This window comes from Marmota monax, unplaced genomic scaffold, assembly GCF_021218885.2.
Source record: "Marmota monax isolate L192 unplaced genomic scaffold, Marmota_monax_Labrador192_F-V1.1 WCK01_AAM20220418_F8-fsc00393, whole genome shotgun sequence".
Lineage (NCBI taxonomy): Eukaryota > Metazoa > Chordata > Mammalia > Rodentia > Sciuridae > Marmota > Marmota monax.
Window position 1 is genome coordinate 582478 of NW_026692824.1, and position 71590 is coordinate 654067.

Genomic DNA, 71590 nt, shown 5'->3' on the forward strand with positions numbered 1-71590 from the left:
ACCTTTTAGTTTCCTGGAAATTTTCTATTGTTTTTCTGCTTTTGATTTTTATTAATTTATTCTTTTATCTTTATTTTCTGCCCTTACCTTTTGGGGGTTTAATTTGCTTTTCTTGTTTCATTTTCCTCAAATGAAAGCTTAGTTAATTGATTAAAGGCCTTTCTTTGGTGAGTGTGGTTTGTAAATACTATAAGTTTCCCTCTAATAGTAATTTAGCTGCATCTCACAAATTTTTATATGTTGTGTTTTTATTTTCCTTCAGTTCAGAACACTTTCTAACGTCCTTCATGATTCTCTTCAACTCATGACTTACTTAGAAGTGTCTTGTTTACAAATGTTTGGGGACTTTCTAAATATTTTTCTGTTATTTATTTCTAGTTTAATTCCATTAAGGTTTAAGAACATACTTGCTATAATTTTAATTCTTGTAAGATTGTTTAAGGTTTACTTTATGGTCCAGAATATGGTCCTTTTCTGTGACTATTCCAGGTGATTTTGAAAAGAAAAAGTATTTTGCTTTTATTGGGCACAATATTTTGTAAATGTCTAGGTTATGTTAGTTGATAGTTTGTTTAGGTCTTCATAAATTTATCTATATTGATTTTTTACTGATTTTTCTCAATTTTTGAGGGAAAAGAGTTGAAATCTCCAAGATAATTTTGGGTTTGTCTATTTTGGATTAAGTCAATTCTGATTTTTTTTTTCCTGTGTGTGTGTGTGTGTGTGTGTTTGCAGTGTTGGTGATTGAACTTCTGGTCTGGCCTTGTGCATATGAGGCAAGTATTCCGTCACTGGGCTATATCCCCTGTTCAGTTCTATCAGTTTTTGCTTCATGAGTTTTGGTGCTCTGTTGTTAATTGCATACACATTTGAGATAACAATGTTTTTGTGGGAAATTGATCATTTTATCATAAGGTAATAGACTTTTTTACCCTTGGTAAGATTTCTCAGTCCTAAGTTTACTTTATAAATATAGCTACTTCAGCTTTAAGCTTTTTTTTTTTTTTAGATGTACAATTTATAAGGATAAATCTAAATTCTAACATCATTTTCTAGTATTTTAATTTTTAGTTTATAATATCAATATGTTTAATACGGATTTTCTGGAGATAGAAAATAGTTTGGTCTTTTTTAAAAAAACTAATCTAACAACCTTCATCTTTTAATAGGTATGTTCTAATAGTTGACATTCATAATGATAACAATAATCATTATTGTTATTATTATTAGTGCTAGGTATTGAATCCATGTCTTGCACATACTAAGCTCCACCGTGCGACCAGCACGCAAGCTTCATACAAGAGGTTCGTAGCATAGAAGTTAACTAGTGAGATCAAAATAAACACACAAAACTCAATTTAACTTTTTCTTTGACCAGGTCTGAGACGGCTCTCCCCTCTGGCTCCTGCCTTGAGCCACCCGGTGGGGCACCGAGGTTTACACAGACTAGCAGGAGAGACAGAGAGAGCATGCCAGGGAGTGGCCTTTTATTGGGGAACAAGAAATTCAGGGGAAAATTCCATCCAATGAAGGTCGAGGGGGACAGCATTCCAAGGTCAGGGTCAGTGATTGGTCTCAGGGTCAATGGTCAGTCACACCCCCACACGGATGGGCTCTTGCACCTAGAGAGGGTGGGGAATAGTTCCGACACAGTTTAGCCAGAACACCTCACACCCAATCAGGGAGGTGCCCAATCACGTGCGAGAACGGCTTCCCACACTAAGCATGTTATCACTGAGCTACACCTCCAGTTCAAATGTAACTATTGATCTTGTTGAATTTAGACCCACCATTTTATTATTTCTTCTTCATCCTGTTTTTTTTTTTTTTTTTTTACTTTCTGTTCCCCTTTTTCTGCTTTCTTTTGGTTTATTTTTTAGTATTTCAAGTTAATTTCCTTGTTGGCATTTATAATAGATGGTTTTTAATAGATGGTCTCTGTGTTACTTTTCATAGTATACTTTCAGACTTTATGACTTTAAGTAAAATGTAGAAGCCCTACAACTACATAGGTCCCTTTTCCTATAGTTGTCTTCTGTATTACATCTCATATATGTGAACATCATCTCAATGATTTTATGTTGTATTTTTTTTTTGCTTCCAATAGTCCTTAATATTTTAAAGAACTTCCTAGGTATAAAATAGGTAATTTATGCAAATTTTTACCACTTTTGTTGTTCTTCCTTCATTCCTCAAGTTCCAGATTTCCCTTTGGTATCATTTGTGGACAGCCTGAAGAACTTCAATTAGCAGTTCTTTTATAGCAGGTTTGCTGGTGACATATTTTCTTTACCTGAAACTGCTTTTATTCCTGAAGAATATTTTTGCTGGTACACAAATCTGAATTTACATTTTTTTTCTCTCCCAGCAGTTTATAATTTTCCCATGTTTTAATGCCGCAGTCTGGCTGGGCACAAATGCCGCAGTCTGGCTGGGCACACAATCACAAGCCACCACACAGCTTGTAGATTCAAACAGCAACTCTTTATTCCCAAACTCACACCAGCCGTCTACAATCACGTTCTGGGGAAATCCACGTTCTCTTCCCAAATCCACGTTCTCTGCCCAAATCCACCTCCACTGGGCTTCTATCTCCAAAATATACTGTCTGAATCCCGTGAGAACTCAAGGGGAACTCAGGCAGCAGGATATGCCCTATTCCCAGCAGGAATAATCTTAAACCTTAAACCTGGAACCTAAACTGGGAACGCCCTAAACACGATTATTTTAAAACCGGGAACACCCTAATCTGCCTTGGTCCTTGAGCAAGGTCACGTACATTCAATGTCACTGCAACATGGGGTACGCTGGCAAGGAAATTGTCATACCTACTTACTTGGCTAATGGCTCCCAGCATTTTCTGGCCTCTGTGGAGTCTAATGAGAAATATGATTGAATAGAAAATAACATTTGAATAGTTTCCCCCTTGATGTAATGTCATTTTTTTCTGTCTGCTTTCAAGATTTTTTTCTTTGTTTCTGGTTTGTAGCAGCTTGGTTTTGATGTATCTCAGGTGCTTTCCTAGAAATTGTCAATTGACCAAATTGTCAATTGGCATTTGCTAAACTTCTTGACATAAATTTAGGTCATGTCATATTTGGGAAATTTCAGCCATTCTTCTTTAAATATTTTTTTCTTTACCAATTTCTTTTTCCTCTTCTGGAGTTCTAATGACATGATTTTAGAACCTTGATAGAATTTCAAAGGTCAATAATTTTCTAGGTTTTATTAATTTTATTTTATTTTTAGAAATGGGGTTTTCTGGCTTATTAGAATTCTATATAATAGTGGGATTCATTGTTACATATTTGTACAGGCACACAATAAAAACAATATAATTCTGCCAATTTTGTTTTTCATTATCTCCCCTTCCTATACTGCTTGTTTCCCTTCTATTTTCATGAGATTCACTCCCTCTTCTTACTCTTTTTTTTTTTTTTTAGCTTTTACATGTAAGAGAAAACATAGGAGCCTTGACTTTCTTAGTATCTGATCTTCCTTTGAAATATTACACCAGAACAAGCTGCCTGTGTAACATCTAAGTTTGCAGGCCAGAACTTGTCCTAACTAGTGTTCTGGAAGGAGCTTTGGATTTTGAGAAAAAAGGTGGGGAACAATCTGAACATAAAAAAATAAAAAGCATTTTCTCACATTTCCATTTTGATGTTTATTAAACCCACAGCTTCCATTTTATCTTCGTCTTCTTAGAAAGTGATTCCCCACCTCAAGAGGGAACTCTGCAGGTCCTGAACATAGTGATCATGGCTGCCGCCTCCCCTCTGAGAAACCTGGAGGATGAGGTGCTGTGCTCCATCTGCCTTGACTACTTGAGAGAGCCAGTGACCATTGACTGTGGTCATGTCTTTTGCTATCACTGCATCATTAAGGTCTGTGAATCTTCTAGGCAGCCATTATATTGTTCTCTCTGCAAGACAGCTTTTAAGAAAGAGAATATCCGCCATGTATGGCAGATGGCCAGTTTGGTGGAGAACATCTGGAGGATGAAAGTAGATGAGGAGAGACAACCCAGAGAGGAAAGATCACCTGAGCAAAGGGCAGAGAAGCTGTGTGGGCGACATCTGGAGAAGCTGCATTACTACTGCAAAGATGACCAGCAGATTCTGTGTGTGATGTGTCGGGAGTCTCGGGAGCACAGGCACCATGCTGCTGTTCTTCTGGAGAAGGCTGCACAGCCTTATCGGGTAAGAATCTGGTTGAAACACAGGTCTGTTCTTGTAGCCAAGAAAGTTCTACCATTCCTTCAGGATAGGGTCAAATTTTTAAACCACTTTATTGAGGTATGATTGACATGTGGAAAGCTGTACATATTCAGTGTGCATAAATCAATAAGTTTGGGGATAAGTGTACATCTGAGAAATCACCAACATCAAGGCTACAAACGTATTTGATCACTTCCTAAAGGTTATTTATGTCCCCTTTATTATCATTGGTTTATTTATTTATTTATTTATTTATGTGTGTGTGTGTGTGTGTGTGTGTGTGTGTGTGTGTGTTTGGATAAGATCACTTATCATGTGTTTTGCCCATTTTGTTATTTTAAGTAGACAACACAATTTTGTTAGCTTTAGACATTATGGTATTTAACAAATCTTCAGAAGTTATATATCTTGTTGTAATTCTTTGATCCCTTTGACTTCCCATTTTTCCTCCACCTACCTCTGGCAACTATCATTCTGTTCTCTGCTTATGAGTTTGACCATTTTAGATTCCATGTACAAGTGGAATATTGTCATATTTGCTTTCCGGATCTGACTTATTTCCCTGGGTGTAATGTCCTTCAAGCCCATCCATGTTATCATAAATGGCAGGATTTTCTCTTTATTAAGGCTAATTAATATTTCATTGTATGCATATGGTACATTTTCTTTATCCATTCATCCATAAGTAGACACTTAGGTTGATTCCATGTCTTGGCTCTTGTGAATAATGCCACAGAGAACATGGGAATGAAGATATCTCTTGGAGATTATGATTATACTTCCTTTGGATAAATATGAAGAAGTGGGTGGCCAGATAATATAGTAATTTTTATTTTTAGTTTTTGAGAAACCTTTATACTTTTTTTAAAGAAATGGCTATACCAATTTATATTCTGACCAACAATTGTATCAATATTCTCTTTTCTCTACATTTTTGCCAATACTTGTTATTTTTTTTAAATAACATCCCTTATAACAGGTATGATGGTCCAAATATTTTAGTATGGAGAGTTCTTGGGCTAGATTACACACCTGTAATCCCAGTAGCTTGGGAAGTTGAGGCAGGAGGCTCCAGAGTTCAAAGTGCCTCAGCAGTTTAGCAAAGCCCTAAGCAACTTGGCGAGATCCTGTCTCAAAATAAAATTAAAAAACAAGGGTTGGAGATCTGACTCAGTGGTTAAGGACCCCTGTGTTCAATCCTCAGTACTAAAAGAGAGAGAGAGAGAGAGAGAGAGAGAGATATCGAGATCTCAGGGATTGAACCAAAGGGTGCTTAACTACTAAGTTATATCCCAAATGCTTTTTATTTTGAGACAGGGTCTTGTTAAGTTACTTAGGGCCTCACTAAGTTGCTGAGGCTGGCTTTGAACTTGTGATCCTCCTGCCTCAGCCTCCTGAGCCACTATGATTACAGGTGTGTACCACCACACCTGGTGGTGACTCAATTCTTGAATTTGGATAATAAAACTGATTGTTTCTGTCTTGGTCTGCTTTGTGCTGCTGTAACAAAATACTATGAACTAGGCAATTTATAATGAGCAGAAGTTTATTGGCTATTGGTTTTGGAAGCTGGGGGCCAAGATCAAGGTACCAGCTTCTAGTGTGGGTCTTCTTGCTGCATTAAACAAAATAAAGGCATCAGCATCACAAGGGGGAAAAAGGGTGGGAAAGACCAAACTCACCCTTTTATGAGGAACTTATTCCAGTGACAGCAAACCTGCTCCCGTAAAAAATGGCATTAATCCATTCACAAGAGCAGAGCCCTCAAGACTAATTTCCTCTTAAAAGTACCATCTCTTCACACTCCTTCAGGATTAAGTTTCCAACACATGAGCTTTGGGGGACATATTCACACTTGCCAGTTTCCACAGCTTTTATGCTAATAAGTCTATCCCAATACCTGCATGTGTTGGTTTTTGAGGCATTTGTATCAGGTCTCAATCAGCAATATAGATTATCAGCCCTCTTAAGTATATAGATTCACATTGTGTGTTCTTCAGCATGTAATCATCTTAAAAATATTTTTGAAGATAGTGTTTCTAGTGTAAATCTTCAGTATAAGTTTTCATTCAGAATTTAATTTCAGGGAAAATATCATTTTCGCTGACAGACTAGAGTATTTTCTCTTGTCTATTAAAGAAAAATGATGCAACTCATTGTTTTCCTTTTCTCCTTGGCTCACAGGAAACTTAAAACTAATTAAATCATTCTTTACATAATTTGGTGTTAGGATATGATATAGTTTGTCCCCCAAGGTTCTTGTGTTCCGAGCTTGGTCCTCAAGTGTAGCAATATTGGGAGGTGGTGGACTTTTAAGATATAGATCCTAATTTTGCTAAACTTGTTAAACTAGCCTCTTACTGAATTCTGGCTTTCTGTGTGGTGATTTGATCGCTCACATGTGCTGCTGCCATTGTGATGCCATCACCATGAGGTCTTTATCAGAGCTGGGATGATGCCAATGCTCTGCCCGTGAACCTTCAGAATTGTGAGATAATGAAACTCTTTTCTTTATAAAGTAACACAGCCTTTGATAGTTTGTTATAGTGATAGAAAATGGGCTAAAACAGCATGTATACTTTCCTTCACTTTTTATATTGATTTTCTTCTATTTTCATATTATTAATGGATTTTAATTTAAATTTTCTGCGTTTTTTGGTGGAAAAGAACCCTGTAAATATGAATAAAAACTATACCATAAGTCTTAATAGTTGTAATAATAGATTATTCTTTTATTTTACTTTTAAGAAATTGCTTTTGATTGTAGTATATAAGGTCAAATGCTATCTGATTTTACTATGGAATCACTTTTCATCTCCCTTTTACTTTTTAGGTCATTTTCTTCTTTCTTTTCTTTTTTTTTTTTGGTGGTACTGGGGATTGAACCCACGGCCTTGCAATATGTTATTTTCATCTTAATCTTGAGATTATTCATATTTATTTCCATAGGGTAAAATCCTAAATCATCTGAAGATTCTGAAGGGAGACAGGGATAGAATTCAGAATTTTCAATCTACAGGAGAAGATGAGATTCAGGCCCTGCTCGTAAGAGAAATCTCCAGGGAATGTTCTGTGTACACAGAAGGAGAATGTTCTGTGGGAGAGGGGTGTGTGTGATTTTGGAGGGGATTAAGAAGCGGGGAGGTGTTTGAAGGGATTCCTGTTCTGAACTCATCCCTAAAGATCTTACACATGTTCTAGTGTTTTCTGACCTCCCAGAAGAAATCATTCTCTTTCTACATTTACTATAGACAAAATTCCAGGGCCACAGGCAAGATATTGTAACAGTGTTTGAACAGGGCCATCAGTTCTTGAGAGAAAGGGAACAGTTCCTGTTGGACTTGCTAATGGAGATGGAGCAAGAGCTCACAGAAGGGAGGAGCAGCCATATAACTAAAGGCTCAGAGGAGGTGGTCCGGCTTGGGACTCTGATTTCTGAATTAGAGAAGAAGGTTCGGCAGCCAGCACTGGAACTTTTGCAGGTGAGGGACCACCTAAATTGTATCTAAATCATTTTGCCCCAAACTGGTGTTGCCTCTCCATTAGTAAGAGACTTGGAGGAGGAGTGAGGAGAGACAAGGGTTTATTCTGATTTATTGAGTTCTTTAACAAGTTAATCAGCCAGCCAGTGGATTATAAGCTCTAAATTGCAGGAGACTGTACTGTCCCCTCTCCCTTGGCAAGGGGTGTGGGTGCAGTGTTTGGCCATAGAGAAATGAATGTGATAATAAACTTGTGTGGGAGGTGGGTGAAGGTGCTGAGGAAGATAGGAATAGGGAGATAGATAAGAAGACAGGAAGGGGACAGAGTGAGGGGGCTACTTTTCTAGAGGAGTAAGTTTAAGTGAGAAAGAAATTGAAGGGAAGAAGAGGTGGGTAAGATGGGGCCAACTGAACAGAGGTCTACCAAGACAGGCTGAGATTTCAGATTTAACCTGAAGATAACAGAGTCTTAATAGACTATTATCTATTAATCAGGGAAGTTTTCCTGGTAGGAAGAAAGTAGATCTGAAAAGGGAGGAAAGGAGGGAGAAGTATGTATCTCTGTAAACTGCTTCTGCAGTGGAGAGTAGAGCAGTTTCAAGCCCATCACAGTAACTCCCTGTATGGTCCTGTTGTGAACCTGCTCCCCAGGGGTCCCACAGGGACTGCTGATGGCTCCTGAGGACATTCTTTCCATGATAGTGTTTGTATTCTCTTCTTTTCTAGGACCCCAGTGACATAATAAGCAGGTAAGTGCGTCTTATTTAAAAAGCACTTTGTTTTCTCTTCTCTACTTTTAATTTATTAAAATTTCACAAGGTCTAGAAGAGGACTTCTTAGAAGTTCTTCAGGTAGCATAGTTGAAATGCATTGCATGGAATTGGAGAGGCAGTTATAGAAAAATTATTGTCATAGAACATGTTAAGATGGGAGTGGGCTGAGGTAGAAATGAAATGGGAGGCGGTTATAGAAGAGAATTACAGAATATTTAGAATCTATGTCCATTTTTAAAACTCAGTTTCTGTTTTTCCTTTCAATTCCTCCCTAGTTCTCAGCTGCAACTTCTGGCTGTAGTTTCCTCCATACTCTGTAGAACACATTTCACCATCAGATCATCCTCCTTGCTTGGTCGTGATGGCTTCCTTTGCTCTGAGTGTAGGAAGAGGACACTTCTATGTGTCACAGGATGATGACTCTCTGGCATTGAGTCTGAGGAAATGTCTGTTAAAAACTTAACATCTGGGCTGGGGATGTAGCTCGGTGGTATAGTGTTTGCCTAGTAAGTTTGAGGCTCCGAGTTCAATCCCCTGCCAAGAACAACAACAAAACTTACACAGAAGATTTAGGCAGAGATTCAGAGTCAGGCATTTTGCTAATGCGCAGCTCATCTCCAGAGACATAATGGACTATTCACAAATACTGATCATATACTGTGGACCAGACATTGGGTAGAAAGGAGGTAATGAGGTAGGTTACCAGATCCTGTCAGGGGAAACTAAACATATTAAAGACAAGTAATTATGTAAGCAACTAGGGTGACAAAAATGGGTGATACTTCTTGCCTTGAAATATGTTATTTGCTATTAATAGACTTTCCCACTTTTTGGATTTTTTAATGTGCAATGTAAATTTTGGTTTTGCTTCTTTTCTTTCTTCTTTTTTAAATTTGCAGTACTGAGAACCAATACCAGAGGGCGCTTGTACCTACCACTGAATTACTTTTTATTTTTTTTTAATTTTAAGAAAGTATGACTAAGTTGCCCATGCTGGCCTCAAAATTTTGACCTCCTGCCTTAGCCTCTTGAGTAATTAGGATTGGATGTGCATCATCATACCCCACTTCATTTTATATTTTGCTATTTTTTTTCTGTATGGTCTTTAAGAAGAGTTATATCTTAACTGTGGATTATAATCCTTAGGTAATGTAAACTACCTTTTGTTGTCTTGTTTAATATTTTTTTCTGCCTTGAATTCAACCCTATATAATAGTAAGATCAAAACCTCAGATTTCTTTCAATTTATAGTTAACTTAAGTATCTCTTTCCAGCTTTATCTTAATTTTAATGATTTAGGGGTTTTGTTTTTTTGTATTTGTTTTGGTGGTCCTGAGGATCTAACCCAGGGCCTTGTGCATGAGATGCAGACACTCAACCACTGAGCTACATGTCCAGCCAATTTATCTTAGTTTTCAATTAAAAGCTTTAAAATTTTCTGAAATTAAAATCGGTACTTTAATTTTCTTTATCTGGTATATATCCTCAAGCAATTTCTTTAGAAGTTGTAACATTAATAGCATGTTTCAAAGAGCTCCAATGTAGAAAATGGCTCTCTTTTCTTAACATCACACATAAATGATATATTGATGGGTAGAGAACATTTTGGTTGTGGCCCTTCTTCAGAACTCTGTAAATTTTACCATTTGACTCTCATGTTGGAATTGACTCCTTGGAGCATTCACTAATTGTGCTGTCACTAGTGTGCCTTGTGTGCGGTGACAGTGGCCATACATGTCTTTCTTCCAGTGGTTTCCACCATGATTCTACTTTCTCTAGGTATCCCCGGAAGAAGTTCTGGATTGAAAAGCCCATCAGTCCTGCAATCAAAAAGCGAGCAGAAGAATTTTCTGATAAAATTCTTTCATTAGAGAAAGGCCTGAGAGGATTCCATGGTAATGGAACGGGTGAAGAAAGGGGCTCTGAGCCTAGAAAACTTTTTCTTAGTGTTTTCTTGGGTTTTGATTCTGGCCTTAGCTATTTATTTATTTATTTATTTATTTATTTATTTATTTATTTGATACTGAGGATTGAACCCAGGGGTGCTTAATCACTGAGCCACATCCTAAGGGTTTCGTTGAGTTGGTAAGTGCCTTGCTAAACTGCTGAGGCTGTCTTTGAACTCACAATCCTCATGCCTTAGCCTCCCAAGTCACTGGGATTACAGGCATGTGCCACTGCACCCCACTTGGCCTTAGCTTTTTAGCATTCCTTATTCTTGTATAGGTCACTTATACCAGGCAGGGATATTGGAGAGGGAATTTAAGTCTAAACCAGGATGTCTTTCCCATGACAGTTGAAAAATGATACCTAGACTAAGGTAGAATGATAGTTAATAGGTCTTGGAGGTGATTCAAAAAATACTATCTAAAACGTGAAAAACATTGGAAGGCCAAGGAAAATGGCATGATTGTTTCTCCAAAAAGAAAAAGAATTCTGTATGCTCCATTCATTGCATGTTTTGATAAATATCCAGAAGAACTGAAAGCAGGATCACAAATAGATATTTGCATATCTATGTGCATATTCATAATAGCAAAGAAATGGAGTAAACCCAAGGGTCCATTGGTGGATAAGAAAACCGTGTGTGTGTGTGTGTGTGTGTGTGTGTATATATATATACACACACACACACACCTTGGAATATTATTAAGCCAAACAGAAAGAAATTCAGACACATGGATGAAACTTGAGGCCATTTTGTTAAGTGGAACAATCTGTCACATAAAGGACAAATACTATATAATTCCACTTATATGAGATATCTAACATAGTCAAATTCATAGAAACAGAAAGTGAAATGGTCATTGCCAGAGGTGCAGAGGAAAGGAAAATGAAAAGTTGTTATTTAATAGCTATAGAGTGTCAGTTTTGCAAGATGGGAAAAGTTCTAGAAAGTGGTTGCATGATAATGTAAACATACTTAACACTACTGAAACATAAAATTTACAAATGGTAAGGATGATACATTTTATGTCATGTGTCTTTTACCTTAATTAGAAATTTAAAAAATTTAAAAACAGATTGGCCTTCATATATATCCACAAGGCACCATTAAAAAAGAAAGAAAGAAAGAAAAAGAACTAAGTAAGTAGAAGAAAGATCAGTAGAAGACTAGAGGGAAGGGCACAAGGAGAGGCGGGAAGGGAAAGGGGAAGTCCTAGGGACTGAACTAGAGCAAGTTATATTCCATGCTTGTGTAATTATGCCAAAATGAACCCTAATATTACATATAATTAAAATAAACTAATAAAAAATTTAAAAGAAACATTGGGAGAATGAATCTCAGAATTATATTTGAGAGTAGAGAAAAAATGATTAAGGTATCACAGTTGAGGACCTCATTAAACAATAGAGAATATGGTCCAAGTGCTCTTTAATAAAGCACCAGGTACTTTAGGCAGATGTTGGGATGGGTACTTGAATGAGCCACTTTTGAAGGTACAACTCTGGGTAAGGTTTCTCTATTTCACTTGAGTTTTCATGGTTCCTTTTCACCTTTTAAAGTGGTATTAGCCAACAATAACAGAATTTGACTTAGAAAGAGGTGGTGTCAGAATCTCTTACTATCTTTTTGTTCCTTCCAGGAAAATTGTTGAGGGATCTGGAATATAAAACAAGTAAGTAGTTGGAAGGGATTATTTTCTGATTTTTTTGCTTCAAAGTGAACTTTCCAAACTCAAATTGCAGTTTCCCTGTGAAGCTCTTTTCCTTGTGGCCCATCTCTTTAAATAGGTCTTCATGGTGGCTAATCTACCTAAATTCTTTACCTGACTTGCCAAATTTCAAACTCACAAACATTTAAAGAAAGATTTCCCCAGCTATAATGATCACAGTCTCTCTTTTTCTGAGGTTTTATCACACTGCCTGTGCCCTTGAATTTTCTCCCCACATTCCCTGCACTTTCTAGATAGAGGAGCTAGTGGAAGTATGAGCACAAGGTCTGAGGCCCTGGTCCCCAACGGAGGCCATGTCAGAAGGGCTCCTGAACCCATGGGAAAGATCTCCTTCAATACCTTTTAGGATGCCACAGCTGTTTCCCCTTGTTCCCACAGTGAGAATCGTCCTGAATTCTCAGACAGCCAATGGCTACCTCTCAGTGTCTCCAAATGGGAAAAGTATGATATTCACTGGCTTGTGGATGAACAAATACCAACATGGTCAGCGATTCGATCCTGAGCCTGGTGTGCTGGGCAGTAAGGGCTTCACCTGGGGCAAAGTGTACTGGGAAGTGAAAGTGGATAGGATCTGGTGGGGAGCAGAGGAGGAAGAAGAAGCAATGAAATACAGAGGTGGAGCCAGAGATGTGTTTGGCAGTAGCTATCTTGGTGGGTTCATAGGAATCACTGATGGATATAGTTCTCCTGGATACAGAAATGAGAGCGAAGAGTTGGAGGAAGAATGGTCTCAGGAAAATGGAATATGGCCGAAATTCTGCTTGTTGGGGGTGGCAAGAGAGTCAGTGGTGAGAAGAGGGTTCCTGGCCTTCACCCCTGAGGAGGGATTCTGGACTCTACAGCTATCTTCAGCAGGGGTCTCTATATGTACAAACTCTGAACCTTTCCAGATACTGTCCTACTGTCCAAGGCAGATTGGCATTGCCTTGGATTATGATGGAGGGAAGGTCACCTTTACAAATGCTAGAACCCAAGAGTTTATCTATGAATTCTCATCTTCCTTTACTGGGAGAATTTTTCCTTTTTTGTGGCTTAACTGCATGAGATCTAGACTTACACTGAGACCCTGAGAGGAAATAATCTGGGCACAGTCCTTTGGTTTTTTCATTTATCTCTTTTTCCTCTACATCATTCCCAATTTTCTACTTTGGCTAGACTGACCTGCTGGATTTCTGAATCCCTTAGGTGACTGAAACAGTATGGTAGCCTCAGGAGTATTCTGCCCTCTCTGCTTTGTTTCTAAAATGGAACTGATAATACTTGATCTGCAGTGCAAAGATTATAATTGTTTTAAAGTATTTATTAAAGTGTATGCTATTATTAATAATTTCTTCCATTGTCTTTGATTTGGTCCTTGTCTTTGTCTGCCACTGAGACAAATGTATGGGACAAATTCCTGGGTCATGGAATTGCAACCTCTACTATTAATGCTAATTAATTACAACATCCATATGGATTTCTCAAGAGCCTTTCCTGTCTCATTATTGTTTCTGCTAGTTTCCTAAGCAGCTGGGAAAACAGTAAATATTTTGATGCAAATCATACTTGATCAGGCATTTCATGATTAAACATTGTGAGGTGTATTATGTATTAGTGGAAATTTGTTAATTTATTTACAGTGTCTTTTTCAAATTTTATAATAAGAAGGGGGAGAGAATTATGTGAAGTTCAATATACCTGAGTTTTTGGAAATAACTGCCTTGGAGTATGTCTTATGTCAGTTGGGTTTTGAGATGGTAGAAATAAGTATTTAGCTTAAAGATAAATTAATAGTCGTAGCTTAAAGCAGAAAACAAATCTGGATAATTTTAGCAGAAGAGAAACCAATTAAACATATTGGGAAAGTAGAATGCAAAGAGGGAGGGATACCTTTGTCCACCCATTTATAAATTCTGCAGTTGCTACTGTTCTTCCACAAGAGCTTGAGTACTAGTCAGTGAAGGGAGTTGCAGTGACAGGAAGGAGGAGGTGTGGGAGTCATCAGAAATTGAGAGGATCTTGGGATGATCACAATGTCAATACAACACAACACGTATGAGTATAATCTACTTTTCATCTTTCAAGAAATGGAGAGTGTCTTAGTCTGTTTCCTGTTGCTGTAACAAAATACTGAGATATATATTCTGGGCATTTCCATATATTTCCATATATATATATTCCATATATATATATGGAAATGCCCAGAATATATAAAGAATGCTTATAACTAAATAATGAAACAGACAATGCTTTATAAAAGCATTATTACCACCTAATATTTGTGGAATGTTAAAGATGCAGGTTTTAATTATTACAACAGTTCACTAAAGAAGATATGCCAGTCACTGATAAGATATGCCAGTCACTGAAAGGTGCTCACCAAGCAGTAATCATCAAAGAAATGCAAATTAAAACCACAATGACTTACCACCACGCAGCAACTAGAATGGAGAACATTAAAAACACCTGGGATAATACCGCATCTTAACAGGACGTGGAGTCATTGGAAATGTCATGTGCTGCTGCTGGAAATGAAAAAATGTCACAAGTCAGTAAACAGTAAAACATTATCTCAATTCCTGACATAAATATTTACCTTACAACCTAATAATCCACATTTGGGCATTTGTCCAAAGGGTGAGAAAGCATGTCTATATAGACAGACTTATACTTAAATGTTCATAGTGATTTTATTTATAATTTACCCAAGCTGGAAATAATCCATTTTTATCAACTTCTCAATAGGTAAACCAATGTGTAAATTAGAATTTCATCAATACTCAGCAACAAAAATGAACAAAATATTAATACGTATAACACATTGGATGAACTTTAAAATCATTATGCTATACAAGACTGCATACTATGGGATTGCACTTATATGATATTCTAGAATATTCAAAATTACAGAAAGGAATAGGGCTAGGAATAAAGGAGAAAATCGAATATAAACAGGTAAGAGCACATCTGGCTTGTGGTGATAGCTGTGATACTAAATGATTACCAATGTTTAACTTTATGCCTAAAATTAGCAAATTTATGTGAATAAATAAAAGGGGGAAGAAGGCAAAATGAATGCATATTTAGAAAAAACTCAATTCAGTGAGAAGTCCTGCATTACAGGTAATTTGAAGCAAAGTGCTTCAGGACATAGTTTCCTATATTTTGCTGGTTGTAGATCAATGTTACCACCTAAGATTTGTGGAATGTTAAAGATGCAGGTTTTAATTATTACAACCAAAATAAGAAATGAATGCAAGGAAATATGTGAAAAAATCCAGGAGAGGAATAACTAAAAATAAAAATTATTTGAAACAAAGGAAAGTAGGAAGGGAGGAGCAAGAATGAAGAAAAGATGAGATACTTTAAAAATAAATAGTAAAATAGTAAGCTAAAATAAAAGTATATAAGTAATCAGATTAAATTCAAATGGACTTAAATTTCAACAAAAAGACTGAAGTTACCACTTTGATAAAAATCAAGATAGATCACATGATATAGATAATAGAAATGCAAAATGAAACTTCAACTTGAAAGTTGGAAGATGAATAAAAAGGTCATTCAAGTAGAAAGCATAGAAAACTAAATGTATTACTGTGAAGGAAAATTGACTTCAAAACAAGAAGTATTGTTAGGGACAAAAAAGAACATTCTACAATGATAATAAGTATCACAAAAGACATAGGTAATAAATATAGAAATAACTAATTATATAACTCCAAAGTAGATAAAGTATAAATTAGTAGATTAGAAAAGGAAACTGACACTAAAAATCACAATATTTGATTTTCAATACTTGTCTCCCATTAATAGAATATGTGCAAACAAAGAAGTAGAACACTTACCCTCATTGTGAACCAATTTGATCCAACTAATATTTGTTGAATACCATATCCAATAGGAACTAAATAAACATTTTTCCCAAGTGTAGATGGAACATTCACCAAGACCAGCCATCTCCTAGCCCTAAGACAAGCCTCAATTAGTTGAAAAGGATTGAACTCATTGAATGTATTGACATTGGATTAGAAATTAATAACATTAGAATATCTGTAAAATTCCAAACATCAGGAAATTAATCAAGGTACTTAAAAATCCATGGGTTGAAGAAGAAGGGAAATTAAATTTTTTTAACAATAAAATATAATCAAGGCATGAAGAATGCTGCAAATACAATATTTATAATGTTTAATGAATAATAAAACTTTTATAAACTATAATATAAGCCCAAGGCCAACATCATTTAAATGGAGAAAAATTGAAAGCATTCTATCTAAAAACTGGAACAAGCCAGGATGTTTTCTTTCACCACTTCTATATAGTCCTTGAAACACTAGCCAGAGCAATTAGACAGATGAAAGAAATTAAAGGAATATGCATAGGAAAAGAACTCAAATTATTACTGCTTGGTGATGACATGAATCTATACCTAGAGGATCCAAAAAGTTCTACCAGATAACGTCTAGAACTAGCAAATGAATTCAGCAAAGTATCAGTATATAAAATCAACACCCATAAATCAAAGGCATTTTTGTACATCAGTGACAAATCCTCTGAAAGAGAAACTAGGAAAATTACCCAATTTAAATAGCCTAAAAAAAATCAAATACTTAGTAATCAACTTAATGAAAGAGGTGAAAGACCTCTACAATGAAAATTACAGAACACTAAAGAAAGAAATTAAAGAAGACCTTAGAAGATGTGAAGATCTTCCTTGTTCATGGATAGGCAGAATTAATATTGTCAAAAATATGGATAGGAAAATAAACCATACTACCAAAAGCACTATACAGATTTAATGCAATTCCAATCAAAATCCCAATGGCATTTCTCATAGAAATAGAAAAAGCAATCATGAAATTCATCTGGAAAAATTAAGAGACCCAGAATAGCCAAAGCAATCTTTAGCAAGAAGAATGAAGCGGATGACATCACTATACCAGATCTTAAACTTTACTACAGAAAAATAGCAACAAAACCAACATGGTATTGGCACCAAAATAGACTGGTAGTCCAATGGTACAGAATAGAGGACACAGAGACAAACCCATATAAATACAATTATTTCATACTAGACAAAGGCTCCAAAAACTTATATTGGAGAAAAGATAGCCTCTTCAACAAATGGTGCTGAGAAAACTGGAAATCCAGATGCAATAAAATGAAATTAAGCCCCTATCTCTCACCATGCACAAAACTCAAAGTGGATCAAGGACCCAGGAATTAGACTAGAGACCATGCGTCCATAGAAGAAAAAGTAGGCCCAAATCTTCATCATGTCTGATTAGGCCCTGACTTCCTTAACAAGACTCATATAGTGCAAGAAATAAAATCAAGAATCAATAAAAGAGATGGATTCAAACTAAAAACTTCTTCTCAGCAAAAGAAACATCAGTGAGGAAAATAGAGAGCCTACATCTTGGAGCAAATTTTTACCATATGCACATCAGATAGAGCACTAATCTCTAGGACATATAAAGAACTGCAAAATCTTAACACACACACACACACACACACACACACACACTCATAACCCAATCAATAAATGGGCCAAGAAAATGAACTGACCCTTCTCAGAAGATGATATACAATCAATCAACAAACACATGAGAAAACGTTCAACATCTCTAGCAATTAGAGAAATGTAAATCAAAACTACTCTAAGATTTCATCTCACTCCAGTCAGAATGGAAGCTATTAAGAATACAAACAATTGGGGCTGGGGATGTGGCTCAAGTGGTAGCGCGCTCGCCTGGCATGCGTGCGGCCCGGGTTCGATCCTCAGCACCACATACAAACAAAGATGTTGTGTCCACCGAAAAATAAATAAATAAATATTTTTTTAAAAAAAGAATACAAACAACAATTAGTGTTGGCGAAGATGTGGGGAAAAAGATACACTCATACATTGCTGGTGGGACTGCAAATTGGTGCAACCAATCTGTAAAGTAGTATGGTGATTTCTTGGAAAACTTGGAATGGAACCACCATTTGACTCAGCTATCCCACTCCTTGGTTTATACCCAAAGAACTTAAAAACAGCATAATGCAGTGACACAATAGCTAATTGTGGAACCAACCTAGATGCCTTCAATAGATGAATGGATTAAAAAATGTGGCATATATACAGAATGGAATATTACTCAGCATTAAAACAGAATAAAATCATGGCATTTGCAGGTAAATGCAATCCCCAAAACCAAAGGCTGAATGTTTTCTCTGATACGTGGATCCTGGTCCATAATGGGGGGTAGGGGAGGAAGCATGGGACAATGGATGAACTTTAGCTAGGGCAAAGGGGAGGGAGGGAAAAGGAAGGGCCATGGGGGTAGGAAAGATGGTGGAATGAAATGGAATTCATTATCTTAAGTACATGTATGAAGACACGAATGGTGTGAATCTACTTTGTGTACAAACAGAAACCTGAATAATTGTGCTCTATATGTGTACTATGAATTGAAATGCATTATGCTGTCGTGTATAACATATTAGAATAAATAAATAGATAATTAATGTGTTAACTTCAAAACATTATAGTAGGGCTGGATGTGGCTCAGTGGTAGAGTGCTTGCCTAGCATTGTGTGAGAACCTGGGTTCACTCCCCAGCACTGTGCAGGCGCATGTGCACATACATATTATGCTAAGTGAAAAAAAGCCAAATAGATCACATACTACATTCATTCCACTGAAATGTTCAGTAAAACAAATCAACAGAATTCAAAATCAGGTAAGTGTTAGCCTAGTCCTGGGAGTGGGGGCAGTGCAAATGAGTGGAATTTCTTAAGGTAATGGAATTATTCTATATTTGTATTGTAATGCTGGTTGCATAAATCTATACATTTATTTAAAATTTAAATTGTTAACATATAAAAGTAGGGAACTTTGGACTAATATTACCCATGAACACTTGATAAAACATCAGCAAATCAAATCCAATTTATTATGATGAATATTTAAAAAATAAATCCTAATTTAATATATTAATGAAATAAGGGAGAATAATCACAGGATCATCTCCTTGAACAAAAGGCATTATACAAATTCAAAACCTGTTCTTGACTAAATCATTTAGCAAACCAGGGGGGTAAAAGGAAACTTCATCAATCTGATAAATGGCATCTCTGAAAAATCTACAACTAACAATGTCCTTTATGATTGAAGTGCTTTTACTTAAGATATCCTATTAGTCAGATTTGGATTGCTGTGACAAAATGCCTGAAATAATGCAACTTAAATGAGGATAGGTTTATTTTGTATTACTGTTTCAAAGGTGCCAGTCCATAGTTAGTTGGCCCTATTGCTTTGGGCCTGTGGGGATCCAGAACATCAATCTATATCTACCATAATGCAGGGTAGACATTCTTTACTGGAGCATGGGGCAGAGAAATTCCCTTCACCTCATGAAGCAGGAAACAAAGAGAAAGAAGAGGGGACCAAGGTCTCAGCATCTTCTCCAAGGGCATACCCCTAATAAAGTAACTTTCTTATACTGGGTCCCACCTACTAAAGGTTCCACCATCTCCCATTAGACTGGTGGCCAAGACTTTGGCATATTGGGCCTTTGGGACATTCAGGATCCAAACCCTAACTCATAGGCAAGTATGTTTACTCTCACCTCTTCTATTGCACACTGTAACTCAACATCTTAGCCAGAATCTTGAGGCAAGAAATAAAAATAGAAGGGTGTCAGGCAGGGTCTTAGATTTAGGAACAGATTCAAGATCCTGGCAGGTGGAAGAAGATGCAAGATGCAGTTTGGATGGTAGACATGCTTACTCAGAGGTGGCAACAGTCTCTGGCTAGCTTGCAGTTCTAGCTTCAGCCCCTAGCCAGTTCCGTTTATCCTCTTTTGTCTTCTGCATAGGCCTTTAGTTATATGCAGGCCAGACAAAGAAGGCACACTGACAATAGGTTATATCAGTAGGCACATGCTCACAGCAAATGTTTTTGACCTTGAGCACATAGGCTGAATAAAAGTGTTTATGACCTTGACTACACACAGAAAATATAGCCCACCAGAAGCCTCACTACAGTCATTTGGGGCCTGCCCTACAATGGAATATAAATTGTAAAAATTATATTTCAATTCATAGATTATGATGTACATTAATTTGAAGATAACATGAGGGTATACATAGAAAATCCTAAGATAAAGAAAATTCCTAGAACTAATAGATGAATTTAGAACATTTCAAAGTAGTAAGTCAATTGTATTTCCATGTACTAGCAACATAATACTTGGAAAACAACAATAATCAAATTCCATTTATAATAGCATTGAAATGAAATATTTAGGTACCCATTCTTAAATGTAAGTAACCGTTTAATCAGCTTTTTTGCTGACTAAAGGACTTGACAAGAACAAAAGTTTATTTGGAAACTCACAGTTTCAGAGGTCTCAGACCATAGAGGGCTGATTGCTTTTCTTGGTGCTCCAGTGAGGTGACACATCACAGCAGAAGGGTGTGGCAGAGGAAGTCAGCTCAGGACATCACATCAGGAAGGAGAGAAAGATAGTTCTGCCCAACAAGGACAGAATATATACCCAAAAGGCATGCCCTCAAGGACCCACCTCCTTCACACACTCTACCAGCCAAAATTAGCACTCTTCTAATCCCTGTCAGGGGGGTTAATTCATTCATTAGGTTAAGACTTTTGTAACCCAATCATTTCACATTTAAAACTTCTTGTATTGTTTCACACATGAGCTTTTGGGGAACATCTAATATTTAAACCTTAACAGAAACACTTTACACTAAAATCTATAAGCCGTTATCAAGAGAAAGAAAAGAAAAACTAAATAGAAATACTATAGTCAAGGATTACAATAGTTCGTTTGTATTGACAAGGTATCAGTTCTCTCAAAATTGATCTGTCAAATGAAATCAAACAGGCATTTTTTTTTGGACACTGACAAATGGAATTCTATAATTAGCATGGAAATGAAAAAAAAAGTTGAATGTTTAATTTTTTTTTTAACTTACAAGGTGCACACTATTTGATTTCATTACTGCTTTCAAGTAGTGAAAACAGAGTTCCTGGCACAGGGTAGTCTACATGGCTAGGACAGAATAAAGATGCACATCTGTACTGATGGAAAGGGCTCAAGGAATCCAATGGGAGAGGATTGTCTTTTCAACAAACAGAGGTGAACAATGAGACACAGGGAGAAGAACATATACCATGCTCCAAAACAATCTGAAATGAATCACAGACCTGAACATAGAAGATAAAATGGTTAAGCTTCTCAAACAGAGTTAGTCAATAAAAGTATAATTTGAACAATAAATGTGAGCCATAGATGCAGTCTCAAGTTTCCTAGTACATTTTTAAAAATAAAAAATGGATAAAATTAGTATTTTATTAAATTAGTACATTCAAAATATAATTTCTGCATGAAACCAATAAAAAAGAGTGTTGTCAAGATATTGTGCATTGCTCTCATACTTACCTTTTCTCACTACTGTTTGGAGAATCTGAGGGCTAAGAAGACCTCTATTTTAGGCCCTGCGAGGTGGTGACTGTCCTCCAGCTCCAAGGACTCTAGCATTTGCTGAACACGTCAGATTCACTGACACCTCAAACTCTGCAGGCAAGAGAAAAGCACAGCGTTGGAGTTGGAATGGGACCCCACCTCAGCTTACTCCCTCCACTCCCAACCTTCTTCCAAATAGCAATACTTCAGTCTCCCCAAACATCAGGACTTCAGAGAGCCTTCATGAGGCACGTAAGAGAAGCCCCCATGCAATCCCACTTGCATTTGGCTCAGAATTACTGACAGGAAGTCCTTCCTGAAGTCTGTCCATTCCCATTCCTGCTGCAGTCTGTTGTTCTCTAGTGTAGCCCAGAATGTTCAGGCAGTAATCAAATGTTCTTTCTCAGTAAATCCCATTTTAAGAATAATAATTAAAATAATTAAAAATTACAACCTTCTTTATTCTTACTTGGTTCCTAAATCACTCTACTTTCTGATACTCCTATCCTTTACTATAGACACCTCATTATTTATTAAGTCCCCCATCTGAAGGTAAGCACCCTGAGGACAATGGATTTTGCCTGGCTTTGGTTTCATATACTGTAAGTGCCAGGCACATAACAGATAAACACTTGTTAAGGATTAAGTAAATCCAAGGACCAGATTTCCTTGAAGCCTAGTCTAGGAGAGGAAAGGCAAGTAGTTTTCTTGGATGTGATTGGGAGGTCCTCTTTGTGTATGTGTGTATGGTGGGGGCTACTTATGGCTTTATTCCCACCTGGAACCCCTCACACAACAAGCTCTATAGCATCCTCACACTCTGGACAAAGTACCAAGCTCAAGACCAAGAGAGGAGTTCTGACCACTAACTGTGTTCACAGCCTCCTGGAGTCAGGAGGGGGATCCTGGCCAGGTGTGGGATGCTCCCTGTAGCCTAAGCTCCTGAATTCACCACTGTGTCCTGCCCCTGCTGTAGACTGTGGATCCCTCAGGAGCCTCCTCACTAGACCACAACCCCCAAACTCTGGGTCCACATAACAGGGATCAAAATAAATTCAAAACCACAGGACCAAAAATTTTGTGAAATGGAGATGACAAGGGGGTAAGGCCTGAGGAATGTAGGTCTCAAGGAGAAGAGGCAGGATGTTGTGTCCTGGATTCTGGGGGTTGTACAGAGGAGGCCCTCCAGGCTTCAAGAGGGTGTGTGATCTGATGTCTTGAAGAAGGTCCACCCTTGGCATCCAGAAGAATGGTGGTTGGACACCTTCATTTGGAGGTCTGAAAAGGTGGAGAAGGATCACCTCAGCATCCAGGGGAGATGCTGGGTGAACGCCTGGGCTCCCACTCATCACAGGTCTGGTTGTAGCCCCTATGGTCTTTAGCTACTGCCATGTCTATTCTTTTCTTTTTCTCTTTTTTTGGTGCAGGGGAATGAACTCAGGGATGCTGAACCACTAAGCCACAGCCCCAGACCTTTTTTGTGTTTTATTTAGAGACAGGATCTTGCTGAGTCACTTAGGGCCTTGCTAAGTTGCTGAGGCTGGCTTTGAACTTGAGATCTTCCTGCCTCAGCTTCCCAAGCAGCTGGGATTACAGGCATGTGTCATCATGCCTGGCCACATCTATTCTTGACCCTCTAAGAACACTGTCTCCCTGGCTGTCAGCTGTGTCAACTTCCAGCCCACAGCCCCATGTTCCTACAGAAGCTTCTGCTGACTTAAGACATCCAGATAGCCAAGGCTTGTTGCAGGATACCTGGGGATGGGCTTGACAAAGACCATGACATTATACCACAATAAGTGGGACCCTGGGAACCCTGGAATCAGGACCAGGGCTGGACCCTTCACCTTGAAGCATAGGCCTTATTCTTCCGTCGGGAGCTGCCACATAGGAATCATGTACCCCTTAGCTTTGAGCATTGAGAATGTGGAGTTGTGGTAAGCCAGCCATGGGCTGCATGTGTGAACTATGAGCATTGAGCATACAGGATGGACTGAACTAATGTTGCCCCTCTGTTTGGGTGGGCAATGTATGCATCTTTTCACATGCTCTGCCTATGATCCCCACATACCCATGAGATAGGCGTGGCCTTCCAAGATGTCAGTCAACCTGATGACAGCAAGACATTATGAAGCTAGACTCAACCCTCTGAAACCCGACCCCTTGCCTCATTTGAATATTTCTCCCTAATAAAAGGGCTCTTTCTTGCCTGCCTTGTCCCCCTGTGGGAGCTGTGGCTGAGGAGCGATCACTGAACCTGAAGAAAAGGTACTTTCTGTGTTTGTGTCTTTATTTAGTCCCCCAAATTCACTTGGAGTGACCCTGATCGGTTTAGTTGTGTGATGCAATACTCTTCCATACTTTCTTCTGTTCTGCCTGCCACCCCAGCATTAGTGAGTGTCCCTTTAGTCAATTCTCCTCTTTCATCTGATACTTTTCACATTTCTTCTCTGTATATTTGAAATATACTATACATGTAACACAGAAAACTGTGCAAAGCATACGATGGCCTACTGATGAATGACAGCTAATACCTGTGTCACTACCATCCTAGTGAAAATGGAGGCCTTCTCCAGCACCCCAGCCAGAAGACCCTGAACTTCTCCCCAAACAGACCCATCCTCCTCACAGGTATTCACTAGGCTGATCCTTCCCATGGCTTTTTTTTTGTTGTTGTTTGATTCCTTCTCCTCCCTTTTCAGCCTCCATTTCCTTAATGTCCCACTTTCCTCCTGATTTTCACATCTTCAGGAGGCTCCTTCATCACCCTTTAGTGGCTCCTCTACTCCTGCCCCATCAGTGTCACAGGTAAATGGAGAGCTGAAGCACCAAGCCTACGTTCTTGTGTCCCCATGAAAGAAAATTTAGAGTCACACATGAAAAGCCAAGCAAGAGAATTTTATAATAAGTGAAGGTAAGGATCAAGCAAAGAATGCTCAAAAGAGGAAGAGAGTATGTCATTCCCCCAGCGGAGAATGACAAAGGAAACTTGATACTACTTCCAAATTTATTGTTTGATATTTGCCAGTAGAAACGGGGTTCACCTTTTGCAATCTTCACTAATTTGATACTTAACCACTCCTTCATGTTGCTCAGGGTAGTTTTTGACTCTAGTTGGTCCTTTCTGTTATTGCCACAGTAACCATTCCATTCAGGGGAGCTTTATCCACACGTCAATCCTGTGTTAAGATAGGAGCTGGGTTCCATGACCAGGCAAACTTTACCTTAGTGTACCATTGCTATTAAAGTTCCTTCTGATACACATTGAGAAACCTATGGCTGTACATCCTAGCTTTACAATGATCTCACTAGACCCTATGAAGAGTTAGCCCCCTAGATCGTTCCTTCTGGACTTGTTTCTTCATTGGCTTCCTTTTTCCCTCTGTTTATTCTCAGGATTAGTACACCTGTTTCCACCCCCTCACCATGAGTTACTCCTTTATTTATAAGGTTTTTTGTTGTTGTTGTTTGTTTTTGTTGCCAGGAATTAAACCAAGGGGCACTTAACCATTGGGTCACATCCCCAGCCCATTTTTCATGATTTATTTTGAGACAAGGTCTAAGTTGATGAAGCTGGCTTTGAACTTGCTATCCTCCTGTCCCTGTCTCCCCAAGTTGCTGGGATTACAGGCGTGTAGCACCATGCTGTCTGTTCATTAATATTAAATGCAATTTAAAGAAAACCACATGACCCTGTTACCTTATTCATTGATATTCCACTGCTCATTACTAATTACCACCTACCACTAGGATTAGAAAATCTGGCCCAGTAAAGGGGACCTTTGATCCTGGGAGCAGCAGCAAGAACAAATCTCAGGGATTCAGGGGTACAAGGCTCCATCCAGGAAACTGAGGGCAGACATTATGTTTGCAGGGTTCGTCCAAGACCTGGGAACTTGCCTTTGTGGTATGGAGATCTAGATGCTCCCTGGGACAAGAGTCCACTTTTGATCGACTGGGAGGAAACATATTTCATCTTGTTTTTTGAGTAACAGTTGGACATCCTGAATCTGACAAAAGGATGAAGGCTCCAATTTGTGCACACAGCCCCGCACAGTTGCCGTAAGTCTAGGGAGACCCAGGACTCCCAGGTGAGCCCAGGACATGGGAGCTCAGGTCTCTGTGTTCAGAAACATGGCTACACGGGGGCGCCACTGCACTACCCTGGGAAGCTGCCAGGCAGCTCTGGAGAGGACCAGGCAATGGAAGGACTAGGGTAGAGATGGTTGACTTAGAGAGGGTGCATTGATGTGGGGATGAAGATACTTCTGAGTTGTCTTTAAGGGCACAAGAGTTATAGGACGCTCCTACAAGAAATCCTGCCGATTTCTTAGATCTTTCTCCATTTTCTGGATAATAACCTGGAGAACTGAAAGAAGATTTATACACACACACACACACACACACACATATATACATATATATGTATATATATATTATATATATATACACACACACATACACACACATACATACACATGCATACACACACATGTACATATATATATTTTTTTCATAAAAGCTAATGAAAATATGTTTCATACTTTATGTAAACACAAACACATATTTTTTCTTCCTACAAACTGTTTCTTTCCCAACTGTTCCTTTTTTTTTTTTTTTTTGGTATGGGGATTGAATTCAGGGACACTTGAACACTGAGCCACATCCCCAGCCCTATTTTGTATTTTATTTAGAGACTGGGTCTCACTGAGTTGCTTAGTGCCTTGCCATTGCTGAGGCTGGCTTTGAACTGGTAATCCTCCTGCCTTGGCCTCCCAAAGCACTGGGATTACAAGCTTGTGCCACCACCATGCCCAGCCCAACTATTCCTTTTTTAATTTTTTTTTCGTGGTACATGGACACAATACCTTTAGTTTATTTATTTTTATGTGGTGCTGAGGACTAAACCCAGTACCTCACGCATGCTAGGCAAGTGCCCTATCACTGAGATACAACCCTGGCCTCCAACTATTCCTTTTTAAACATAGACTTTAGCAAGGCCTGGTGTTGCACATGTGTAATAAAAGCTATTCCAGAGATTGAAGTGGAAGGATTCCAAGTTAAAGGTCAGCCTGGGAAGTTAGCAAGACGCTGTATCAAAATAAAAGGAAAAGGTTTGGGAATGTATATTAGGGGTAGCATGCCCCTGGGTGCAATATCCTGTATCATCAAAATAAATAAAAACATATATTATTCTTTAAAATAATATCTTCAGATTTAGAAAAGGTAACACAGAGTGCCTGTAGATGGCACACTGTTTTACCTATTGTTAAAATCTTACATTATAATTATGCATACATCACACTATTAAAGCAATATTGATAAATTAGTACTCAGCAGCATGTTCTTTTTGGATTTAATTAGCTTTTTTTTGATGACCCTTTTCTGTTCCAGGTTGTCATCCAGGAGCTCCGCTTCATCTCCGTGGGCTACGTGGACCACTTGTAGTTTGTGCGCTTGGACAGAGACAGCGACAGCGACGCAGAAAATCCCAGGGAGGAGCCTCGGGCGCCCTGGATAGAGCACGAGGGGCGGGAGTTTTGGGAACTGGAGACATGGATTGCCAAGGGCAACGCACAGTAGTACGGAGTGTACTTGAACACCCTGCGGGGCTACTACAACCAGAGCGCCGGCGGTGAGTGCCCCGGCCCCTGTCAGAGGTCGCGACCCTTCACGTCCCTCATGAACGGTCCCGAGTCGTCAGGGATCCCAGGCGGAGCTTCACCCCAAGGCTGAGGGACCCGCGGGGACCCTCGACCCAGAAAGCGCCCACGGGGACTGTGATTTCAGTTTAGGAGAAAAACCCGCGGGGTGGGCGGGGCGGGGACGCGGGTGACTGCTGGGGCGGGGACAGGCTCTCACACCTACCAGAAGATGTATGGCTGCGACGTGGGGACAGACGGGCGCCTCCTCCGTGGGTACATTCAGGACTCCTACGATGGCGCGGATGACATCGCCCTGAAGGAAGACCTGCGCTGCTGGACCGCAGCGGACAAGGCGGCTCAGATCACCAAGAGGAAGTAGGAGGCGGCCGGTGTCTCAGAGCAACACAGGGCTAGTCTGGAGGGCACCTGTGTGGAGTGGCTCACCAGACACCCGGAGATCAGGAAGGAGTCGCTACTGCGCACAGGTATGAGGGGCTGCAGGACACCCGCCTGATCTCCTGTAGGTCTCTCCAGCTTCCCACAAGGAGGGGAGAAGAATGACGCCCACACTAAACACCTCTTGCTCCTTGTCCAGCGGGGAGTGAGTGGGCCTGGACCCCCAGGTGCTGCACTAGAGACACCGCTTTCAGGACAAGTGAGGGATCCCGTCTCTCTCTCCCTGGCTGGTGGGAAGGACAATAAATACCGGACCACAGTTATCTGTTCAGGGACAGACTGTCAGGTCCACTCCAGCCTAGTGTTTTTGGAGGTCTGAGTCCAGGTTTTCCACATGTCTCAGCCTCTGCCAAGACCAGAATCTGAAGTCCCTCTCAGGGTCCTGAAGCCTCTTCCACTGGGTTGTCTCAATTTGATTCTAGAAATCTCCAAGGAATGTGTTATGTTAGAAGCCTCAGTCCAGGCTTGTGTCTAGGTTTTGCTTCCTATCCACCCCAATCATGTTGTCCACTCTCAGGATGGTCGTGTGAGTGTTGCTTCAGACCTCTTGAAGATGCATGTGACTCACCATCCTAGCCCTGACGGGGACATCACTCTGAGGTGCTGGGTGCTGGGCTTTTACCCTAAAGAGATCACCCTGAACTGGAAATGAGATGGGGAGGACCAGACCCAGGACATGGAACTTGTGGAGACCAGGCCTGCAGGGGATGGAAACTTCCAGAAATGAGCAGCAGTGGAGGTGCCTGCTGGAGAGGAGCAGAGGTACACATGTCATGAACACCATGAGGGGCTGTCTGAGCCCCTCACCCTGAGATGGGATAAGGAGGGGGTGAGGGCCCAGAACCTGTTGTCAGGAAAGCAGGAGGCTTTCTGGAGACCCTCATCAGGGTAGGGACTGAGAGCTGGGGATCAGGGCCCCTCACCTGACTTCCCTTCTCCTCCCAGAGTCACCCTCTCAGGCCACCATCCCCATTGTGGGAATTGTTGCTGATGTGGTCCTCCTTGGAGCTGTTGCCACTGGAGCTGTGTTCGCTTTTGTCTTGTGGAAGAAGAAAAACACAGGTAGGGAAAGTGCAGGGAGCTGCTCTGGAAATACATGCCCTTAAGTCCTGAGCAAGAGAATCTGAAGAATCATTGCACAACGCAATAACTTGGACTTTACTTCCACTGGGATAATGAGAAATTGCTCCAGGAGTAGGCGTTACAGGGTGGGGTTGAGTTACACTCACCTGTTCCTTTGTAATCCTACCCCTTGCCCTTTTTCAGATAGAATGTTCTAAGACACAGCATCCCCCAATAAAAGCCAACTCCAGAACATGCAATCCCTCTCTAGTCAGCCTCTTGAGACTTTCTCTTGCCCCTCTTATGGGAGCCTGAGGTTAGGAGCTGGGGAAGCAGTCCTGAAACTTATAAAAAGGTATTCCATGTCTGCGTAGTATTTTGTGTCACCCCAAATTCACATGAGTGACTTTGGTTCAGTTGCCCACGCTGGATAGGGGCAGCAGAAAAGTGCAGGGTCTGAATTTCTGTTTCAAGTATCTGGTAGAAGTGTGTCCTGCCTTGTTAATGGGAAATAATATCTACAATTTCCTTACCCAACCTAGGATACTTTTTACTCTTTGTAAAGCACATATAAAATAAGGGAAAAATATATCCTCTTGATTTTTGTAGTATGGGGACCTGATTTCCAGCATTTGGAGGCCACAGGGGAATTTTCCTGCTCAGGGCAACCCTCCAGGGGAGCAATTGGCTCCATCCCTACCTATCTACTTTCTTCTTGTCTCCTGATCCTTCCCTGCATCTGCAGTCACAGTTCTAGAGACTTCCCCAGACCTATCTCCAGACTGTTCTCTCACAGGATGCTTTCATCCTATAGATGTTAATAAAAGGGGCCCTATGCTCCAGCTGCCTGTAAGTATGAAGAACACTGATCCCTGAGGCCCATGGAATAGGGTAGTGGGAAGTAATGGGGGAGCTGATCCATCCCATAATTCCTCCACTACCCACATCTCCTGTGGCTCTGACCAGGTTCTGTTTTTGTTCTGAAACAGGTAAACAACAACAACAACAACAAAAAAAAAAAAAAAAAAAAAAAAAAAAACAGTGCCCAGGGCTCTGATGTGTCTCTCACTGCTTAAAAAGGTGAGACTCTGGAGGCCTGAAGATAGATAGGGGTTGGGGAATGAGGGGACTCCTGAGTTATAGGGATTCTCACAGGGACTTTTGACATTTTGAGTGTTTAATGGATTGTTCAGAGTGTCTCCGTTACAATGAATGATCTGAATCTGTTCATAATACTTTCTTTTACAGTGTAAGATAGTTGCCTTCTGAGGGACTGAGCAATACAAGATTTCTTCGGTTCTCTTTCTGCTCCTTAGTGTGATTTCAAACTTCTCTTTGTGCAGCTAACATCTAACTATGTCTATGTGTCTGTGTTCCTATCATCATAATTGGGGAAATGGAGAGAGGAGCGCATCCCTGATCATCAAGACCACTCCCTGCACTGTCATTTTGCCACATAAGCAATGAAAACAAGAAAATGCAGCACATACATAGCAGAAAAAATAATCTAGACAATTAACATTAAGGCAATTATTGTAAATTAATTACTCATGCTCAGAAGGTTACACAAGAGACATAAAAGGTATGCAGAAAAATCAGTCATGATAGCTTGAGCTTGTAATTCCAGTTACTCAGGAGACTGAGGCAGGAGGATTGCAAGTGTAAGTTACAGCCTGAGAAAAAAACCATGTCTAAAAATAAAATAAGGTCTAGGGTTACAGTGCTTGCCTAGCATGTACAAGCCCTAAGTTTGATCCTTAGTATCCAAAAATAGATAAATAAAAAGGAGAGGTTACATAAAAGATTACAATCAAATTTCTGAGGATGAAAGTGTCTGAGATGTGAAGTGGGATCAATGGAGAATAAAAATCACTGGAGAATAAAAATCCGTGAGTTTGAAAACAAAAAAACAAAATCTGTTAAAAATTACACAAAGCAAAACCTATAATGATTATTGGGTTTATAACATATTCAGGTATGTATTTAAAGATAACAGCACAAAAAAGAACAGGAAATACAACTATCAATAATTTCCATATTTTGCTGAAATTAAGTTAATATAAATCTGAAGTAGTTTTTGAGACAGTAAGTCCTAGAGCAATCATTGATAAACCTACAGTGAAAAAATTTTAAGGGAATTAACTAAGGGAATTTCCGTTACTGTAGAAAATCAGGGCTGCCACTCCCACCATAGGCCACAGCTCCATCAGAGTAGACAAGCCTGCCTCCAACTAGGACTCAAAGTGGGAGACCCACTGTGGTTTCCACAGGCCAGGCTGTTGCTGCCTGGAGTCTGAAGTCAGGGCAGCCCAGCTGAGCCTTGGTGGTATCTGGTTTCACAGGATGACAGCTGGAGAGACATTTGCTTCAATGTCTGACCCATATCTAATTTAAATTAAATATTTAGAGGAGACTATGGACATAAAACATTAGAAATGATTCTGGATTAAGATTTGGGAGGGTATTGGATAGATGAATATTCTTATATGCAAAAAGGGTTTAGGGCAGGACAGAGTGCTTGTATAACCCCACTTCCCCCATGAAAATGTATTTGTTGAAATTATATTTCCAAAGTAACTGTTTGGGGACAGGGTATTTAAGAGATAATTGAGGTTAAGTATGGTCATAAGAATGGAGAGGAGGGAGGGAAGGAAGGAAGGAAGAAGGGAAATGGTGCAGCCCCCAAACAATAAAACTGGTGCCCCATAAGACAAATAAAAGATCTTCCTTCTTCTTCCCCTTCTCCTTCTGTTTCTCCTCCTTCTCTCTCTCTCCATTGACCCCCCCCCCAAAAAAAAAAAGGCCAGATTGTTACCAACTAGCACAATAACCCACTCTGAGAAGAAGAGATTAGGACTCAATTGTTATTGGGCAGCTGTAATACTGCCTGGGAAGAAGGAAGCCAGGCCATAATTTTCTTTGCTCCAGAAAAATTTGAAATCAAATTGGTAGGAAAAATGGGTTTTATTCAAAGCCAGCTTTGAAGGAAGAGGGATGAAATATAATTGTTTCAGGAGTTCCATGTCAGAAAAACTCTGGGACAAGCAAACTTTTTAAAAGCAGGAGTGGTACATTAGGAAGAAAGAAGTCTCACAGGTTTTACCTCCTTAGGAGTCATTGTGGCCCCAAGAAATTTTACAGGTTTTGTCTATTTCTGAGTTCCTGGGCCTTCTCATATCAAAAGGAGCCAGGACTTCCTGGGACCAGTATCTGTGCCTCATCATTGTATACGAGCTTTGTCAGGATGCAGATAGCTCCTTTTTTAAGTCCACAGGGTGAGCTTTCGTGAACTGTATGTGGAGAGCTGCACTGACACCAGTTCATTTAAAGAACTCATCTGTGCCTGATTTAGATGATGAGGCTCTGGAGTTGACACTGATTAGGTGATGAAATGAGATTTTTGGAAGTCTTGAACAGAAAGCAGTTTATTGTGCATGTGGAAGGAATATGAATAATTTGTGGTCAGAAGGATGACTATGGTGGTTTTCAGCTGATCACAAGTTCCTTGATACTCAAAAAGGGGAACTAGTTTCCTCTCCAGGAACATGGCTGGACTTATTAAATTCACTGCTAAGTGAAGAGACAAAGCAGAACCGATGGTGTGCAGCCACAGACAAAAAGACACTGGGATTTCTTGCTAGCTGTCCTCCCTCTTGCATCATTCATTCCTGGCTAAGTCATCTTCAACTGGACAGTCAACTAAAGGGAGCCCTCCATGGCCAGGAACTGAGGGCTGTGGCCAAGAGTTACAGGAATGAACTGTGAATGAGGTCCTTCCATGTCAATCAGTTCTGGTCTTGAACATTGCCCATAGAAAAGAGGCAAGATAATAAACCCTGGTACTATTAAGCTACTGTGATTTGGGGTGCTTGTTCCAAATCACTAAGTAATAAAAGTACAGGGAATGACTATGAGATCAAGGACATTTTTCTCTTCAGAAACAAATAAAGGCATCCAGAAGAAATTGGAGTGATTTATACAAATAATTGGTAGAAAAAGACTGCCAAATAACTTTAATCCACTGAAACTGCCCTTCGAAAGTCTCCTCTTGAATGATTTCACTTGTTTTCAGAATTCCATTTTAATTTTATTTCTAGCTTTATTTTTTGCACTACTTTCATAGGGGTTTTCTTAGGATTACAGTGCTCATCTTAACTTTTCAGTGTCCTCCACTTAACATTGTCTTAGTTCACATAGAAATCTTTAGACTTCTAAACTGTCCCATTGTTATGTTTAGATATTATATTAAATATATGTATATATATTCAGCATTCAAAGTCCCCAATAAAAAGCTCTATTTGTATTTATTAAGTAAGCATAAATGGTCAAAGAGAGCCAGGCATGGTGCTACATGACTGTAAATCCATCCTCTTGGGAGGCTGAGGCAGGAGGATTGTAAGTTCAAAGCCAGCCTCAGCAACTTACCAAGGCCCTAAACACCTTAGTGAGACAAAGGGGCTGGGGATATGGTTCAGTGGTTAAGTGCCCTTGGGTTCAATCCCTGGAGAGAGAGAGAGAGAGAGAGAGAGAGAGAGAGAGAGAGAGAGAGAGAGAGGGAGAGAGGGAAAGGTCTTTTACATTGAGTCAGTTGCCATTTCTGATGCTCTTATGTAGGATTCTGAGTTTTCTGAGTTTTCCACTGGTACTATTTGCTTTCAAACTGAAGGATTTCTTTACCATTTATATAGTTCAGATCTATAGGTGATGAAATTCTTTACCATTCATTGGAGAATTTGTTTATTTTTTCTTCCTTCTTGAAGGATACTTTTGCAAGATAAATACTTCTGGACTATGTTTTGCTCAGAACCTTAAAGGTGTTCCCTCATTTTTTTGTTCTGATTTTTGATAAGTCATCAGGCAGAACTATAGCTTCAGGAGAACAAGAAACAGGAAAAGTAACTGGGTAGACCCCAAACCTTTGATGGTAGCCGCTACAATAAACCTTACAAGTCAACCCCACTCCCATTAAAATGTTAATAAGTTGAGAGGCAGAGGTGTGCTGTTGGCAAGATATGCACTTGCAGCCTAAATACTGAAGTGAAAGTCAATTCATGGGAAAAGATACACCATGCCAACAGTAAGCTTAAGCAGGCTGGAGTGGCCATGATGCTATCAGAAAAACACATTTCAAAATAAAATGTATTCTTAGAGATAAAGAGGTACACTTCATGAGGATAAAAGGGTCAACAGGAATACACAGTCTCAGAAATGTACATGGTCCCAACAACACTGCTTTAAAATACAAGGTAAAATTGACAGAATTGCACAGAGAAATAAACAACTCCAGAAATGCAACCAGAGACTTTCATACATTTCTGTCTCAGCAATTTAGACAACAACTAGCAGAAAAGAAAGCAAAGAGATAGATAGGAAAATACTAAAAGCAACCCAGATTTCACTAACAGTAAGAAAATGCACACAAATGTCAAAAAGAGCCTATGTATTATTTCAAGTGCAAATGGTAAGTCTGCCATGCTAGACTTTTTTTTTTTTTTTTGGAACCATAAACAAATTCTCAACAGATCTGAAAATACTGTAATGATACAGAGTATAATTTGTGACTATAATAGCATTTAATTAGAAGCAAGTTTCCATATGATAACCAGTAAATCATAAATATTTGGAAATTAAACAATAAAATTCTAAATAATCATTGGATTAAAGAAAAAAATCGGAAAACATTTTAAACTAAATGATAAGAAAATGCAGCAGATTAAAACGTAGCATATCTCAAGTTACTAACTTCAACCTTAAAACACTGCATACTCAATGCAAGTAGAAGGAAGGAAGTGAAGACAAAAATGAAATAGAAAGACATCTGTATTTTATTTCTCTTACTTTTAAAAATTTGTTCTCGGGGCTTGGCTCCAGGCGGGTGCGCTTGGTGCCGTGTTTCCTGTCTCCAGTGCAAGGCTGCAGCGCTGGCCTGAGGCCTGACCCAGCAGGACCATGGCTTCAGCTTTGGACAAGCTGCAGAATAATCTAGAAGAGGTAAGGATGTTGCTGGAAAAGACCTCTAGAAAAAGAGTACGTGATGCTCTTACAGCAAAACAAAAACAAAACAAGATTGAAACAGAAATAAAGAACAAGATGCAACAGAAATCATGGAAGAAACCAGAACTTCTTGGCAATGAAAAGCCAGCTGCTGTGTGTGCTCCCATCACAACAGGATATACCATGAAAATCAGTAATTATAGATGGGATCAGTTCCATAAGTTTTTGAAAATCTACATCACTTTAATGGGAGTTCATCAAGTTACCACCGAGAATGTGCAGGTTCATTTCACAGAGAGGTCATTTGATCTTTTGGTAAAGAATCTAAATGGGAAGAGTTACTCCATGATTATGAATCTCTTGAAACCCATGTCTGTGGAAGGCAGTTCAAAAAAAGTTAAGACCGATACAGTTCTCGTCTTATGTAGGAAGAAAGCAGAAAACACACGGTGGGAGTATTTGACTAAGGTTGAAAAAGAATGCAAAGAGAAAGAAAAGCCTTCAGAAGCCATCGAAACAGATCCTAGTGAGGGATTAATGAATGTTCTAAAGAAAATTTATGAAGATGGAGATGATGATATGAAGTGAGCCATTAATAAAGCCTGGGTGGAATCAAGAGAGAAGCAAGCCAAAGAAGATACAGAATTTTGAGACATTTAAGTCTTTTTGGGTACTGAAATGAACCTGCACATTCTCGGTGGGAACTTGATGAACTCCCATTAAATATGTGGAAATATGGATGTTTCCAATAAGGGAATGTTGGAGAGCTGCACATATAAATTTGACATAACTATTTACACAGTAAAGGCAGTAAATTCTCCTTTACTGGAGGATTTATTTAAATAAAATGTGCTTATTAAATATTCCAAAACAATTTGTTCTCTTTAGATATACATGACAAAGTATTTTTTTGACATATTTATACATACATGGAGTATATCTTATTTTAATTAGGATCTCAGTCTTGTGGTTGTACATGATGTGGAGGTTCACTGTGCTGTCTTCATATGTGAGCATAGGAAACTTATGACTCATTCATTCCACTCTGTTTCCTATTCCCATTCCCTCTCATTTCATTCCCCTTTGTTTAATCCACTGAACTTCTATTCTTCCCTGGCGCCCCACCCTGTTGTGTATTAGTATCCAAATATCCGAGGGAATATTCTACCTTTGTTTTTTTTGAGATTGGCTTATTTCATTCAGCATGATAGTCTTCAGATCCATTTATTAGCAAATTTCATCAAGTCATTCATTTTTATGGCCGAATAATATTCCATTGTGTAAAAATACAAAATTTTTTTTTTTTTATTGATTCAACTGTTGAAGGGCACCTAGTTGGGTTCCATAACTTAGCTGTTGTGGATTGAGCTGCTATAAGCATTGATGTGGCTGTGTCATTGTAGTATGCTGAATTTAAGTCCTTTGGTATATACCAAGGAGTGGGATATCTGGGTCAAATGGTGGTTCCATTCTAAGTTTTCTGTGGAATCTCCAAAATGCTTTTCCGTAGTGGTTGCTTCAGTTTACAGTCCCACCAGCCATGTATGAGTGCACCTTTCCCCCCGACATCCTCACCAACATTTATTGTTGCTTGTATTCTTGAAGATTTCCTTTCTTTTTTTAATTCTATTTTTTTAAAAATTCTAACTTGTTATATATGACAACAGAATGCATTACAATTCATATTATACATACAGAGCACATTTTTTCTTATTTCTGGTTGTATAAATAAGTATATTCACACCATTCGTGTCTTTGTACATATACTTAGGGAAATGATGTCCATCTCATACCACCCTTGCCCCTTCCCTTTCTCTCCCTCCCCTTTGCCCTATTAGAGTTTGTCTAATCTTCATGTGCTCCCCCTCCCAATCCCACTATGAATCAGCCTCCTTATATCAGAGAAAACATTCAGCATTTGTTTATTTGGGATTGGCTAACTTTGCTTAGCATTATATTCTCCAACTCCATCCAGTTACCTGCAAAGATTGTCTTTCTGAATGGAGTGAGATGAAATCTCAGTGTAGTTTTAATTTGAATTTCTCTAATTGCTATAAATGTTGAAATTTGTTTATATATATATTTCTTGACCATGGTCGTTTCTTCTTCTTATGAAGTATCTGTTCAGTTCCTTTGCCCATTTGTTGGTTGGGTTATTTGTTTTTTCATGTGACTTTGTTTTTGAGTTCTTGATATATTCTGGAGATTAATTGTCGGGAGTGACAGATTAATCACTGCTTCGAACTCCACAGCCATGGACAGCTAGACTACCCTTTGGGTTTCTCTCAGTACAACAGTGCTGAAAGACATGCCCATTTGCAGGTGGCTGCTGTTAATGATGCAGATTCCATGTTCCATAGCTTTGAATTCAGGTGTCTGCTGCCTTGGGATGAAAGAAACAGCCCTTAGGTGCCAGCTGTCCTGAGCAAGAAGATATTGCACAAATAGATAAGCCCCAATTCGTCTGTTTCTACAGACTTTGTTTACCTTGAAGAACCCTTCATGACAATAAATCCCTTTGATGTACTTCCCTTTAAATAAAGCATTCATGGGCTTTTTCTGTTGTTAGGGAATAGACCCAGAATCTATTCCACCCACCAGGGCTCTGCTGTAAAACTATTTTTTTTCATGTCTTTTGTCTTTTATTTCTTATTAATTATTTCAGACTTAATTTTTTAGCCAGTTCATGCCTCCATTTGGTTTATTGATCCCTTGCTGGGAAGGATACAGCAACAATTAATGCTCTGAGGTGCAGGTGGCAAAGATTTTCTCCCATTCTGTAGACTCTTCTTTTCACACTCTTGATTGTTTCCTTTGCTGTGGATACACTTTTTAGTTTGAGACCATCCTATTTATTGACTGTTGATTTTACTTCTTGCAGTTTAGGAGTCATGTTGAGGAAGTTGGGGTCTAAGCTGACATGATGAAGAGTTGGGCCTACATTTTTGTCTTGGTGCAATGTACCTAGGTCCTTGATCCACTTTGAGTTGAGTTTTGTGCAAGGTGAGCTATAGGGGTTAAATTTCATTCTGTTACATATAGATTTCCAGTTTTCCCAGCACCATTTGTTGAATAGATTATCTTTTCTCTGATGTATCTTTTGTGTAGTATGTGCTCTGTATGTATTTATGTGGGTTTGTCTCTGTGTCTTCTATTCTGTTCCATTGGTCTTCATGTCAGTTTTGGTGCCAATACCATGCCATTTTTTTTTTTTAACTATAACCCTGTAGTAGAATTTAAGGTCTGATATTGTAATGCTTCCTGCTTTTTCCTTGCTAAGGATTTCTTTGGCTATTCTGGACCTCTTATTTTTCCAAGCACATTTCATGATTGCTTTTTCTATGTCTATGAAGAATGTCATTGGAATTTTGATGGGAATTGCATTGAGTCTTTATAGCACCTTTGACAGTATTATGGTCATTTTGACAATGTTAATTCTGCCTATTCAAGAATGTGGGACATCTTTCCATCTTCTAAGTTCTTCAATTTCTTTATTTAGTGTTCTGTAGTTTTCATTGTAGAGATCATTTGCCTCTTTTGTTAGATTGATTCCCAGGGTTTTATTGTTGTTGTTTGGTTTGATTTTTTTGAGGCTATGGTGAATGGGATAGTTTTTGTAATTTCTCTTCAGCTAATTCATTATTGGTATATAGGAACACAATTGATTTATCAGGGTTAATTTTATATCCTGCTACTTTGCTGAATTGATTTATTAGTTTTAGAAATTTTCTGGTGGAGGTTTTTTTTTTTTTTTTTTTTTTTTTGAGTCTTCTAAATATAGGATCATGTCATCGGCAAATAGGGATTGTTTGAGGTCTTCTTTTTTCTATTCATATTCCTTAATTTATATTGCCTAATTGCTCTGGCTACAGCTTCAAGGGCTATATTGAATAGAAGTGGTGAAAGAGGGTTTAGAGAGAATGCTTTCAGTTTTTCTCCATTTGGAATGATGTTGGCCTTGGGTTCAATGTATACAGCTTTTATATATTGAGGTATGTTCCTACTATCCCTAGTTTTTCTAGTGTTTGAACTTGATGGATGCTATATTTTATCAAATGCCTTTTTGCATCTATTGAAATAATCATGTGATTCTTGTCTTTAAGTCTTTTTATGTGGTAAATTATATTTATTGATTTCTGTATGTTAAACCAAACTTGCATCCCTGGAATGAATCCCACTCGATCATGGTGCATTATCTTCTTAATGTGTTTTATATGTGTTTTGTCAGTATTTTATGAAGAATATTTGCATCTATGTTCATCAGGGACATGGATTATATTTTATATGAAATATATTATCTTATGAGCTTCTACTTTGATTGATTTAGAGGAAAAAGATGCAAACTGTCAATATTGGGAATGAAAGAAAGGATACCAGTATGAATATTCTACATTTTAGAATTATGATCTGGGAATATTAGTAATGAATTCATGATAACACACTTGATGATCTAGATGAAATTAATAATTTGAGAGTCATAAATTAGGAAAAATATTATAAGTCTTATATACCAATGTAGATATTTTTATTTTGTGATTAGAATCCTTCCCATAGAGAACACTTCAGAACCATAAGCTCTCACAGGTGAATGATGTTGAACATATAATTAAAAATAACATCAATTGTAAATATACTCTCAGATATAAAAGCATGGAATAGCTTCCAACTTCTTTTAAAGACCATTATTATACTGCTTCCAAAACTAGGCAAAGATCACAAGAAAGAGAACAATAGCCAAAATCCTTCATGAGCTTGGACTAAAAAATCTGAAAAACATATTAGGAAATCAAGTACAAAAATAGGCAAAAAGCAGCATACATCTGTCCACAGATGGTTTTATCCCATCATGGGAAATCAGGGTTGGTCTTTTGTTTTAGAATAAAACAAAAATCCATATTGCCATATTAGGAGAATCATGGTGAAATGTCAAAGATTCATTATAATGGATGCAGGAAAAGTTATTTGTTTAAATTCAACATCATTTCATGGTAAAATCTTTAGAACTACAGGAATTGAAAAGAACTTTCTCAACAAGGTTAGGGAGAAGAATGAAATCCTACCAATAGCATCCATGTCAGTCAGGAAAGGCTCAACACTTTCTTTTTTGGATCAGCAACAAAGTAAACATGTTGGATCTTAGCATTTTTATGTAACTTATTCTGGATGACAGCCAGCACAACAACACAAAGGCACAAAGGAGCCCCTGGTCTGCCACAATGTTCAAATACGCCAGGCAAATGCTGGAGGTTTCTTGATTAGGATTCAGTCTTTGTTCTTCCCAAGAACCATTTCTGGGAAGTTTCTATCTCACTTCTACAGAGTGAGACAGATCTATTTTGCACTCTTGGTAGTTCATTGTTTTTTTCTCTCAATGAAATGCAGCCTATGTTTGAAGTTGCATAATTTCTTCAGTGCTTCTTGCTTGTAGAACTGGAGGGCTCTATAAGTCTCTTTTTATTTTGTGCTGTCTCTGTACCTTACATTTCTGTTTCTACTAATCAAGTTCTCCTAAAACAGTTTCTTCAAAGTCCTTTAATGTCCACTCATTTCCCAGTTCAAATGATACTCCATCCTTTTACACTTTTTTAAGATGGCTCCCCAGTTTGGTTGCTAGTGTCTATTGTAGTTACTTATTGCTGTGGAACAAATTGTAACAGAATTTATTTTTAAATCTTCTCCTTTGCAATAATATGGATAAATCAGGGGGACATTATGATAAATGAAATAATGTTATGCTTGAATTCGGGACCCCCCAAAAACCACCAGAGACCAAGATCGATGTAAGCAGTAAAGAGGTGTTTATTGCGAGCTAGCTCAGTCCTCCGTGCACACACAGCAAATGGTGACGCTGAAAGGCCCCGAGCCCAGGGTTTGCAGCATTTTATACACTCTTTGGGGAAGGCAGGGACTTCACATACATCATAGCATCTCTTAGCAAATCATCACACACCGAGGGAAAATAATAAAACAACTCTAAAATATGATTAGCACATTCACTGGCGGGAACAAGTTGAGCCGGGGTGATTGGTTACTCCAAGAGGGGGATTCATTTGAACTGATTGGTTTAAGCTATGAGGGGAGTACGTGCTGAACTACGTGGTTTCCCAACACGTTATCAACCACCATAAACTACTGAAAGGGTCATCTGGCATCCCAGGTATTTCCCTGTCTCATACTGATTGGTGGCTGCTAGGGGGTTGCTATGGGTCCTCACCTAGCCTGAGTCAGGGACACCTGGTGCAGTAGACCTCTCCTGTTATTTGTATATAAACAACTCAGCATGGTGGATATGTGCCTAGGATGATTTGTGGGTCTTTCCAAGGACAAAGGTCATGCCCCTTCCTTGGACAGGCTTTGCTCTGAGGTAGAGGCTGGTTTTTCAGTAAGACAGGTATAGAAATACTGCCTGATCTCACTATATGTGGAATCTGATGTTGGGGAAATGTATTAGTCAAAGAGTACTACATTTAAGATATGCCACATGACTAAGGACTGGAGATGTAGTGTATTAATATACAACTTGGTTACTATAGCTAGTAATACTGCAGGTGTACTTGAAATATGCTAAGAGGGCAGATCTTAAGTTTTCTAAATGAAACCAGATTTAAAGATAGGTAGTTAGTGTAGTTAGGTAAATCGGGTCTAATATGGAGTATCTTTGTAGGCTTTGTTAGGGCTGAGGATCTGTGTTCAAGTTCATGCACTTGGCAATTAGTCAGAGGCCTGGTGATCCAATGTGTGGGTCTATCCACAGTTATCCACAGATATCCACAGTATCTGATTCCCATTACTGAGGGTAATGATGTCCATTTCATTCCAATATCTTTCCTACCCCCATGTTCCCTCCCTTCCCCTCTTACTCCTTTGCTCTATCTAGAATTCATCTAATCTTCCCATGCTCCCCCTCCCAACCCCACTATGAATCAGCCTCCTTATATCAGAGAAAACATTCAGCATTTGTTTATTTTGGGGGGATTGGCTGACTTCACTTAGCATTATATTCTTCAACTCCATCTATTTACCTGCAAATGCCATGATTTTATTATCTTTTAATGCTGAATAATATTCCATTGTGTATATATATATATCACATATATGTGTATATATATCACATTTTCTTTATCCATTCATCTACTGAAGGGCATGTAGGTTGGTTCCCCAGTTTAGCTATTGTGAATTGTGTTTATACATTGATGTGGCTGTGTCCCTGCAGTATGTTGTTTTAAAGTTCTTTGGGTATAGACCGAGGAGTGGGATAGCTGGGTCAAATGGTGGTTCCATTCCCAGTTTTCCAAGGAATCTCCACACTGCTTTCCATATTGAGTGTACCAATTTACAGTCCTACAGGCAATGTTTGAGTGTACATTTTTCCTCACACCCTCTCCAACACTTATTGTTGTTTGTGTTCTTAATAGTTGTCATTCTGACTGGAGTGAGATGAAATCTTAGTTTTGATTTGCATTTCTCTAATTGTTAGAGATGTTGAAGATTTTTTATATATATTTGTTGATTGATTGTATATTATCTTCTGAGAGTTGCCTGTACAGTTCCTTGGCCCATTTATTGATTGGGCTTTTTTGTTGTTGTTGTTTGTTTGGTTTTTGTTTTTTGAGTTCCTTATATACCCTAGAGATTAGTGCTCTATCTGTTGTGCTGTTATGCTCAAATTTGGGACCCCCAAAGACCACCAGAGACCAAGATGGATGTAAGCAGCAAAGAGGTGTTTATTGCGAGCTAGCTCAGTCCTCCGCGCACACACAGCAAATGGTGACACTGAAAGGCCCCGAGCCCAGGTTTGCAGCAGTTTTATACACTCTTTGGAGAAGGAAGGACTTCACATACATCATAGCATCTCTTAGCAAATCATCACACACCGCAGGAAAATCATAAAAAAACCTCTAAAACATGATTAGCACATTCACTGGCGGGAACAAGTTGGGTAAGGGTGATTGGATAGTAAAAGAGGGGGATTCGTTTGAACTGATTGATTTAAGCCATGAGGGGAGTACGTGCTGAATTACATGGTTTCCCAAGATATTATCAACCACCATAAACTACTGGAAGGGTCATCTGGCATCCCAGGTATTTTCAGAGTCTCATGCTGATTGTTGGCTGCTAGGGGGTTACTATGGGTCTCCACCTAGCCTGACTGAGTCAGGGACACTTGGCATAGCAGATCTCTCCTGTTATTTGTATATAAACAACTCAGCAGGGTGGGTATGTGCCTAGGAGTGCTCTGTGGGTCTTTCCAAGGACAAGGGTTACGCCCTCTTCCTTGGACAGGCTTTGCTCTGAGGTAGAGGCTGATTTTTCAGTGCAAGTGGTAAAAATTTGCTCCCAAGATGTAGGCTCTATATTTACCTCACCAATTGTTTATTTTGCCCAGAAGAAGTTTTTTTTTAGTTTGAATCCATCCCATTTATTAATTCTTGATTTTAATTCTTGTGCTATAGAGTCTTATTAAGGAAGTTGGAGTCTAATCCAACAAGATGGAGATTTGGGTCTACTCTTTCTTCAAATAGGTGCAGTGTCTCTGGTTTAATTCCTAGATCCTTGATCCACTTTGAGTTGAGTTTTGTACATAGCGAGAGAGAGGGGTTTAATTTCATTTTGTTGCATATGAAATTCCAGTTTTCCCAGCACCATTTGTTGAAGAGGCTATCTTTTTTCTAATGTATGTTTTTGGTGCCTTTGTCTAATATAAGATAACTGTAATTATGTGGGTTAGTCTCTGCATCCTCTATTCTGTATCATTGGTCTACCAGTCTATTTTGGTGCCAATGCCATGCTGTTTTTGATACTATTGCTCTGTAGTATAGTTTAAGGTTTGGTAGTGATGTCACCTGCTTTACTCCTCTTGCTAAGGATTGCTTTAGCTATTCTGGGTCTCTTATTTTTCCAGATGAATTTAATGACTGCTTTTTCTATTTTTATGAGGAATATCATTGGGATTTTGATTGGAATTGCATTAAATCTGTGTAATGCTTTTAGTAGTATGGCCATTTTGACAATATTAATTCTGCCTATCCAAGAACAAGGGAGATATTCACATCTTCTAAGGTCTTCTTTAATTTCTTTCTTTAGTGTTCATTGTTTTCATTGTAGAGGTCTTTCACCTCTCTTGTTAGGCTGATTCCCAAGTATTTTATTTTTTTGAGGCTATTGTAAATGGGGTAATTTTCCTTATTTCCCTTTCTGAGGATTTGTCACTGATATACAGAAATGCCTTTGGTTTATGGGTGTTGATTTTGTATCCTGCTACTTTGCTGAATTCATTTACTAGTTCTAGAAGTTTTCTGGTGGAATTTTTTGGATCTTCTAGGTATAGAATCATATCATCAGCAAATAGTGCTAATTTGAGTTCTTCTTTTCCTATCCATATCCCTTTAATTTCTTTCATCTGTCTAATTCCTTGATTCACTTTGAATTGAGTTTTGTGCATGGTGAGAGATAGAGGTTTATTTTCATTTTGCTGCATATGGATTTAAAATTTCCCCAGCACCATTTATTGAAAAGGCTATCTTTTCTCCATTGTATGTTTTTGGCACCTTTGTCTAGTATGAGATAACTGTATTTATGTGGGTTCGTCTCTGTGTCTTCCATTCTGTGTCATTGGTCTATGTGTCACTTTGGTGCCAATATCATGCTGTTTTGTTATTATAGCTTTGTAGTATAGTTTAAGGTCTAGTATTGTGATGCTTCCTTTTCTTTCATATAAATGCCTAAGGATGGGATTATTAGGTCATATGGTATGTGTATTTTTAATAGTATCAGGGATTGTGATACTGTTTTACAAATGGGCTGTAATTTTTTCACATTCCTTGCAGCATGTATGAGATTTCCAAATGCTGACATCCTCTTCATATGTGTTATTTTCATAAGTGTTTTTCATGCTGTTCATTCTAGTTGATGTGAGGTAATAATACCTTGTGATACCTGGTGAAGGTGAGCATCTTTTCAAGTACTTATTAGTGACTTGCATAGCTTTTCCTGTGAACTTTTATTCACCTCCATGGAGTGAAGTGTTGTCTGTCTCATTAATAAGTTGTAAATGTTCTTCATTTATTCTGGATTTTGGCCATCCATTCAACATGCATCTTGGAACAGTTCTTTTCCTTCTGTGGCACTCTTGTGTCAATTTAGTATAATATCAAAGATGAACAGCCAGTTATTGAAAATGTTATTAAAAATATTCCTCCTGCACATTTGTGTAAGGCTACACTTTTTTTTCCAACAGACTAAATGAGGAAAATACACTATCTAGCATTCTCTAATGACAAATAGAAAGGACTTTCAAAGTTGTAAAATGTAAAACAATCCAGTCTTCCAATTAAATCTTCTGATTTTGGAAAACACTTATTTCTTTTTAAAATTATTGTGTCTCTTAACATTCAATAACTTATTAATACTTAGAAGAAATAACATATTTAAAATGGAATTAATTTCTAATATGGCAAATATTGATAGACATCATCCACAAAAGCATGATTACCTCTGGAAGGCACACTTTCTTAGAGCATATAAAGATCTCTGAAAACAAAACGTTTGAGAACTGATGATTTACACCCTGGGTCAGGAATCAAGGTATGGTGTAACAAAGAATATTTAGTAAAGAGGAGTGTTCTGAGAAAGTCCCAGCCCTGGGCGGGGTTCTCAGTGTCTGGGTGTGGGTTCAGAGCACTGGGGATTCCCCATCTCCCTGGACTTTCATTTCTTCTTCTTCCAACTTGGGTAATGTCGTTCTGCCCCGACACATCTGATGCGACCTCAGTTATTACTCCCATTGCGTGTCTTTTTCCTAGAAAAGCCAACAACGTTACGGAGATTCGGTTTTAAAGTTCACCCCCCCCCCCCCCCCGCCCCAGTCCCCGGCCCCAGAGCTGCAGAGTGGGGTAATGACTCTCCAAAAGTTGCTCCTGCTGCCTTCAGGGGCTCTGGCCCTGGCCCGGACCTGGGCTGGTGAGTGTGAGGTCGGGAGGGAAACGACCTACATCCCTTGAGCACGGAGGATCCGGGGAAGCCATGTCCCCTGTTGCCCCTGGCCCAGACCTTCCCCACCCTGGCGCGGCTCATCCTGACCCTCCACTCCCGCCCCTAAGTCCTGCCCTCCCGCGTCCCACCGCCCCATTAGCGCCTCTAGACTCCACTTCTTTCCTCCTGGCGTTGTCAACCTGGGACCTGGGAGAGGAGCCTGAGGAGGATAGCAGGGTCGCGAGGGTCTTAGTCCCTTCCCTCCCCTAGGCTCTCACTCCATGAGGTATTTCGACACCTCGGTGTCCCGGCCTGGCCCCGGGGAGCCCCATTTAATCTCTTTGGGCTACGTGGACGACACTCGTGCTCTTTGACAGCGACTCCAAGACCCAGAGGATGAAGCCCCGAGCGCCTTGGATAGAGCAGGAAGGGCCTGAGTATTGGGAACGGAGACACAGAAAGCCAGGAAGACCTACAGACTTACGGAGGGAGTGGACTTGAACACCCTGAGCGGCTACTACAACCAGAGCGAGGGTGGTGAATGACCTGGCCCCTGTCGGAGGTCGCCACGGCTCCTATTCCTCAAGGATGGTCCTGAGTCGACAGGGATTCCCCAAGCCGAGCTTCACCCCAAGGCTGAGGGACCCTCGGAGACCCTCGGAGACCCTCGACCCAGAAAACGCCCGCGGGGACTGTGATCAGGTTTCATTTTCATTTTAGAGGAAAAACCCGTAGGGTGTGTGGGGCGGAGACGCGGGTGACCAGGGCAGGGACAGGCTCTCACAGTACCAGATGTATGCTGCTCATACCCGCGCGTCTTCCGCGGGTATGAGCAGCACGCTTAAGGTGGCGTGGATGACTTCGCCCTGAACAAGGACCTGCGCTCCTGGACAGCAGCTGACAGGGCGGCTCAGATCACCTAGCTCAAGGGGGGAGATGCAGGGGTCGCAGAGCACCAGAGGGCCTATGCGGAGGGCACCTGTGTGGAGTGCCTTGCCAGATACCCAGAGAACGGGAAGGAGATGCTGCAGGGCATAGGTATGAGCGGCTTCAGGACACCTGCCTTATGTCCTATAGATCTCTCCACTAGTTCCAACAAGGAGGGGAGGAGAATGGCACCCATGCTGGAACAAGGCCCTGTTCCAAACCAGAAGGAAGTGAGTTGGCCTGAATTCCCAGATGTTGTAATATAGAGTAACTGAAGGTTGCTTTCTCTCAGGACGAGTAAAGGATCCTGCCTCTCTCTCCCTGGCTGGTGGGAAAGACAATAAACAACTGAGCACAGTTCCCTGGCAGAAGTCTTGGTATCAAGAAAGGTTGTCAGGTCCATTGCATCCAGTGACTTTAGAGGTATGACTCCAGCTTTTCCACATAGGACTGATTATTTCCCTACAGTTTCCCTGCTGCCTTGCTAGTCCTCCCATTTCAATTCTGTTCTCAACTCAATCATACGATTGATGCTTTGGAAAGATGAACCATGTCTTTGCTCAAAACTGCCTAACTCATGCAGGATTCTTCCATCAAACTCCAGATAGTTCTGAGACTGGTGGTGCCTCTGAACTCTTCTCAGTGACTCTGCTCAGTATATCCCAGATCTTTTCTCTCCCAGAACACACACACAGGATCCTGCCCTGGTGCATTTGCTTTGGAGCTTCCTCCTGCCTAGTAAGATCTTCCTCCAAACATCTTGACAAATTCCTTCATGTCCTTCAAGTCCATCCTCAAATGTCACCTTGCTAATAAGTCCCATGCTGAGCCCCCTAGTAAAACAGCCATCTTCTCTGTCCCCACAAACCCACTCTGACACCTGCCTAGCAATACTTACCACCTAACATGAACACTGTCCTTATATACTGTGCTTAGAGTATATCTTCTTCCTTTTTCCTATAGAACACAGGCTCCATAAGGGAGGAACTTTTAGGGTTTGTTTTCAGTTCCCCAATGTATACTAGGTATAAACTGTGTGCCATCTACTCAATTTTCAATAAATGAGAGCTAATGAATGATCAGTGTCAGCCCTCCCTCTTCTAGAGACACTGTCTTTATTAATGGAGCCTCAGATCAAATGCTGCTGTGTCATCTGCAGGCAAGGGCTTTTCACACTGAGGCCAAAGCCATTTGTGCTTTTCTCACAAGTGCTGCCCTCCCTCCCTCCCTCCACATCAGCCCTCCTGCTCTCCACAGCAGCTAAGGACATTTTGATCTTCAGAAAAGATGATCGTTGACTAATGGGTCATATTTCCCAACTAACTAGAAGCCTGTATTAGACTCTGTGTTATCAATCCAGAAATCTGAAATGAAGCAAATGCTAGTATTAGTACAGCTAAAGGCAGTGAAACTGCTAATAGGGAAGATTAGAATCCTAAGAGGACTTTATCTAAGATGAAAGAAATCATGAGATTCTTCCTCTCAGCTATTCCCATATATGGTTCCCTTAAAAATATTGGAGGAATGATGGAAAATACAATCCAGGAAACTGGCCTGGGTTTTGTGGGACAATGACAGGAAAAACAAAACAAAACAAAAAAACTACAAAAAACCAAAACTCCTGCTGCTGTCAAGATGAGAGACAACCCAGAGGAGATGAGACCAGAATTCCATTTAATCACAAAATCAAGGATAATTCTCCGTAGAAACTGAGAAGCAAAATTAGATAGGAGCAGAAGATCAGACTCAGGTCTTAGTCTATGTTAACCTTGTGGCATGATGACCTCCCTACCCATGGTCCTGGAGACAGGACCAGCCCTGGGAATGCTTGAGTCCCTGTCATCACAGGTCCTGATGGGATGAGGTTCAATCAAAGGGACAGGACTAAGGTACAGGGAAGATGATCCAGCTGAGGAGTAACCACATCAAGGCCCAGGGTGGACTGAGCCCAGTCTGGGTGCTACCATGTCCATCCTCAGCTGCTTTCATCATTCTCCTGTCCCCACTCACAGCAGACTCAGCACAGCAAACACATGGATTCTGTAAGGTTTCAGGTTTTATTTTCTCTATTGATTTTAGGAAACTCCCTTCCATTTAATTAACCCATTGACCATATTTCATGGCACAAATTTGAAATAGAAATCAATATTCAGATTCATTTTTTTCAATAGGGAAAGAAGCAGCTACAGCTCAGGGCAACAAAAGGCTAAATCAGGAATGGAGACATCTTAGCCCCAATTTGCACCATAGGAAAGTTGATTGAGGAAGAGAACAGAATAGTGTGGGAGGGGTCTTGGTGGGATATTCTCCTCTCTCCATTTTCTCACATTATTATCACAGGAATACAGACGCATAGACAGTTACATTCCAGCTGCACAAAGAAAAGTTGGGACCCCTTGAAATTGCAGTAGGAAGCAGGAAGAGAACTGAAGAAATCCTGTATTGTTCAGTCCCACAGAGGCAGCTGTCTCTCACTGTAAAAGAAAGTATTATGAACAAATTCAGATCACTCAATTGTAATAAAGACACTCTGAACAACCCATTAAACACTGAAAATGTCAAAAATCCTTGTGAGAGGCCCTGTAACTCAGGAGTCTCCCCATTCCCCAACCCCTCTCTCTCTTTAGGCCCTCCAGGATCTCACCTGTCTAAGCAGTGAGAGACACATCAGAGTCCTGGGCACTGTCATTACCTGAGCAGAACAAAAAGAGAACCTGGTCAGAGTCCACAGGAGATGTGGATAATGAAGGAATTATGGGATGGATCAGCTCCCCCATCACTTCCCACTACACTAACCCAAGGGCCTTGGGGATCACTATTCTTTGTACTTACAGGCAGCTGAAGCATAGGTCCTTTTTTTTACTCCTTTGGGAAGAAAACATCCTGTGACAGAACAGGTTAAAGACAGGTCTTAGAGGTGCCCCATAGTCCTGGACACTGGGACAGTCTCCAGAACTGTGACTGCAGATGTAGGGAAGAATCAGGAGACAAGAAGAAAGTAGATAGATAGGAATGGCACCAATTTCTCTCCTGGAGGGTTGCTCTGAGCAGGAAATTCCCACCCGGCCTCTAAATGTTGGGAATCAGGTCCTTTTCACCACAAAAAATCAAGAAGATAAATTTGCTCGGTGTGGTGGCCCATGCCTATAATCCCAGCACCTCAGGAGACTAAGGCAGGAGGATCATGAGTTTACAGCCAGCCTTAGCATAAGTGAAGTGCTAAGCAACTCTGTGAGATATTGTCTCTAAATAAAATACAAAATAAGGCTGGGGATGTTGCTCAGTGGTTGAGTGCCCCTGCATTCATCCCTGGTATCCACCCCATCCCCCAAAAGCATAACTTGTCTTTTATTTTTTATATGTTTTACAAAGATTAAACAGTATTCCAGGCCGGGTAAGGACACATGTAGCAGCTATTACTTCCAATGAACAAGGCAGGGCACATTTCTACCAGGTACTTGAAACCATCAGTGGAACAAAAATTCAGACCCTGCACTTTTCCTACCTGTGTTTTTCTTCTTCCACAAGACAAAAGGGACCACAGCTCCAGTGATAACAGCTCCAAGGAGGACCAGGCCAGCAACAATTCTCATGATGGGCTGAGAGGGTGGCTCTGGGAGAGGTAGGGAAATTAGGTGAGGGGCCCTCATCCCCAGTTCTCAATCCCTACCCTGCTGAAGATCTCCAGAAAAAGTCTCCTGCTTCCTGACAACAGGCTCTGGGCCCTCATCCCCTCCTTACCCCATCTCAGGATGAGGGGCTCAGGCAGCCCCTCATGGTGCACATGGCATGTGTATCTCTGCTCCTCTCCAGCAGACACCACCACAGCTGCCCATTTCTGGAAGTTTCCATCCCCTGCAGGCCTGGTCTCCACAAGTTCCATGTCCTGGATCTGGTCCTCCCCATCTCGTTGCCAGTTCAGGGTGATCTCCTTAGGGTAGAATCCCAGGGCCCAGCACTTCAGAGTGACATCTCCGTCAGGGCTAGTGTGGTGAGTCAGATGTGTCTTTGGGGGGTCTGACGGAAAGAATAGGGAAATTCAGATATTTTTGCATTACCACTCCTGGATCACTGAAGCAGTGCTCACATAACTATCTGGAGAATGGACAGCACAATTTGGGTTGGGGAGGGAGCACAAAACTTAGACACAAGTCTGGGTTGAAGCTTCTGGCATAATCTCCTATTCCTTGCAAAGTTCTAGAATCTTGTTAAGACAACCCAGTGTAAGAGGCTTCAGGTGTCTGATGGGGACTTAGAGTTCTGATCTGGGTGGCGGCTGAGAGATGTTGAAAAGTTGGAGTCACACCTCAAAGACAATAGGCTGGAGTGGACCTGACCATACATGCCAAGGCTGTTGCCAAGGGAACTGTGCTCAGTTATTTATTGTCTTTCCCACCAGCCAGGGAGAGAGAGACCAGCTCCCTTACTTGTCCTGAGAGAAAGCAGCCTTCAGTTCCTCTCAGTACAGCACCTGGCAGACTCACTTCCCTCTGGAGGAAGAGCAGGGTGGTGTTCTAGTGTGAGTGTTATTCTCCTCCCTTTCTCGTGGGAAGAGAGTGGAGAGATCTACAGGACATCAGGCAGGAGTCCCACAGCCTCTAATACCTAAGCGCTGCAATGCCTCCTTCCCGTTCTCCAGATATCTGAGGAGCTCCTCCACACAGGTACCCTCCAGGTAGGCCCTGCTGTGCTCTGCGTCACCGGCTGCCTCCAACTTCCGCTGGGTGTTTCGGGCAGCTGCGTCCGCTGAGGTCCAGGAGCTCAGGTCCTCATTCAGGGAGATGTAATCCTTGCCATCATAGGCGTACTGCTTGTACCCACGGAGGAAGCGTCTGTCTGGCCCCACGTCACAGCCCCAAATCCTCTGGAGTATGTGAGAGCCTGTGTCCCCCCACCCCGGGGGATCAGCCACGACCCCACCCCGCCCACCCCATGGGTTTCCCCCACTAAATGTAAACGAAACCCGGTCACAGTCCCCGTGGGCACTCTCTGGTTCAAGGGTCTCCATGGGTCCCTCATTCTTGGAGTGAAGCTAGAATCAGGGAATCACTGCCAACTTGGGACCATCCATGAGGAACATCGGAGGTGTGATCTCAGACTTGGGCCAGGGGTCACTCACCGCCCTCGCTCTGGTTGTAGTACCCGCGCAGGTTGTTCAAGCACACTAGGTGATGATGTGCGTTGCTCGTGGAAATCTGTGTGATCTGGTCCCAAAACTCAGATCCCTCTTGCTCCATCCATGGCGCCCGCGCCTCCTCCCTGGGATTCTCGGTGTCGCTGTCGAAGCGCACGAACTGCGTGTCGTCCACGTAGCCCACGGAGATGAAGCGGGGCTTCCCGTGACCCGGCCGGGACACCGAGGTGTCGAAATACCTCAAGGAGTGGGAGCCTGTAGGCTGGGAAACTGAGACCAAGTGCACCCTCCTCTGGTGCCCAACCCAGGTCCAGGTTGACGACACCAGGAGGAGAGGAGTAGGCTCCAGAGATACAAAAGGGGCGATGGGATGCGGGAGGGCAGGACTTAGGGGAGAGAGTGGAGGGTCAGGACCAGCCACGCCACGCTGGGGAGGATCTAAGCTGGGGGTTGCAAGGATAGGCTTTCTTGGGTCCTGAGCTATAAGTGGACTGTTGCCAGCTACTCCGGCGCAGAGGCCATTTCCCTCCTGACCTTTCACTCACCTGCCCAAATGTCCGTCAGGGCCAGGGTCCCCAACAGCAGCAGGAACAGCTCTAGGGGAGCCACTACCCCCATTCTGCAGCTCTGTGAAGATTCTGCATCCAGGCGGGTGGGTGGAAACTTTAGAACTGAACCTCGGTGAAGGTGACGCTGATTCGCTTCTCTAGGAGCAAGACACGCAATAGGAGTAATAACTGGGCCCCTGTCAAGAGTGTCTGGGAAGATAGACCTGGACCAGGTTGGGAGAGTGAGAAGTGAAACTTCAGGCAGAAGGGGAAATCCCCAGTGCTCTGTGTCCACACCCAAGACACCTCTCTAGATTCTGAGAGCCAAGCTGGGGGACCTGGAACTTTGGAATATTCTTCTGTACCAATCGCTCTTTGTTACACTGTCCCCTTTATTCATGCCTCAGGGAGTAAACAAACGTTTTGGTGTCAGGATCTTTATTTGCTGTTAAAGTGTAGTGTGCACTCCAGATGTAATCATGTTAATGTGGATTATGTCCACCGATATTTGCTACATTAAGCATTAATTTCAATGTAAAGATATTTTATTCCTTCAGACTATTGAGAACTACTTGCATGTTAACAGTAGTTTTAAGAGAATTAACTGTTTTCCAAAATTAAAAGATTTAATCAGAAGACTGGATCATTTTACTTTTTACAGTTTTTAAAGTCCTTTTTATTTTTCACTAGAAAACTGCTAGATATTCAGATCTTCTGTATTTAACCTGTGACTTTGGTTGAAACAAACAACAAAAAATGCAGCTTAATACAAATATGTAGGAGGGATGTTTTCAATAACGTTTTTGATAACGTGGCTATTCATCTTTGATACTACACTAAAATGACACAAGTGTTAGTTTCCTAAAGTTTCTTTGCCATGTGGACCCTGAAACATTGTCATTGAATAGTTCATATTCTACTGTATTAAAGTCTGTGGGTGTGTCTTGCATACTGAATAGATCTTGTGCTAATGCATGATATTTTTAAAAGTCACGCATTGATGGATCAAGTTATACAGACCTTCTAGTGTTAACATATTTAAGTGCAAATAATCAAGAGGTCATATGTTGATATTACCACAGATTTCACCAAAAAGTTTGTAGGTACTTGGGAGTCTGTCAAGGTGATTGTGGTGAATTCAGATTTTCCTACTTTGTCATTGAAAATATTGCTGTTTGCGGATTATCTCAAAGGGACAGACTCAGTTCATTTTTTAGAATGTTGGCCAAATATTGAAATCTAAAGAATAGTTTTTCTGCCATTTATTTTTTAAAAGCAGAAATTATATTCCAAAAAAATATGGCTGATACTGAGAAACTAATGTTATTCCATTTTTAAAAATAAATAAATAATAGCAGCTTCTACCTCAAGGCCTGTCCTAAGGAAGGGGGCGTGACCCTTGTCCTTGGAAAAACCCACAGAGCACTCCTAAGCACATACCCACCCTGCTGAGTTGTTTGTAAATAACAGGAGAGGTCTGTGGTGACAGGTGTCCCTGACTCAGTTAGGCTAGGTGAGGACTCATAGCAACCCCCCTAGCAACCTCCAATCAGCATGAGACAGGGAAAATACGTGGAATGCCAGATGACCCCCAAGTAGTTTATGGTGGTTGATAACATATTGGGAAACCATGTAGTTTAGCATGTATACCCCTCATGGCCTAAACCAATCAGTTCAAACGAACCCCCCTCTTGTACTAGCCAATTACTCCTACCCAACTTGTTCCCGCCAGTGAATGTGCTAATCAATATTAAGAGTTGTTGTTTGATTTTTCCGCGGTATGGAATGATTTGCTGTGTGATGTTGTGACGCATAGAGTATCCTCCCAAAACCTATAAAATCTCACTGAACAAAGGACCAGGACTCACTCCCTGGGACAGCTGCATTGGGAATGGTTGTGAGTCCAGGCTCCAGCTTGCAATAAAGACTCTTGTGTGCTTGCATCTGATTCGGCTCCTGGAGGTCTATTGGGGTCCCATGAATCTGAAATAACAATACAACCTAACAAATGGCTTTTGTTGACAAAAATACTCTTATTCTGGAGTGTAATAGAAGTGCTTTATGTGTACTTCCTATGCTATCAATTAAGTGTTTTTACAATGTGGACTCTGGAATGGTAATTTAATAAAATTAAAGATTTTTAATACTTCAACCAGATGTTTAAGAGAACTGACTTTTTCCCCCTTTTGCAATTAAAAGGTACTCAAGAATATAATAAGTACTATTACAATTTAGTATCATAGCTTCCTTTAGTGTGCATAATATTTTAGTGACATTATAAAAATGTTTTTTGATCCTATGGATCCTTTGCAATAGTCTAAGCACCTCCAAGGATTCCACAGATCTGTTTGAGAACTGCCGCTCTGAGCCAATGGTGGAATGCTCCCAACTGGTCCCAACTTATTTGTTCCTCTGCCATTGTTCTCAATAATTGCTGAAACATATAAAAGATATGGTATTTGTGAACAAGTAATTATGCACAATTATATATAGAAAGAAAACAAAAAGAAGTTCTTACAAATTAAAAAGTGCTCATATAAATGAATAATTTTTATTAGTTGTTCTAATTAGTTATTCATGACAGTAGAATGCATTTTGATACATTGTACAAAAATGGAGCACAACTTCTCATTTCTCTGACTGTACATGGTACAGAGTCACACCAGTAGTGTAATCATGCAGAGTAGGGCTGCACATTCAGCCTTATTCTAGGTGTGCAGGCATCCAGTACAGGTCTGGAAGTATTGAGGGCTCTGGGACAGGTGCCTTCACAAAGACCAAGTTGGTGGAATCCTGGATATGCTTGAACAAAGTCATGGAAACTGTCTTAGTGTATTTGGCTGCTCTAACAGAACACTACATATTGAGTAAATTACGAAGAACAGAAATTTATCTTCTCACTGTTTTTAAGGCTATAAAGTCCAAGGTCAAGTCACTGGCATCTAGTTAGGGCCTTCCTGTTGTTTCTTCATGCAACAGAAGGAGAAAGAGAGAGGGCAAGAGAAGCGGGAGGGTCAAATCCACTCTCAAGATAACAGTAAAGATCTATTTATGAGAGCAGCACCTTGAAGACTCACCCACATCCCTTTAGGCCGCATCTACCCACACCACTACATTGAAGATCAAGTTTCCAACATGAGAACTTTGGAACACACATTCAAACTATAGCAGACACTATGGGGGAAGAGTTTGGGAAAGTTCCAGTAATGAGTACAATAGAAACTAAGCAAAAAAAAAAAAAAAAAAGAATGGTTTTATTAACTGCAGTGAAGTTAAAATTTCAAGGCAATGAAAGTAATGAAGACTACAAGCCTGGTTGTGAATAACATTTCCTTAGTCCAAATAATGAAAACACCATTGGTATAATAAACATTATAAAATGATTGCCCTCTGATAGGGGCCTGTGAATGGAAGTTTTCCACTAAAAGTGCAAATGAAACTGTAAAACTAAGAAGAAGCCCCATTAGCATTCTGTTTACGGGCACAGAGGTAGCAATTAAAGCATCAGGCAAACAAAGTAAGGTAAGCTGCCTCTGAGGATCAGGAAATGGGGCTGCATGAAAGACTGAGGCCATTTGTCTTTTTATCAAGCCTTGTAGAAGTATTCGACCTTTCAAATGCTGTCCATGGTTCCCGAAGAAAAACAAAAGTCCAATGTTTAAAAAGAAAACACGAGAGAAAGGACTCAGATGTCTCTCTTTAAAGTGTTTCAGAGAAATAGGGCAGAAATGGGAGGGAGACATAGGAACAGGTGGGAGATTTTTATGGAGGGATTTTGCTTTATTTACTGAGTTTAGCTGTGTTGGTTTTAATGGGAGATATTGCAGTATGATTAATGCAAGAATGAATGAGCCACAGAGCGGGAAGTGATGATGTAGGGGAAGGAGGGGCCAGTCTTGTTGGGTGGCCTCAGACAGCAACAGCCCATCCATCATCACCAATGGGAAGAAGATGGAGACAGTTTCTGGTATGGGAGGTGTGATGGGATTATGATGCAGTTGTTACTTGAGTCCTAATTTCTTCTCTAGTGAAAAGAGAAAGAAGTTCATCCTGTAGGAGTGAGGAGTGGGCAAGTAGTAGTGGGATTTGAGAAGAGAGGAGAAAGTGAGAAATAGCCCCTTTAGAGGGCCAGAGAGCCAACTGACCTGGAAATGGCATTTGTAGAAGGCAGTGTGGGGGCCACTGAAGCCTGTGTTCATCATCTGAGGGAAAGAGAGGGAGAGAAAGAGAAATATGCAGCAGTCAGGCTGTAGGAGGAGGAGAGCAAGTTCAAACCCAGCCTGGGCAACTTAGCAAGGCCTCAAGCAACTTAGTGAATCCTTGACTCAAATTTTAAAAATTAAAAAAAAAAAAAAAAAGGTGGGGGACTAAGGATGTGACTCAGTGGCTAAGTGCCATTGGGTTCAATTCCAGTATAAACCCCCCCCCCCAAAAAAAAACAAAAAACTTCATAAAACTAACAACAACAAATAAACTAGTAACTCATAGGAAAAAACAACAGGTATACTAACCCTGAAAATAAAGAGGAGGAAACAAAGGGAGCCAATTTTGGAAAGATCTATGAGGCTAACTACTGATATGTTCTACTGGGATCATTGTAAAGTTAGGATTTATAGCCATAAATCTCTCAATGTACAACAGAAGGGAAATTTCTTTAGTAGCACAAACGAAAACTGAAATAAAGTTTGCCTGGTTGTTGACCTCAGCACCTGTGTTAAATAGGGTTGAATTGTGGAAGAAGATGCACTGAATGGGATGGTTGCTGTGACAGTTACTGAAAGGACCAACTAGGTTCAAAAATTACAATACTCAATATGAAGGAGGAGTTAAATATTAGATTGGTGAAGATTGTAGAAGGTAGACCCCCATTCTTCTGGTAAACATCAAATGGTTACAAATTGGGAAGTAGTATCAAGTTTCCTTTGTAGTTTTCTGCAGGGAGATGATCCACTTTCTATCTCATGAGAGTGTTCTTTGCTTGAGCTTTACTTTCACTTATAACAAAATTCTCTTGCTTGGTTTTACATTTCTGACTCTAAATTTTCTTTCCTGGGGGCACAAGAACTGAGGCCTGGAGTGGAGTGGGGAGTGGGCATGGGGATAGGAAAGATGGTGAAATGAGAAGGACATCATTACCCTAGGTACATGTATGATTGCACAAATCGTATGACTCTACATCATGTACAACCAGAGAAATGAAAAATTGTGCCCCATTTTTGTACAATGAATTGAAATGCATTCTGCTATCATGTATATCTAATTAGAACAAATTTTAAAAAGAATACAAGCAACAATAAGTGTTGGTAAGGATGTGGGGAAATGGTACACTCATACATTGCTGGTGGCACTGCAAATTGGTGCAACTACTCTGGAAAGCAGTATAGAGATTCCTTAAAAAACTTGGAATGGAACCAGCATTTGACCCAGCTATCTCACTCCTATACCCAAAGGACTTAAAAACAGCATACTATAGTGATGCAGCCACATCACTGTTTATAGCAGCTCAATTCACAATAGCTTAATTGTGGAACCAACCTAGATGCCCTTCAATACTTGAATGGGTAAAGAAATTGTGGCATGCACACACACACACAAACACAATGGGATATTACTCTATATTAAAAGAGAGTAAAATTATGGCATTTGCAAGTAAATGGATGGAGTTGGAAAATATCACGCTAAGCAAAGTAAGTTAATCCCCAAAACCAAAGGTCAAATGTTCTCTCTGATAAGTGGGTGTTGATCCATAATGGGGGCAGCATGGGAAGAAAGGAGGATCTATGATTGGGCAAAGGGAAGGAAGGCAGGCAGGAAGGAAGGAGGGAAGGGAGGGAGGGTGCAAGGGCGTAGGAAAGCTGGTGGAATGAGATGAACATCTTTACCCTAGGTATATGTATTACTGAATGTATGGTGCAACTCTACATTGTGTGCAACCAGAGAAACGAAAAAATTGAGCTTCTTTTGTATACAATGAATCAAAATGCATTCTGCTGTCATGTATAACTAGTTAGAACAAATAAAAGAATTTTTCATATCTTGCTGAAATTAAGTTAATATAAATCTGAAGAAGTTTCTTAGTAAGTCCTAGAGCAACCACTTGTTGCCAGATGGCCAGGTTGGCAAGATGAGCTGGGTTCAAAGGAGCTGGCTGTGTCAATAACTAAGAGAATGGTGAAGAAACCACGCAGCACATGAACATGAGTTTCTAAGAATGAGGGCAGGATGGCTTGGTGACCTCAAGGGTCAGCTCCACACTGGAGGACAAGAGGAGCAAGGGGAGGCAAGTGAGCGAGCATACCCCAAACCCCCCTATTTATTGGGGAGAAGACATTCTATAGAATATTTCACCCAAATAAGGCATGGAGTAGAGTTTCCAAGGGTAGAGTCTTGCTTGATGATGTCTTGTGGTCAGCAGATTGATTGACATCTTGGCAAGTCACACTCATATCAGGTGCTGTGTGGGATCACATGCAGAGCAAAAGGAAAGGCACTTTTGTGTCACACAGCCCAATCACCATGCAACATATGACCAGTCTCCTCATATACTCAAATGTGCATAGCTCATACACATGATCCATGGATAGCTCTCGACAACCACTAATAAAATTATAGTGAAAAAGTTTTAAGGGAATTTCCATTACAGTAGAAAATCAGGGCTCCTACTCCAACACAAACCACCACTCCATCAGAGTGGACAGGCCTGGGGACAAACCTGCCTCCAACTAGGACTCAAAGGGGGCGATCCCACTGCAGTTTCAACAGGCCAGACTGTTGCTGCCTGGAGCCCGGGAGTCAGGATGCCCAGCTGAGCCCTGGCAGTGTCTGGTTTCACAGGATCACAGCTGAAGAGAGTTTGCTTCAAGACGAATTCTACCTTGTGTCTGTCTGGCCCATATCTAATTTAAATAACATTTAGAGGAGATTATGGACATAAAACACTAGAAATGGTGCTGAATTAAGATTTGGGAGCGTATTGTATAGATGAATGTTCTGCATACAGCAAGGGCCTGGGGAAGGACAGAGTACAACCCAGCCCTTCTTCTGGCCAAAAAAATTTGTTGAAGTTCTAATCCCAATGTAACTATGTTTGGAGACAGGTTTTTAAGAGATAATTGAGGCTAAATATGGTTATAAGAGTGGAGAGGAGGGAAGGAAGGAAGAGAGGAAGAAAGGAAGGAAGGAAATGGTGCACCCCCCAAACCAATAAAACTGGTGCCCCATAAGATGAGTAAAAGAGATCTTCCTTCTGCTTTTCTTTCTGCTTCTCCCTCTCCTCCTTCTCTCTCTCTCTCTCCATTAACCCACACAAAAAAGGCCAGATTGTTAGCAAGCAGCACAAACTATTCCACTCTGGGAAGAAGAGGGTAGGGCTCAAGTTGTTATTGGGCAGCTGTAATACTGCCTGGGAGGAAGGAAGCCAGGCCATAATGCTCTCTGCTCTAGGAAATTTTGAAATCAAATTGATAGGAAAATGGGTTTATTCAAAGTCAGGTTTGAATGAAGATGGACAAAATATAATTGTTTCAAAAGTTCCATCTGAAAATCCAAAGTGCTGGCTGCCTCGCAAAATTAGCTTAATTTTTAAAGACGAGGCTGGGAAGTGTTATGAGCAGGAAATGTACCTAAGTAGATTTAGTGAGCCTGCAGAGAGACAGACCTGAGAGGGCATCTCTGCTTCCATCTTCTTTGGAGACTTCCAGGGTCCGGGGCTCTGGCCTTTAAAGGCTTCATTCTCTCAGCAGAAAAAAAAAATCTATTTCCAATTCAGTGAGAGGGAGGGCAGTCCTTCAAACTTAGTCTGGTACAAAATTGGAAGTTTTTAGTCAACTTTGAGACACTATGACCAAAAGAACTGACAAGAACAACATAAAGGAGGAAAAGTTTGTGTTTTGGGGTTTCAGAGATCTCGGTGCTTAGTTAGTCAAGAGCTATCTGTGAACTGTGCATGGGCCAAACTGGCATTGTAGCAGTTGAATAGGACAATCTGGTATCTGGGAACTTCCAGTGGCATTCCTGCTGCTGAGACTTCCCAGATATACGTGAGTTCCTATTCAGCTCTGCTTGGTTCTGCACAGCACCTGAGATGGAGTGACCTGCTGCAGCCACCTAGCCACCTCAGAGATGCATGTGGCTTGTCAAGTTGCTAATCAACCTGTTGACTGCAAGACACCATGAAGCAAGGCTCCACCCTCTAAAACCTTATCCCTGCTTTTGATGCTTTCCCTTAAATAAAGAGTCAGAGCCATTTTTTTAAGGACAGCAAAATGGTTTATTTGAAAAATTACTATCTATTGAAAATATACATTAGAAATTATTACATACTTCCATAGCATTCCCCTCCCCCACCACAAAAGTAGACATATCTGCTTGCTACGCTAATACTGTAGATAAATTCAAACAAAAAAGTAAGTCATCATCAGTCTCCTTTCCTCATCCATTAGAGCTGAGGGGAAAAGGTCAACATGTATCTGCCAGTCAGTAGGAATTTAATAAGTCCCAGTCTTCCACAGCAAAACAAATACATATTTTTGCTTTGAAGACTGTGAAGAATTATTCTGTTCCTTCTCTGACTCCTCAAAAGCTCTATTCTTGCTCTTCTTTGACTCTTGTCTCTCTGTGGCTTCACGTTTTAACAATGGCCCATCACAGTCTGGGGCTTTTTCTTTATAGAACTGGAGTTTTCCAGAAGAGGTCATGTGGGAGTCTGCCAGGGAACACTTCCTCAAGATTTCCATCAGAGCCTGCTTCCGATAGAAGTACTGAGTTGCCTCTTGAGGTTCGGGGACTTTTCTGGGTTTCTTGGCCTCCACCGTCACATGTTCCCACTGCAGAAGAATCTGGTCAGCCCAGCCCCTCTGTCTTGCAGTTACTATGATCAAATTCCTTCAAAGGCACTTTGGAGTGAATAAGGCCTATGTGGGTCTGGAGCTTCTGTTTGACAGCGTTAAACCTTCTTGAGTCCTGTCCCAGAAATATCTAAGCATTTTAATTTTCTAAAAGAAAGAAGGTATCCAATTCCTGCATCTGTGATGTCAGGGTTACAGGATAAGTCTAGCAGTATTAGGTTCTCAAGACCTCTTTTCATCACTTGAACTGGTACTGTTGTTTTCAGCACTCCTGCATCAGATAAATAATGATCCTTCAGGTGGAGCTGAGTTACACTGGACAGGGCCTTGTTGGTGAGATGTTCTAGAAGTTCATGCTTATCTCCAAGCTTAGAACAGGAAAGGTCCAGGTGAGTCAGCTCCTGGAAAGACTTAATCTCTTCAAGTTTTTCTGAAATCACCAGATACCTATTTCGCAAGCACAGAGAGCCCAGCACCAGACTTCAATAGGCCTCAGTGAATTTCTGTAAAGCCCTCAGCCCTGCACCTGGCTCTGTGAATTTCTGCCTGGCTTCAGCAGCAGAGAACAATTTTTCAGCAATTTGCTCAAGAAAGCCAATAAGGGGATCAATGTGATCTACATTGTCAGAGATGAAGCCCAGGACCAGGATGAAGAGGGATTTGGCGGAATACTGAAGATCCCCTCCCGGGTATATGTGAAGATGAAATGATCAGTCTTCTCTTTCTGTGCAGTATCATCTTCCCTGTTCATGCAAAGCTCCACAGAAAAGCCTTTGGGAGACAGTCTGAATGGCCTTGGGGATAGAGTTACAATGAGGCCTCCCTTCTTTCTGCCATGGTAGAAATTAGCCACATTCCACACCTGGAAAACATCTGTCAACCCATGACCTTCATTTCAAGTCTGCAAACACGTTTGCAAACACGTTTGGCTTATTAGAATTTTTGAGAAAGTTTCTAACATAAAAACTCAAAAAGAAAGCAGTTCTAAATTACCAATAACCAACAAACAATCCCCCTCTCATTGCTCTGTGTCACCGACATTATTCAATTTTCAATTCTCCCCACTACTTCTTTTTTCCTTTCCTACCTGCCTTCTCACCCATACCCTTTCCTCCCACAAGCTCTGGAGGCTCACATCATACCCAGCTCTCTACTTTCCCTCAAGGGCAAACTAATTTCTCCCACATCTTGATACTCTTACCAACTCTACAGCTTCTCACCCCAAATCCTAAACCTTCCCCTTCACACATTCACAGCTCATCTTCCCTCTTCAGAGCTCATCCCGTTCAATCCTTCCGCACCCCTTCCAAAAACGTGGCTCCTAGTCCTAAGACCCAATCCACCGGCTTCCCTTCCTGTCTCTAAGCCATTCCACCCACATCCCTTCAGTCCTTCAGCATCCGTCCTTCCCTTCCTCTCCCTCGGGCTTTCCTCTCCTAGGACTCCAACCTCTCCATTCCTCTCCAGTCTTGTGTCCTCAACCCTCAAAATCCCATTCCTTCACGCTTCACCATCCCCATCTTCACAATCGACAGCCCCAACTTTCTTCCCTGCTTCCAAGACCCCACCCCTTCCCCCATTCCTCTCCTAGCTCCCTTCCCCCGTGCACCCCCAAACCACCTTCCCCTTTGCCTGGCAGGGTACTGCAGTCCTTCGCCCCCTTCTCAATTCCCACGCATGACCCTCTCCTACTCCCAAACCAATGCTGCTTCCTCTCGCACCCGGCCCCGAACCCTGAACCCCGAACCCAAGTCTCTCATGCCTCTACAGCTTTCCCTGGCTCCCCACCCCCACCCTCAAACCACCTCCCACACCCCTACATCCTCATCCTTCCACCCTCCCTTGCTCTCCCTTCGGAGCCATATTTTAACTGCTCTGTTCCAGCTCCTACCAGGACTGAAAGACTCTTTTAGGTGCTCTGCTTTTAAAACCTATTCTTTGACTTTGTTTCTTATTTCTTCATTAATTACTTCATACCATATTATTTTCTCAGGTGGCTTATCCCCTCCTGAGCAGGAAAAATTACCCTGATGAGGTGCTGGCTGCCTTGCAATAACCAACTCCATTGCTTTGGGCCAGAGGTGAGTCAGAACACCACCGCAGAAGAGTATGGAGGAGAAAAGCAGCTCAGGACATGGCAATCCAGAAGGGGGGAGGGGGGGGGCTCCATTCACCAGGGACAAAAATATACATCCTAAATGCCGCCCCCCCCCCAGTAACCTGCCTTCTCCACCCAATGCCTACTTGCCTACAGTTACCACCCAGTTAATCCCTCTCAGTGGAATAATTCACTCACTAGTTACAGCTCTCATAATAGTATCATTTCACCTATGAATGTTATTGCATTGCCTCACATAGGATCTTTTGGGGATACCTTATATCTAAATCATAACAGAAGAAAATAGGTTTTATCCAAAGCCATCTTTGAAAGAAGATGGACAAAAAAAAATTGTTTCAAAAGTTCCATGTCAGAAAAGCCCTGGGACAAGGATGTGTTTTAAAAGTGGGAGGGTGTATTAGAAAGAAAGACAGAAATTTCACATTTTACCTCCTTAGGTGCCATTGTTGTCCAAATAAATATTACAGGTTTTGTCTATTTCTGAGTCCTGGAGACTTCTCCTCATATCAATGGGAGCCAGAACATCCTATGACCAGCATCTGTTCCCCACCGTTGTATACTAGATTTGTCAGGTGCAGAGAGTTCACAGGGTGAGCTTTCATGAACTGTATGTGGAGAGCTGCACTTACACAGTTCATTCTAGGAGACTCCTCTGTACTTGAACTTGATTCAGATGATGAGACTCTGGAGTTGACACTGATTATGTGATGAAATGAGTCTTTTGGAATTCTTGAATGGAAAGCAGAGCATGTGGAAGGAATATGAAAAACTTGTGTTCAAAAGGATGACTATGGTGGTTTTCAACTGGTCAAAAGTCCCCCCCCCCCGCCCGCCCCCATGAACATGGTTGGACTCATTAAATTCACCTCTAGTGAAGAGACAAAGCAGAAGCAATGGTGTACAACTACAGGCACAAAGACACTGGGGTTCCTGCTTGCTCTGCTCTTTCTTGCATCATTCATTCCTGGCTAAGCCATCTTCAACTGGATAGTCACCTAAAGGGAGTCCCCCATGACCAGAAACTGAGGGCTGTGGCCAAGAGCTACTTGAATGAGCTGTGAATGAGGTCCTTCCTTATCAATCAGCCTTCCAGTTCTGGCTTTGAACATTGCCCATAGGAAAGTAGCATGATAATGAACCTTGGTAATTTTAAGCTGCTCCATTTTGGAGAGATGGTTACAAATTAGTAAGTAACATATGTACAGGGAACAACTATGGGATCAAAGGCTTTTTTTTTTCTTCAGAAACAAACAAAGGTGTCCAAAAAAATTGGAGTGATTTATACAAATAATTGGTAGAAAAAGATTGCCAAATGACTTTTTATCCACTGAAATTGTCCTTCAAAAGTGTTCTCCTTGGGGTGAAGGTGGGAGTTCATAACCCACTTGAATCAAAGTGTGGAATATGATATGTCAAGAAATTTTAATGTTTTGAACAACCCACAATAAAAAATTTAAAAAAAAGTGTTCTCTTGAATGATTTCAATTGTTTTTAGAATCCCATTTTAATTTTTTTGCTAGCTTTATTTTTGTACTATTTTCTTAGGGATTTTCTTGGGATTATCATGCTCATCTTAACTTTTCAGTGTCCTCCACTTGACATTGTCTTAGTTCACATAAATACAGAAATCTTTAGAATTCTAAACTCTCCTCATTGTTATGTTTAATATATTTATTCAGGATTCAGAGTCCTCACAAAAAAGCTCTATCTGTATTTATTAAGTAAGTATAAAAGAGATCCAGGCATGGTGGTACATGCCTATAATTCCAGCCTTTCAGGAGACTCAGAGTCAGAAGGATTGCATGTTCAAACTCAGCCTCAGGAACTTAGTAAGACCCTAAGCAACTTAGTGAGACCCTGTCTCAAAATAAAATATAAAAAGGGTTAGGGGTGTGGTTCAGTGGGTAAGCGCCCTTGGGTTCAAAAAAAGGTGAAAGAGAAAGATAATCTTTTTTTTTTAAGTGTACATCATACATTTATTACCTACAACCCTCTCAACTCCAAAATTGGGCACAGGGATTAAAAATAAAAATTCATTGCACTACTTGGTAAAGCATTACTAGTAACTTTCATAAAAAATGTACAAACTTTGTTAAAAATTTATTAAGCCTTCAAATGATTTGGTTACAGATATTTATAATATGTACATTTAAAACTATATGTTAACTGATACAATGGAATATGATTTGAGGAAATGACTCAGCAAATGATTCCAACAGACACCTCTGTAATCTTTCATAATCTGAAGCAATAGAGAAATGAGATAACCAACAGGGGGAAAATAGCTTTCTAATGAAGGCCTAAAGATATCTGTGAAAAATATACTCACAAGTGAGTTGGTAGATCTCATTCAAAATTATTACAAGAGGCCCAAACTTAAGAATCTTAAATCATATTTCAGAGAGTATATAAAAATCTAAATATGCTTTCACATTTTCCAGATTTTGGTTAAAAAAATTTTTTTCCCTAGGACAAAAAAATCCTTAATATGAGATCTTGATCCATGGAGGCTTTGAGGTTTTTTTTTTTTTTTTTGGGGGGGGGGTGGGGATTAAAAACAATACCAAACATGACAATTCATACCAAAAAACAAATAAACCAAAACCCACACAAAAAAACCCACAGCTGAGTTAAGATGGTAAAGCCAATGTTGTTTTAGGAGGAAAGAGGACAAGGCAACAAACCAACATCTGCCTGCAATCTGGCACATCACCAGTGGTAACAGCTGGGCAAGAAATCAACTTTCTTTCTCATTTGCTAGACACAGAGTTGCTCACTGTGGCTAGTTTGAGCTGGTTCAGAACACACAACATGTGCTCCTAATATACACTAACCACTTGGTAAGCAAGTCTGGACACATCTCTAAGAGCTCCATGCAAAGACAAGACATTCCTCTAGAGATCAGCCACAACAGTGCAACAATTAAACTCAGACCCTGCTGCCTCCTAAATTGCCAACTAAATTGCCTCTCAAAAATTTACTAGAAAAGGGACATTACAACAGGAATTCATAGTCAGAGGAAGGGGAGAAAAAGCTACTTCTCCTAGTCATTACTACAATGTGCCTCGTTAATTGGTTATCTCTATATAAATTAGAAAAAGTGCTTTAACTTGCATGCTTCAGTAAAATGAATACTGAGTGTAGTAGTGTTATGTTAGATCTGTACAGATATAAATTTTTGCAGCTATATAAAAGAGTCTATAAGATGGGTTTTTGCCATTTTAAACATGATTTTTTTTAATTAAAAAAGATAGAACTGTATGTGATTTGTATGTAGCTGATTATTATATGCCAATAATTTTGGTCTTTAACATACTTTTTACTCTTCAGGAACAGGAAAGGAATTATCCTAAGATTTAACCGTAACGTGCATTTTACTACTGTTTAGGTGTATTTCTGATGCACTGACGAATCTAGGGGCAAAGTATGCAAAATCCTGTTTGTATGACTAGATAGAGGCAACAGTGTCTGGAAGAGGACAAAATTGTGCTTCTGTGTGAATTGACTTTACAGAACTCTAGGCTGTGACGAGCTTATAGATTTCAAGGGAGGGCAAGCAGCATGGCAGTAACAAGTGGTTAACTCTGTCTGAGTACAAAAGAAAGATAATTTTTTACATTGAGCCAGACATTTGACATTTAACAGTTCTGATGTTCTTACCTTTTCTGGGATTCTGAGTTTTCTACTGGCATTGTTTGTTTTCAAACAATGTACACAATGGTAGGATTCATTGTGGAATATTCATATATGTATATAAGAAAATGATGTCAGATTTATTCTATTGTCTTTCCTTTTCTTTCCCTAATTCCCCCTCCCTTACCTTTATTCCCCTTTGTCTAATCTACTTAACTTCTAATCTTTATTGTTTTCTTGAATGGGGATATAGGCAGTAGAAAATATTGAATTTAAGAAAGAAGAAAAAGCAGATCTTGATATCTGGGAACTGCTCTGACACTTAGAGCTAGGCCTCAGATTTCTTAGGAGCTGTCCTGGTGCTCACAGGATTCAGGAACTGAGGGCTGTGCTATTCCCTGTTGGATAAAAGGCATGTTAAGAAGCAATGTCAGACAAGCTCGTTCTACAGCCACACAAAGTGAAATTAAAATAAGAGTAATACATAACTTTTTCTAAGCATTTGCAAAAATAAGGAACTATGAAAGTCACAAAACACTAACCATCTTCTTATGTTGGTGAATATGACTGGCAGCAGCTTCTTGACCAATTACAGTTTTATTCTTACTCTGGTCTTTACTTATTGTGACTAAGATTTACAGAGACACTCCATCCCACAATTGCTCCAGTTTCTTGACAACACCCAATCTACAGTGAACAGCCAATCTACACTACTTCCTTGCTGTCCCCATGTCATCCATCCAAAGCCCCAAATCCTATATCTTATCCTTTCAAATACCTTTGTACTAAGACAGACTATGTTTTTCATATGAAGATAATTTTAACAGATTTCCTTCCATCCAGGAGTCACAGTGTATCTTTCTGGGTGGAAGATTGAATGTAAAGAACATAGTAGAGGGGCTGGGGTTGAGGCTCAGTGACAGAGCGCTTGCCTCCCACATGTGAGGCACTGGGTTCAACCCTCAGCACCACATAAAAATGAATAAACAAAATAAAGATATTGCATTCGTCTATAACTAAAAAATATTTTTTAAAAAAGAACATAGTAGATGTTCACTGTCAGAAATAGTAACTATGAGCTAGATATAACTATTTATATTTAAATTGACAAAAAAATTAAAATTATTTATCAGACTAGCCACATTTAAGTGCTTAATAGCCACTTGTAACTAGTGGCTACCTTAATGGTAGGTGCAGAGATAGAACAATTTCATCACTACAGAGTGTTCTATCAAACAGTATTCTGCCACCTGGCTTCAGATTCTCCTCAGAAGAAGGCATGGAGATTCTGAGGCCTATAAGTCACTTCCCCTGAAGGAGGGGTCCTGACCCTGACCTTGACGGATGAGTGCTGGTCTTCAGGGAAAAGGCCTCTGCAGGGAACAAGCTTGGGGATAGCTCCACTGGGCCACAAGACCCAGGTGACGTGGAATCTATGTAACCATGACACAGACCTTTTGCCCCACCTTGGCCACTCATTGTCCTTACCTCTTGCCTACACCTTACCTCCTATTTTCCTGCCCTTCCCCACAACTGACCTCAGTCCAGTCCTTTGTCTACCTCCCTTCACCCCTTTTCTGTCTCACCTTCACTCCCCTTTGCCCCAGCAACCTGGAACCCCTGGACTCTGTGGGTCCCCATGGCTCCATTCCTTCATGTGTTTCCACACAGCTGTGTCCCCACCCAGGTGCCTAGAGCCCCGCTTCCTTGCAGTCCACTGTGTGCAGATCCTGTGCTTCCACAGTGATATCCTGAGTCCAAAGATGGAGCAGCGGAAGCAGTGGATGGAGTCATAGGTTCTGGAGTATTGGGAGGAGGAGACACTGGGCATCCAGAACTCTGCAGAGTCTTACTTTGCAGGCCTGAATAACCTATGTGAACAAGAGTGAGGCTGGTGAGTGACAGTGGCCTAGTGCATATAATTGGAGAAGGGTCCCCCATGTGTGAACCCTGATAACTAGATCTCTGGGTCTTTGTGTAACCATCCAGACTTTATTGACTCTACCACCCTCCTCTCCCCTCCATCCAGCAAGAGGGTAAGAGACTGTGGGCATTGCCTTCCATTTCAGAGACCCTGGGTGCATGAAGAGGGAAGAGTTCTGACCAGTCACTGCCCTTTGGAATCTGGGAGATGAGGCTGACAGCAGAGTGTGACTAAGAGGGCTGCTCTGACCTAGCAGTCATGGCCAGAATCTCACACTCTCCAGAGGATGTCTCACTGTAAGTAAAGTGAGTACTGATGGGTGCCTCCTCCACAGGTGCCATCACAATGCTTAGGATCATGTTGGATTTTCTCACCTTGATAAAGGGCTTGAGCTCCTGAACAACATCAGACAAGGTGGCTCAGGTCACCAGGTACCAAGTGGGAGGCTGTCCCAGAGGCTGAACTCATCAGGGCTTACCTGGAGGACATGTGCATGGATGATCCAAGTGGGCGGCTGTGGTGTTCCCTCTGGAGATAAGCAGACATTTACATGCTGTGTGCAGTGTCATGCGCTGCCTGAGCCTCTCATCCTAAGAAAGAGTAAGGAGGACATGAGGGCACAGAGTCTGTTGTCAAGGAAAGTTGGAGCACCTTCAGCAGGTTCTGAATTTGGGGGTCAAGGGCCCTAACCTTGCCTGCCTTCCCAAGAGCCTCCTCCTTAGCCCACCATCCCCACTGTGAGCATCACGGCTGTCCTGGTTCTCCTTGGAGCTGTGGTGGCTCCTGTGATGTGGAGGAGGAGGAACACAGGTAGGGAAAGAGTGAGGAGGGGGTCTGAGCTCCTGGCAGGTGGGGGTCAGACCCAGGTAGAAACATGCCATGTGCTTAGCCAGTCTTGGGCCAGTTCTTGAAAGTTACTCTATTATACAGTACCTGGAAAGTAAAGGACAGATTGATGACATTGACGACTAGAGTGATGGGACTTGACTCCTAGCAGTCAGAGGTCTGAGTGGAAGGTCCCTGCTGAGGCCAAACCTCCAGGAAGGCAGTTGGTCCCAATCCCTTCACATTTCTTTCTTCCTATTTTCTGTTCCTTTTGTAGGTCTGCAGTCACAGTTCCGTAATTCCCTGGGGTTCAGGATTTTCTAGTTCCTCTAGGCCTTCATGGCCCTGCTTCCTCTCTGGCTTCTCCCAAGTTGTTTTCTTCCCACAGATGGAAAAAGAGGTAGCCATAGTCAGGCTACATGTAAGTGTGAGTAGAATTGATCCCTGACCCTCTGGGTGAGTTAGATTGGAGCCCCTGGGGGAGTCATTCACCCCAATCTTTTTAAAATGAATAAGATTGTGGGAATAGCAGAGAGGAAGCAAGTCATTATTTCTCATCTTTGATAAATTCCTACTAAGTTTCTATCTCCTCTGCTCACCTATGCCCCTCCCTGCCTTTAGTCTTAATGATGGCTTCTATTCAAACTTATGGCTCCTATCTAAACTTATAGATTCATAAAGCAGAGTCTAATAGAGATTTTTATTTGGTTAAAAACAGGACTGAGGAGCCTAGGTATGAGAGGGGAAGCATCACTGGTGAGAAAAGCCCAGGTGGCCCTAATTTCAGTGTGAGAGGACCTCGTTTTGCAGCTGCCACAGAGCAGTATCATCATCTACCCTAGTTGGCGACCTAATGCTGGGTTCACAAAATCTGATTATTCTAATAACTTAGGAAAATGGTGAAGAAAGCACGCAAATGCACAGAAGTACCTTTTTCAAAATCCAGGACGGTTCTGTGACCTAGGGGTCCATGGAAAGAGAGAGAGCCACTGGAATTCTTTATTCTTATATAGTGGACATACCAGGGGAAGTTTCATAGAACATTCTACCCCAAAAATGGCAAAGGGATAGGATTACAAAGGAACAGATAAGTGTAACCCCCACCCCAGCAGGTGACACGTACACCTGGAGTCATACCTTGTTATCTGAGCTGAGGTAACGCCCAAGTTACTGAGATGCAATAATTCAGGATCCCCAGTGCATCAGGACTTAAAAGGAGTCTGCATCCAGGGAAGCTCCCAACAGAGCACTCTTTGGTCTGAGGCTCCATTAATGAATATACTGTCTCTAGGTTATGGAGGTGCTCTACAGTGAACTTTCATTCCATTGATATTTTTTGAGTACTATGTATATGACACACAATTTTTTGCATTTAGAACCTGTCTTGGAATTAAAAAAAAGAAAAAAATTCTATTTTGTGAAATATGACTTTCACTAGGAACAGGAAGATGATATGCCCTAAGTAGAGTAAGAAAAGTGTTTATATTAGAAGGTGGTCAGTGTTACAGGGAATGTGATCCGGAGTGCTGTTGTGTAGGTACAGGGAAAATGACAGTTTCCATAGGGCCAGTGTGGGCCTGTTGGGTAGGTGACAGATTTGAAGAACATGAAGAGCTCTGTCATGAGGACTCTGGGTAATTGTTTTCTAGGCAGGGGAACTGTCAGTGCTAATGCACTAGGACAAGATTGTGTCTATGCATTCTGGAAGAACAAGGAGGCTTGTGTGACTGGAGCAGAGTCATCAAGAAGAGGAGGCTATCAGTACAGACAGAACATGTGGAGCTGAAGAGTGTTGGAAGGACTCTTAATGTGAGTGAGGCAGTCTGGAGCAGACAGATGAGGGCAACTTCTTATTTCAAGAACTCACTCTGGCTGCTCTGCAGAGAACAGTATGGAGAG

General features: G+C 40.7%; 3 protein-coding genes and 3 pseudogenes across 4 annotated transcripts; 4 read left to right on the forward strand and 2 right to left on the reverse strand.

The window, feature by feature from the left end:
- Positions 1-3761: 3761 nt before the first annotated feature.
- Positions 3762-13417, forward strand: LOC124095389 (tripartite motif-containing protein 26-like). The gene is made up of 7 exons (XM_046448492.2): positions 3762-4202; positions 7170-7265; positions 7472-7702; positions 8429-8451; positions 10255-10370; positions 12063-12095; positions 12531-13417. The coding sequence occupies exons 1-7, from the start codon at positions 3762-3764 to the stop codon at positions 13220-13222; spliced, it is 1632 nt and encodes a 543-aa protein (XP_046304448.1). The 3' UTR covers positions 13223-13417.
- A 10086-nt stretch (positions 13418-23503) lies between these two features.
- On the forward strand, positions 23504-28868 carry LOC124095429 (HLA class I histocompatibility antigen, alpha chain G-like; annotated as a pseudogene).
- Positions 28869-34719: 5851 nt separating this feature from the next.
- On the forward strand, positions 34720-35429 carry LOC124095398 (calcyclin-binding protein-like). The gene has a single exon (XM_046448515.2). It carries the CDS (start codon positions 34720-34722, stop codon positions 35350-35352), a length of 633 nt encoding a protein of 210 aa, XP_046304471.1. The 3' UTR covers positions 35353-35429.
- Positions 35430-45659: 10230 nt separating this feature from the next.
- On the forward strand, positions 45660-46928 carry LOC124095430 (popy Class I histocompatibility antigen, A-1 alpha chain-like; annotated as a pseudogene).
- Positions 46929-48700: 1772 nt separating this feature from the next.
- LOC124095399 (class I histocompatibility antigen, Gogo-OKO alpha chain) lies at positions 48701-52560 on the reverse strand. 2 transcript variants are annotated; one of them, XM_046448517.2, is made up of 8 exons: positions 52342-52560; positions 51782-52051; positions 51268-51543; positions 50404-50679; positions 50168-50275; positions 49495-49545; positions 49307-49354; positions 48701-49136 (listed from the first exon to the last, which is right to left on the reverse strand). In XM_046448517.2, the coding sequence occupies exons 1-7, from the start codon at positions 52412-52414 to the stop codon at positions 49311-49313; spliced, it is 1098 nt and encodes a 365-aa protein (XP_046304473.1). In that variant the 5' UTR covers positions 52415-52560; the 3' UTR covers positions 48701-49136; positions 49307-49310. The 2 variants fall into 2 exon arrangements, with proteins under 2 accessions (XP_046304473.1, XP_046304472.1); XM_046448516.2 differs by having other exon boundaries at positions 51782-52066.
- Positions 52561-60652: 8092 nt separating this feature from the next.
- LOC124095431 (leucine-rich repeat-containing protein 42-like) lies at positions 60653-62085 on the reverse strand (annotated as a pseudogene).
- Positions 62086-71590: the final 9505 nt, after the last annotated feature.

Excerpts from the sequence above, each read along its gene's own strand:
- LOC124095398 (XM_046448515.2), top strand. The coding sequence starts at position 34,720 with ATGGCTTCAGCTTTGGACAAGCTGCAGAATAATCTAGAAGAGGTAAGG.
- LOC124095389 (XM_046448492.2), top strand. The coding sequence starts at position 3,762 with ATGGCTGCCGCCTCCCCTCTGAGAAACCTGGAGGATGAGGTGCTGTGC. Across the intron at positions 4,203-7,169 it reads AGGCTGCACAGCCTTATCGG|GGTAAAATCCTAAATCATCT; the intron begins GTAAGAATCTGG and ends TTATTTCCATAG. Across the intron at positions 7,266-7,471 it reads ATGAGATTCAGGCCCTGCTC|ACAAAATTCCAGGGCCACAG; the intron begins GTAAGAGAAATC and ends CATTTACTATAG.
- LOC124095399 (XM_046448516.2), bottom strand. The coding sequence starts at position 52,414 with ATGGGGGTAGTGGCTCCCCTAGAGCTGTTCCTGCTGCTGTTGGGGACC. Across the intron at positions 50,276-50,403 it reads GCCCCTCATCCTGAGATGGG|AGCCACCCTCTCAGCCCATC; the intron begins GTAAGGAGGGGA and ends TACCTCTCCCAG. Across the intron at positions 49,546-50,167 it reads GTGGAAGAAGAAAAACACAG|GATGTTTTCTTCCCAAAGGA; the intron begins GTAGGAAAAGTG and ends GTTCTGTCACAG.